The sequence below is a fragment of the Leptodactylus fuscus genome, chromosome 6 (genome assembly GCF_031893055.1).
Source record: "Leptodactylus fuscus isolate aLepFus1 chromosome 6, aLepFus1.hap2, whole genome shotgun sequence".
NCBI lineage: Eukaryota > Metazoa > Chordata > Amphibia > Anura > Leptodactylidae > Leptodactylus > Leptodactylus fuscus.
The window spans coordinates 76,355,451-76,427,539 of NC_134270.1; the positions used below are offsets into that span (position 1 = coordinate 76,355,451).

At 41.5% G+C, this 72,089-nt stretch overlaps 1 protein-coding gene across 2 annotated transcripts; it reads right to left on the reverse strand.

Moving 5' to 3' along the window:
- Nucleotides 1-16,217: 16,217 nt before the first annotated feature.
- RIC8A (RIC8 guanine nucleotide exchange factor A) lies at nt 16,218-55,468 on the reverse strand. 2 transcript variants are annotated; one of them, XM_075280296.1, is made up of 12 exons: nt 55,179-55,468; nt 41,841-41,888; nt 40,427-40,444; nt 32,368-32,460; nt 31,108-31,722; nt 24,891-24,985; nt 24,268-24,418; nt 23,552-23,647; nt 22,896-23,040; nt 22,549-22,693; nt 21,869-21,988; nt 16,218-17,299 (listed from the first exon to the last, which is right to left on the reverse strand). In XM_075280296.1, the coding sequence occupies exons 1-12, from the start codon at nt 55,260-55,262 to the stop codon at nt 17,179-17,181; spliced, it is 1,731 nt and encodes a 576-aa protein (XP_075136397.1). In that variant the 5' UTR covers nt 55,263-55,468; the 3' UTR covers nt 16,218-17,178. The 2 variants fall into 2 exon arrangements, with proteins under 2 accessions (XP_075136397.1, XP_075136398.1); XM_075280297.1 differs by lacking the exons at nt 32,368-32,460; nt 40,427-40,444 and having other exon boundaries at nt 55,179-55,451.
- Nucleotides 55,469-72,089: the final 16,621 nt, after the last annotated feature.

Below are 72,089 nucleotides of genomic sequence, written 5' to 3' on the forward strand. Positions count from 1 at the left end.
AATATACTTTCTGTATCAATTCCTCCCGGTTTTCTAGATCTCTGCTTGCTGTCATTCATTCTTTTATTTCTAGTGGATAAAACTCTGACCATGGTCATGTGATGAGCACACAGGTGAACAGCTGATGAGCAGGCAGCTGTCTGATTACTGTGCTGTGACCAGGGTTGAACCATGGCTTTCTGCCGGCCAGAAGCGGACGTCAGAAAGCCGCCCCTGCCCCAGAGGAGGGGGTGGAGCGGAGGGGGTGGGGCTGAGCAGAGGGGGCGGGGCTGAGCGGAGCAATCGTCTTTAGCAGGCAAAGAGCAGGCAGGGAGAAGACCTTCTCTCTGAATGAGCGTGAGGGGCGGCCGCTGGAGCAGCGGTGCTCCAGCGGCCTCCCCAATCCACCGCTCAGTGACAGTGACCCTAAGCCAGTCCAGGACAGCTTGTCCTGGACTGGCTTAGGTCAGCAAAAATGCCTTCCTCCTTGTGGCCCTGGCATAGCGCCGCCTGAAGCAGTCGCTTCAGGTCGCCTCATGGAAGGTGCGGCACTGGCTGTGACTATAACGAGCTGTGCACCTGTGTGTTCATCACATGACCATGGACCATAAATCACATGACCATGGTCAGACCTTTATCCCCTAGAGGTAAGCAATATGAATGACAACAAGAAGAGATCTAGAAAACTGTGACGAATTGATACAGAAAGTATACTGGAAAATTGTACAACTTTTTATTATACAAACCATAACATTTGTCTCTCAATATTGGTCTGAAAGTGGACAACCCCTTTAAAGTTATTCTGTTTGCATTTTTGTGGGGTTTTATAAATGTAGTTAAAAAATAATCACATGCCTTTTCAAAAACATGAAGAGAGCAGAAGCTGCGCACAATGGGAAACAGGATAATACGTGTCATTGTATGCAGCCGCTGCTTTGATATTTATGTATTTTTAATTAAAAAAAACTGCACATTTTGTCAACTGTGCTTTTAAAACTCTAGATAAAAACCAACCAGCCTAAGTTGTGGAAATTATTTATATATTACTATACTATAACTCTTAGTTAGATCTGCATAGCAGTTCCTTAATATAACTTTTCAAGTGAAGATGACTGATTCAATGTAATAGTTCCATAGATATTAGGAAGCTCCAGGTTGCAATGACGCTTGACTGGATGTGTAGTCTTTCCTGGCCCTCTTGACCTCAGGCATACCTTGTTAATAGTAATTGCAGCAGTTGTAACCTTAGCAGCAGGTGCCCAGTACCTGCACTAGCAGAATAACTTCTAGGAAAAGCAGGTGCTCCAAACTCTGCAAGTGACATATATACGAACCCTGAATGTTTTCAAGTGAACAAAAATGTGCAGGCAATATTCCAGGGAGAATAAGGAAAAACATGTCAGAAGACTACAACTGCAACATAAGTCACTGAAATACAATGCGGGAAACTTATCAACGCATCTATGCACAATTGGCACAAGGCTCTTTCTTGCACCAAATGTGTAACACATTCCCTGCTCATACTATCACCCAAAGTCTGTACTCCCCCAGACACATTATATAGCCAGCTGGTGACTCACTGATTTGTATTTAATTTATATGGGAACTTTAAAGTGGTTATCCCAAGAAAGGAATGTATTCTCTATCCATAGGATAGGATAATATATGTGATAAATATGTGATCGCTGGAGGCCCCAGCACTCAGACCCTCACCAACCAATGGAACATGGTCTGAACCTCCTGTTGTTATTCACTACAAACCAACAATGAGGAGGAGCTTGAGTGTTCATCAATGTGTCCTGCTACTCCATTCAATGTCCATGCAGCTGACAAAAAACAGCTGAGTACAATGATTAGCTGTTTCTGTAGTCAACACTGCACTTTATGGAGTGGCAGGAGACATGTGTGAGCACATCATAAATGTTTTTTGTGAGATAGCCCTTTTAGGCTGAAGCCTCACGTTACGAAAACACAGCTTTTTTTGTTGCAGATTTTGCTGAGCTTTTTACACCAAAGCCAAGAGTGGATTGAGCAGAAGGTAAAAGTAGAAGAACTTCCTATATATTTCCCAATACAATTGTAGCCACTCCTGGCTTTGGCTCAAAAAACTGCAGCAATATCTGCAACAAAAAACACAGCTTTATCGTAACGTGGGGCTTCAGCCTTAAAGGGGTTGTCCCATCACAAGGATCCTAGCTATACTGCTTGTTAATGTGAATGTAAGACTTTTCCTAAATACATTGCTTCAGCAAAACTGCTTTGTTTGTCCACTATCTTACTTTATTCAATTCATTGTTGACGCAGCCCTTGACTTATCTGGTCAAAAGTCAAGTGATGTATCTGCCTGCTCTCAGGAGGGAAGGAGGAGGGGCTAAGTGCACGGGAGTGAGCCTGGAGGGGAGGTAGTTTACACTTTGGGGGGAAGGGGCCGCCAATACAGGCCCGGCATCCGCTGTAATAGAAAGGAGGAGGAGCGGAATAGCAGCATTGCTCCTGCCGCTGCTGGCTTCATGCAGGGCAGGTGCGTAGCAATGTCGCAGACACCTGTGCCGGCGTCTAACCCTCCCCGGCATCCGCCTTTCTGTTACAGTGGATGCCGGGTCTGTATTGGCATTGTGAAGGCTGGAGAACTGACTGGTCTCACCATCTATGAGCACGCACGCAGGGCCAGCAGCATAGAAGCGACGTCATCTCGCTGCTGGCCTTGCATATGTAACCCCACCCACCAATGACGCAACAAAGCAGGAAGAAAGAAGATTTTACAGCAGCGAAGACTGGTGAGTATGCGACGTGGAAATACCCCTTTAAGCACAAATTCATAATAAACTTGCACAATCAGTTATGTCAGGATGGAGATTAGTCAGTACTAATGAGGCGAGGTGAGATGGCAGCCTCAGTGGCACTTTTGAGGGGGTGGCAGGGGCGGCATGAGGACCCCCCCCAAACTGAATACCAAACGCAATTGCAAGCGCTTTGCAGTGAAAGCACACAGACCCCATAGACTATAATGTGGTTCGTGTGCTTGCCGCACGTTGCCTGCATGAATCAGGTGGACAGGAAAGTAGATTGTAAAATACTTTCCTGTCCGCATGATCCCTGCAGAGATCTGTGCTTTCACTGGCACACAGCTTGCAGTTGCGTTCGGTATTCCGTTCAGGGGGGATCCTCATGCAGACTCCCCCAGACGGAATTCCAACGCAGATGTGAATGAGGCATTAGCCTTAGGGTAAGTTCACACTGTTTTTTTTGGTCAGGATTTTGAGGCCTTATCCGCCTCAAAATCCTGACCAAAAAGCTGGCTCCTATTGAAATCAATGGGAGCCGGTCAGTTCTTTTTTCCGGGAGCTGTTTGTTCCGGCTCCCGGAAAAAAGAAGCGACATGCTCATTCTTCAGGCCGATTCGCCTTGCAATTCAGCCTGAAGACACTCCCTCCTCCCGACTATGCCCATTCATTGGTCCTAATCCAGAGCGGAGTGTGCGGCTAGATGCCGATGCAGTGCACCGGCATACAGTCACGGCTACCCAGCTTTTGGTCAGGAACCTGAGGCGGGCTCCGCCTCAGGTTCCGGACCAACAATCGCCGTGTGAACTTAGCCTTAGGGTTGTCCTAGAAATTCCTTACCTGATTACCCTGATTACCTTGTGCTGTCTCCGGAGGGTGGGGGCATGATGATTTTTAGGGTGCATGCAGATGAAGTAACGTGGCACTTATTCTTACACGATAACTCATGTAAGGCTCAGCGCTGCAAAACAGAATCCCATTGACTTCAATGGGTTCTGTTTAACACGTGTAACACATTGAAATCAATGGGAGGCTTTTTAACCCATTAATTTCAATGTGTTACGCACACTAAATGTAACCCATTGAAGTCAATGGGATTCTATTTTGCAGCGCTGATCTTTACACCAGTTATCGTGCAAGAATCAGTGCCACATTGCATTGTGTGCATGCACCCAAAGGGCCCGTGCACACGGAGTAAACACGCGCTCATTTTGGCAAAATACACGTGTAAAGAATACACATGTAAAAATCAGACTCTCGTTGACTTCAATGACATTTTTTACACGTGTAAAAAAATGTCCAAAAAATGTGCATTTTTTGGCATGATTTTTACATGTGTAAAAATGTCATTGAAGTCCATGGGAGTCTGATTTTTACATGTGTATTCTTTACACGTGTATTATGCAAAAATGAGCGTGCGTTTATTCCATGTGCACGGGCCTTTAGACAGCAGGCATGTTCCGTGACCCCCGAGTCTGTGATCATCTGTGGCTGTCAGGAACCATTAGTTAGACTTGCCATCTGTTATGTACTTCAATGCTTCTGTATTGGAGTATATAACAATGAATTTAAAAAAAAAAAAAAGTAAAAAAAAAAAAAAGTAACTGTAAAATTAATAAATAACCCTTAATAAAATGCCCTTTTTTTTCCCATATATGGTATAAAACAATGTAGAAAACCAAAACACAGTGTAAAACAGCACACATATGGTATTGCGTCCATAACAAACTGTGCAATAAAACTAAACGATTAGTCAACCTGCACGATGAACATCGTAAAAAAAAAAACAATGGTAAAAAAAAAAAAGTAACGATTTTTTGCTATCTCTATATGTAAGTCAGCTCCCTTTTAGTGAGGTCAATTGGGGGTTTTGTTATAAAAGATAAACTATGAATACATTTCCTATAATAATTAGCAGAGCCCAAAAATCTATGCAATCGTCCAATAAAATTTGGAAAAATATCATTAACTAAATTTTGAAAAACAGCATGAATATTACTAAAACCAAATGGCATGACCAAATATTGATAGTGAGCCTTTTGGGCGGCGATTCTCAACCAGGATGCCACAACAATCCAGTAGGGAAATAGCTGTATTTCTCCTTTTAACTACATCAGCATTAGCTTTAGCTTCCTGTTCTATTTCTCAGACATCAGCTATTGATGCTTGAAGACCTGCTGTATCAATCTGCAAAGTAGGAGGATCATAGAGTTCTGGGGGACCCAGCATGTGTAAGTGCTGTTTTCTTGTTTTTGTTTTTAAATAGCACAAGTCATTATTTGTTGTCAGGACGACATTAGTTGTCTGGGGGCCACTGGGGGACATTATTACTTTTCTGAGGCCACTGGGGGACATTATCATTTGTCAGGAGGCCACTGGGAGACATTATTACTAGTCTGCCTGGGGGCTACTAGAGAGTATTACTACTTGGCTAGGGCCCACTGGAGAGCATTATTAGGTGTCTGGGGGCCACTGGAGGACATTATTACTAGCTTAGGCTCCACCAAGGACATTATTACTTGCCTGGGGGCTACTGAAGAACATTACTACTTGCCTGGTGGTCCCTGAGGGGCATTTCCCCGAGTAAATTATTTTTCCCAGAGATGCCTCGAGTCTGAAAAGGTTGGGTCTGAAACACTGCTCTGGGATATTAGAAGCTGTCTTCCACTGATCCCTATTGCAAATTTGCACACAATTTGAACCACAGACAACTAAAGCATTGCTAGCTATCACAATATTATGAAAGATAATTTTTACAGGCAAAAGAATTTTCTTTTTAGAAATAATAAGAAATACCTGACTGCCTACTTGGTCTTCCCAACAACCCACTAGACATTTGAGTTTTTCCTAACCAGAAAGTTGGGACACTTTTTAAACATATGACCTGCATCTTTACAGTAGAAATATAGCCTGCTGTCTCTAGAATAATCTCCTGTCATGAACAGACATGGTAGATCCTAACTGCATAGGTTCTGGGTGTGCCTCAGGAGTGGGCTGAAGTGGAAGCAGAGGAGTGGAGACCAAGCTATGTTCTTTCATGCATTCTCGTAAATGCTAGTCGAGACAAATAGCCAGGGTCCTACTTTTGTTCAGAGATGTGAGTTGCAGATGGTTGACCAACAAGTTCTTAATAGCTTCAGACAAGCCTTGATAAAACTGATAACAATGACTTTCACTGTAAAAAAATATTGTTCTACTTGTCTTAAAAGAGCCTGTAGGACACAAGACTCATATAACGCTTGTCTATAGAAGTTTATGAGAGGGGAGGGAGAGGAGTGAGCAGAAGACCCTCAATAGAAGCTTTCTATCACTACTAAAGTATTTTAATTCAGTACAGGTCTAAGCGTCTTAATATATATGTTCTGCCTAATATTTTAGCTATTTCTGAGCAAAAGAGACAGGTAAAGAATAGATTTCTCTCCTTCTAAGATACATGTACACAAACATTTGCATGTAGTGGGTCAGCGGACCTATTGATTTCCTTCATTCAGGGTAGGACCTGTCCTGAGTCTTCTCTTTCCCACCCACACACATACCTGTGATAATACATGGGCTTGTGCATGGGGACATAGAAAATAATGGGTCTAGCACACTGATAAAAGAAATGTTCTTATGCATAAAGCCTTACTGTGAGCAGTATATGGCAGCTAGTTTCAACCTACCATTCAGAGGAATGGAAACAAGAGATACAGCATACAGAGGGGAAAACTACAGACTATAAGTCATATAAAGGCCAGAAATAGTGTTACTCCTCATCATGAACATACATATAACAGCTTATCCGGAAAGGTGAAATGAAATGACAGGTACGGTTTAAGTCATATGACAAGTTTGTGATTCTATGACCCCCTACCATTATAGTGTTATCAAGACTCTGGGTCAAAGGGAACCCATCAGCTCCATTTCAGCAAACATTTATACAATATGCTAATAAGTTACTTTGGAGTCAAGGGATGGAGAGCTAATGTCAGAAGTGAAACGATCAATGCCACTATCAATGCCCGTATTTCAATCCTTCTGCTCTAACAGGCGTCCCCTGTCTGTTTGATGGGCTTGAGGCACTGACAAAAACACAGAGGTGGGCGAATGACAACATGATGGGCCAGGATAAGGGAATGAGGAGCTTGACCCCTAAAGAGATAGATAGTGTACTGAGTAAAAGTTATTTTAATATGGATCATAACAGCATTATAAAGACGGCATTATAAAAAGGATGCCCGCAAATTAAAACTGTAAAGATAGTGATAGGTTGTCTAACGTGCCCTACATATATAATTAGTACCAAGAGTAGGAGAGTGTGCCTACCCAAAAAGGCCGTTTAAAACATAACTTTTATTAATAATGTTAAAAGATTCCCCCAACCAAAGAAACCTTATTCTCCATAAAACAACAACCCTGTGATTGGTCCATCGCCTTTTTATGTCCGGTCTTAGACGCAGTGTACTTCGCGCCATTCTTGAGCCATAGGCTTTTCTCCAGCGCTGTTACACTGCGTGGTTACTTTGCTACAATCTCCTGTATTCACTGCGGGCTCGGTCCGGTCTCCTGGAGGTAAGTTCCCCTACACAACGAGCAGCTTTCATCATTGTCCACAAATACTGTTATACTCATTATGTTCGAAACTTTGTCATTCCTAGACTGGTTTGGAGTGCCTTTCCTCTCTTGGCATTTACCGTATTAACGGAATACAATTACATCTATTTGAACAGGTGAATTTGGCTAATTCTTTTTGTATTGTTATTTTGTTCTGTATTGTAGTTTTGTTCTTTACTGTTCTTCTTGGTATTTTTTCCTCTGAATCATCTCTGTTACTGTGTACTCACAATTATTGCCCTTGACTACTGCACCTATATATTGCTTTTTCCTCCTATTCTTAGAGCAAGCTGCCTTCATTTCATGATTGAAAATACTAGATTTCTGTTATACCCTGCAATGTTCATTAGCATGGTTTTATTTATGTTTATGTATGTTTTGTGTCAATGTTGAAGCCGGATATGGCTATATTATGATTATTTTATGTTTTCCTTTGTTTATTTTCAATGTTGTGTTTTTCTGTTATCCCAAATGTAGAGTCTGATGAAGGTCCATGGGACCGAAAACGTTCACTTGACTTTACTAATAAAACCTTTGACACTGATAAACGTGAAGTTCATCTTTATACTACAAGATGGGTTGGGACCCTTACTTCACTACTTGGAAACTACTGTATCCCTCTTTAAATTGCAGCACCGCTTCTATTACTTCGTGTCAGACCCAACAGATCACATACTAATGAACTATCATGTGGACAGCTCATCAGTATGAAAATTCAATTGGGGCTGAACTACCCTTTTAACAACTTACCTCCCGCCCTGTTCTTATTGAGAGAAACCAATTATTAAAGAGGTCTTAGAATTCATATTGAAACTTCTTCTCTGGGTTAGACATCTCCAAATATTATGGTCCCAAACCTCATGACCATGAAAAATAATTCTAGGGACAGATCCTAAAAAATGTGTGAAAAAAATTATGGATGGAAAAGACTGGTCAGCTTTCATGTGCTTGGGTTAGCCAAGAGGATCCATCAGCTCTGCTGACATGTCTGTTTAGGTAAATACTAAATAAAATCATTTTGAAACATTATTTTTAGCATTCTTTCATTTTTGGAAGTCTTCTTTGTGTGGGAGCCATTTCCATGATTTCCTTACACAGGGGAACTGCTATTTATACCATTACTTACCATATAAGTAAACAGTCACCCCGGTGAACCCTAAATGAGGACATGACAACATAATGTACTAAATAGAGCCAACAGATTTTAAGTAGCAGTGTCTGACAAGCTTAAGCCTCAGAGAGCTTGGGTATTGCTGCGGATAATTATAATACATAAAGGTATAAACCGTCAAGCCTGACATGAGTCGTCTTATTACACTGATCCATGTTTGGGTAATTATCATAAACACAAGACTCACTTTAAGGATTATACAGACTAATAGATGTACTTCTGGGGATGTCCTCATTTTGCCGAATAGTGAAAGATGCATTACCTTAAATGCTCCATTCAGGTCTCTGCTAAACACAGAACTGTATGTAAAAAGTATTTGCCCCCATATCAGTCTAATAATTTCTGATCTGTAAACAAAATATAATATTAAGCAATTGAAACCTTAGTAGCCTTATAACACTGGATTTTACAGCTATACAGCGTTATCCAACACCCATATCCCCATGAAAAACGTAAACACCCCCAATGTTCACCCATTCCGATAAAACTTTCCATTATCTTTGTCTGTTCAGTAATTTAAAATTTCTGCACACATATTTCTTAGTTGTATCTGTTCTTCGGCTACTAGTGTGGCTACTATTACAACTCTTAAAAGGGTTATCATTCTAGATCACTAGAACATTTCTGAAAGCAAATTTGTCTAGTTGAGGAGCCTTACAAAAGAGGGAGATGTATAACTACATTGCTAAGCAGAGGATAGAAATATTGGTGTCAGTACAGAGTCCAATTTTTGGGGGCCATTCACATGGTCGAAATTTGAGACAGACATCCACCTCAAATTCCTCTTGTATTTCCAACCCTTCCAGCCACCTGCAGTGGAAAGATGAAGCAGAGACTCTGATGAATGAACATAAACAGCAGGGTGTCTTGTACGGCAGACTCTGTGGTCAAATCAGCCACAAAATCTGCGCAGGAAGGAGAAGGGCGCTTAGTTTTTGAATATCCAGCTGCCATCTCTACCTGGAATTGAAAAAAATGGGAGGCAGGATCAGAATGGAATCTGCCCCAAATCAGCACCAGATTCTGATGTGTGAAAATAGCTTAAAAACAGAAAAAGGAACAAAATCTATACCATGCTATAACAAATGTATGATATTTATGATAAGCCAAACATCTAACTATACCCAGTGCTGCCAATATCCCCTTTGACTGTACCCATTCCCTCCCAGTCCCTTTGTGCCCCCATACAGTAATAGTCTCCCTCTTTGTGTAACATATGATGAAGTTTCTTAATTAACACATTATAATGCCCTCTTAGTACTTCAACATTATAATATTGCCATTATACTTCCTTATTATCTCCACACCTTGCAATGCCCCCTTATTGTCACCCACACAGTATAATACCCTCTTGTGGCCCTCTAAAGTATTAAGTTCACCAAGTGCTCCCACATAGTATATTGCCTTCCTTTGTACCCCCCACAGTATTTTTTTTCTTTTTAAATGTAGATTGTGAGCCCCATATATGTCTTTGTAGAATGGGAGGAAATCCGCGCAAACACAGGGAGAACATACAAACTCCTTGCAGATTTTATTCCTGGCGGGATTCGGACTCCAGGACTCCAGTGCGGCAAGGCTGCAGTGCTAACCACTAAGCCACCGTGTTGCTCTCTAAGGTAAGTAATTATTTGTGCATATGGGCCTTTGTGAAACCATGTGACATTCAGGGACCCTTGTCCTGTTCCCTCAGACATAAAGATTGAACTTGCACAATTTAGCCAAGGCCATTTCTGTGCACTGATAACCAGCTCTTCAATGTGAGGTAGCAGATTATACAATAACAAGATGACGCCTAGTGGATACTATTAGGAATGCAAGTTTAAAGAGACATGATACCGAAAACTACCTCCTTAACCATAGCAGATTTCCTGTTACAGATTTTCAGTTCCACTATATATTTTGCATACTGGCCTAGTTTTTTCAGAAAATTACTCTCTGTAAAAGACCACTTTCTTGTAATTTTTGGTGGTCATTTCAGAAGTTTCAATGTATGTAGGAAGAATCTGAAAACACTTAATAGAAAGAGCTTGTCAACCTGTCAAAGACACATTAAAACAACTGTGCAAGAATGTAGTTAGGACCATCTGATTGCCAGATTCATGGAACCCTGTACAGAACAAAACAGGCTCCATTCACATGGGCGAGCAGGTTCTTAGCCATGTGTTTAATGGATCACTGTTGCATCTGTTGTTTTCATGTAATTTAACCTTGTGAGTAGGCTCTTAAAGTGGTATTCACATTGTGTCATTTATGGATACATCTATAGTAATGGGATATACAATAAATGCCTGAGAGTTGGGACCCGCATCTATCTCAAGTATAGGGCATCATTCCATAACCCCACACAAATGATAAAGGGCCACACACTCACAAGTCTTTCCATTCACTTGTACAGGAGATCCACAGCTAGCAGGTCAGGGGAATACAGACTCCTTTTCAGAGTATAACAGTGGTGATGGCTGTCCATTCTAAGTCTTAAGGCCCTGCTTGAACCACTTTCATATTTGGCTGTAAAAAAAAAAAAAAGGCTAAGAGCAGCGGCGTAATTAGGATTGGCTGGGACTTCAACATTTGACATGGGCTCCAGCAGGTAACGGCCTATTTAAAAAATAAAGATTAAAAATTCAAAAAAAAAAATCAGGGGCCTGCCGGGCCCTCTAATGTCCCAGGCCCTGTGGCATCGGCTGCCCCAGTATTTACACCACTGGCTAAGAGGAAGGAGTTCTGCTTTTACTCCTGCCATTCCTACGGCAGATGTTGTGGACTTTCTGTAAATAAAGCTTGTTAATAAGGTATCGGGTTAGTGCAGGAGTCTGAAACACGTAGTCACATGGCCCGCAGCCTTTTCTCCAGTTCTGCAGAACTACTTAGATTAACAGTAACATACATAAAATAACCCCGGGCCCACTATTACAATTTCCCAATGTTGCAGGCCACAAAGAGAGCATGTGATTATGGAGCAGCAAGATAGCACTGGGGTCACATTAAACTGTGTGGGGCCATTAAATTGTAAGAGACCACTGCTGGGGGATATTAAATTGTACAGGACCACTTCTGGGGACATTAAATTATACAGGACCACTGCTGGCCTGGGAGATATTAAATTGTAAGAGCCACTGCTGGGGACATTAATTTGAACAAGGCCACTGCTTGGGTTAGTTTAACAATAAAGTTGTATTGTATTGAATTTTGAAAAGAATGCAGCCGCTCGGTTAGGGCCTTGTTGTTTTCTTTTCTATATGGCTATCTATTTCTGACTATGCCGGACCTTTATAGTCTCTGAGCACTACCTGCTCTTTTGCCTCATATAACAGATAGGTGTATATAGTGTGGAGCATTGACTCTTTCCTTGGGGAATAACATTATTAGTTTTAGCTGTGTCCAATGTGAGTCATTATTACACAGCTGAGACTACCCAATCTGAATGTGTATTGCTTGATATATTTGTTATGCCATTAGTATGTAGGCATGCTGTTCTAACATTATTATTAGGTGTGGCGCGTTCATTTAGTCATGGAGTCACCCAGCCTTCATGTTCGGTCCAGGCTGCTCTTTTCCCCCTTTCTACTCTGTGGCTCGTTCTTCTACTGGGATTCAGTTCTGTTTTATGCAATTATGAATATATAGACCCATGCAAATATAAAACTAAACTAAAGGCATTATCCTTCTATTATCACAGCGTTTTTATGTTGGCCATTTTGTATGTTTTTTACTGTTGTCTTGTGATCTATGCGGAGGCCTGGTGCATTCCACAGCACAGCTTGTACAGACCTGCTCACTACTATCAACTATGCAGTGCTCGCAACAAATAATACTGACCTCGGTCACAGGATCCCCCAACGTCGTCAACAGGCACTTGTTGAGTATCCTTTATGGATGAAGTACATATAAACTAAGGGGCATTAGATTGATCTTATTTGGATTACACTGTGTGTATATAGCAGTCTTGAAGTATGGTAATACTGGTTCACTCACAGCCTGGACCAACTTCCACTCTTGTCCACAGGCAATGTCAGGTAGCAAAGTTTCATTTGCGAAGCTAAAGAGTGTTGGTGCACACTCCTTGTACTAAGAAAACCCCTAGGATGTCGACACTCAGAATGTATCATAGTAAAATGTATCCCAGTGGCAGAATAATTGTCAGGGCTGATAGGCACTTGCAACACATATCTGCAACATAATGTGTAACTTAAAGAGGACCTTTCACCACCTGGGGCACATGCGGTTTAATACACCGCTAGAAATCAGCGCACTATCAGCTATCCCATTCTTTGCTCCTGGTGAAGAGCTATCAGTGCCATACCGTAGCTCTGCACTGTCAGAAGGGCGTTTCTGTCAGTTAGGAACGCCCTTCCTCACAGTCGCGTCTATTGTGCTGTACTGTGAGAGGGGACGTTCCTTACTCTTATTCTTGGGAATATCAGTGTGACGTGTTGTGCTTATGGTCAGGCTCATTAGCTAGCAATACATTTAGGGCCGTTCTTTTTATCCATGGTGTCTTAAAGAGGCCCTTTCACGTCCTCGGGCACATGCGGTGTAATATACTACTAGAAAGCTGCTGAATTCAGCGTATTTCCCATTCTGTGTCCCTGCTGAAGAGCTACAACTAAGCAACATAGCTTCTGAAACATGTCAGCCAGGACGCCATTTCTATTTTTATGGAAATTACTTTTTGCCATCTGAACATGTTTTTGTAAAATTTTATATGAATTGAATAAAGATTTTTGGATTTTGATACACATGGTTGCTCGACTACACTTCGTTTTCTCCATTCTGTAAATCACTACTGTCCTACAGAAGTGCCCCGCTACCTCCCACCATGGAGGGGCAAAATCCGCTCACCCACTCCAGAGTCCTGCTTCCCGACTATATATAAGACCCTGTCATATTTTCAGAGAAACTGAAAAAGTGTGATGCCTCTTAAAAGACCGAGAGAAAAAAAAAAAAAAGTCACTTCCAAACCTAGGTGCGACAGGGAGGGGTTAAACTGTCTCTGTATCAGGTCTGTGTAATTAATCCATTAATATATATGATGTAGGTGGTTGGGTTTAAGAAACGTCCTTGACTTGAGAGACGCGTTTTGGTGACGCTGCAGGTTGCGCTGACAGGTCTGGACAGTGGTAGGCTCAACCTTTATACAGAGTTCACCAACACCTTCAGATTATCACACATCTTACGAGCTCTGGGATTACACGCAATGGATATTCACAAATCAATCTTTCCTCGCACTTGAAGTCACATGCAGTGTTGTTGAACAAGTCATCTCCCAAGCCTGAGGGAACATAATTACTGAATAGCTCACAGAGCTGACGCCGCAAAACTTCCTTCTAACGGAAAGCTAGAATCAAGAAATTCGAGTTATTTAACAGTATGTAATGCCATTAACCCTTAATAGAAGTTCTTTCTAAGAAACATTTGTCTTTTTTAAGGGCTCTCATCTTATATCAAGTAAATAATTGTTAAAGGGGTTGTCCCAAAACTGACATTTTGAATGGTGAATGCTCAACCACCCCTCCCATTCAACCAGGGGATAAGACCCTTTCTTCTCATGATATGTGGTGGTCCCAGTAGTAGAAGTGTAGTTTTCTGTCTGGTGAAGCGCAGATCCCTGCCAATGTCTGCTTTGGCACAAACAGGGACTCTAAATTAGAAACTCCACCAATAATGGCAGTCTTGGATAGAAGGGCTAAAGGACCAGGTTGATTAAATCATTACCAGGAATCCATAAGTCCCTCACCTGGCAGCAGTTCAGTAGGATGCTGCATTGAGACGCATCATGCACCGCTACTGTAGGGAAGGGGGCTCTCATCTTCTGTCTGTTGGATAGCTGTGGAATTGATGATATGTTTGCTGAAAGTTTGGAATGTTTATTTGGTCAGAATGCTGCTGCCAATAGCCTAGAGGTAAATAGGGGGTAGACTGTACCTGTGACCAGAAGAGGGGAAGGTTGAGGACAATATTTTTTTCTGTACGATGAATTCGAACCACCATTTTTTTTTTTTTTGCTGTTTTGCCTCTGATAAGAATTAGAATAAAAAGTGATCAAAGCAATAGACATTACCCAAAATGGTATAACTAAAAAGTACACCTTGCTCTACAAAAAAGACACCTATGCATGCCGTACACTAAAAATGTTACAGGTGACATAATATGGTGACTTTCAGGGAAAAAAAAAATTGCAAAGTTTTGGATTTTTGTTAATGGGTTAAAATATAAATAAAACAATCTAAAATTGGTATCCCCAGAATCGTCCCGAAACACAGAATACAGTAGACATGTTATTTTGGCTGTACAATGACTGCTACAAAAACCAAGCCCGTAACAAAGTCACACAAATGCAGTTTTCTCCAATTCTGATTTTTTTCCCCCAACTTCCCAGCACATTGTACTGAACAATAAATGGTACAATTATGCAGAACAATTTGTCCCGCGAACATTAAGCCCTCATATAGCTCTGTGAATGGAAAATTAAAAAAAGTTATAGGTTTGGAAGGCGAAAAGTCACTAGACTTCTTGTATTCTGTCTTGATCCAGTTGGTTTCTAAAGACAAATCTTTCCTTATAAGGGCCCCTTCACACGGCGTAAGCGCTCGGCTCATTCCGAGCTGTACACGCGAGCGCTTCTAAACACTTCCCATTCACTTCGACTTTACGAGCGCTCCCTTGAAGTGAATGGGAAGTTTTTAGAAGCGCTTGCGTGTACGTCTCGGAATAAGCCGAGCGCTTACGCCGTGTGAACGCGCCGCTCATTCTGACACGTAAACACGTGTCAGAGTGCGCGCAGTAAAACAGAATCCCATTGACTTCAATGGGTTCGTTCTTACGCACGCTACACATTGAACTCTATGGGAGGCTTTTTTTACCTATTGCTTTCAATGTGATCTATCCTTAGGATAGAAGATGAATATGAGATCAGTGGAGTCCCACACCCGGTTCTAACCAACTCCATGCAGTTATAACTTCATCCAGGTACATAGTGTGTATCACCCCATTAACCATTAAAAGAACAGGTTTGGTGGCCTCCAGTGTTGAAAATAGTATTGCATTTTTAGGCCTCAAACAGTAAAATTTACTGAACTAATCAAACATGAATGGGTGAGAGCCGGCGGCTCCTTGTAGTGCTCTTCCTTCCCTGTCCTCATTTATTACTTCATCATGGGTAAGCCCTACTTTGTGCTATGAATGCTGCTTGATTAACATTTTCGCGGCCTCATATGGTTCTATAAAAATCTTTTTTGAGCCAGTTTTTCAATAGTATGTGTACACACTTTATGTGATAAATTTTCTTGCTTCCTGCTCAATAATACTGTACGTATGTAGGATCGGCCACAACATGTTGCAATTTACATGAGGACTAGTGCACCATTTGGTAACTATTTCATACATGTTTGTAATAATGAATGACATTTGTGGCACTACTTGGTTCTTTGCCGTACTCTTCTTTGTATCATTACTGTGCCATTTGCATCTTATTTTTGTATAATTTTTAAATGCATTATTAATAAAATGTATACGTTTTATTTAATATTAGTCTTGGTTTCCTTGACTATAATACTTTGAGTGTTACTATACCTATTTTTGGCTATCTTATAATCTAACATGAAGCAGAATGTAGTAGTCACATCATTTGCCCAGTATTCATACTCAGTCACTCAAAATTAAAAATAAAAGAAATAAATCAAACATCACAATGAAATATTTGGCTATTTTATAAAATAGATAAATGATAAATTGATAATTCACTACAGGTTTGAACCTGTGTTTACAATCTGCTCACTCTTGTTGGGTTTTCTCTTTGTACGTGGCCTAAATTTGCCATTTTGCACTATATCTAGAGAGAACATCTCAGTGTAATATACCAGGTAACAAGGCTAACCTGTCACACACATTAAATATTGAAATTCCTAAATGTACATCCATCACGATAAGGAAAATCTTCACAATCTATCTATAGCAGCTTTGTCAGGTTAACTTGAAATATACATGGCTACTCAGTTTTCTGGTTCATATACATAAACCTTCACATTTGCTCTTCACCATTATAATAGAACCAAATCTCAACTGTAAATTTATATCTAATGTGCACCGTTATGTGGACTAATAGCTCTGAATAGATTTTTTACACTGTCATTTCAGCATACCTGGAACCACTGCACCTAGGCATTGTGCGCACTTGGAAAATCACATCAACTACAGTATTCTTGGGGCATTTTAGGTGCATTAAGACTGCTGTGGCTACTAAATTCATTGTTTGGACCTACTGAAATTGAATATTAAAAAACAGTCGCCCCCTGTTGGAAAAAGAGTGGAAAAAAAGCATTGCACTCAAGTGGTAAAACTTTCTAAGACAGTAGGCAAGCGTTACAGGATATCTACCCAAACACAGCAGCTAGCATTCTGTGCCAAGGCTTGGGGACAACTGTTGGAATTGAACTCTCTAGGTCTTCCACAGATGAAGGTGCTCATCAGAAGTGCCATATTACACTATACAACACCCCAGTGTCTGGTCTACTGCCGTGGTAGATACATCTACAATAATCTACATTTAGTTCCCCTTGTGGTGCCTATAAAGCTGTTCGTAGTCTCCCTTTTCCTTGCTCGACTTCTGCGTGGCTCGGACTTTTAATATGTGCTTTCATATTGTGAAAAGGTTTAGTCTGAATCCGTCTCCAGATCAGAAGACTCCTGTTGTTGTAGCATCCTCTGTGCAGCCTCATCTAAAGGTTCCAACCGGCCATCAGATGTTACTCCCATGGGCTGGATGATTTGTTCTCTGTATAAAAGTGAAAAAAATAATCTTATTAGAAACAGATAAGATAAGACATATTAATAGGGTCTTCCCATCATCTCTGGAACACTAACCCATTAGAAGAGCTAGGGTTCAGGCAACTGATACACCAAGTGACACAATTATATGCTCCACTATCCAGATGAAGATTAAATGAAAACGTGAGATTGTACTCCTTCTTTTATTCAAGTCCATGGGAGTTGGGCCAATTGCAGTCATCGTATAACACTTACTTACCTCCATAGAGTTGTATGGACTGCCTGTACTCAACTCCACAGGCTATAACTTAATCAGATGCTCCCAGAAGAGAGAATTTCCCCAAAAAATTGTTTCTAGAATTGTCCAATTCTTTACACTTTCTTTAAAAGGAAGGCTGTCAGAGCTGCTAGAATTGTTTTACAGCGTGTTTAAGAATAGTGGGAATCAAGGATGCAGACACATCAACCATTAAGGAGAAATAATAATCTGATATTATACATGTATAATATCAGAAGAGAGAGAACGACGTGCACAAGTGAATGAAGATTATATAAGTAGTTACTCAACTCTGTCTTGGGAGACCTCATTTCATTGTGCTCACATCTAAGTTCAGATGAGATACTGTACCTATTATGATGCACACAAAGCATTAATACTCCCCCCAGGTCCCATGAGGTCGGTGGGCATATGCTTTTCACCTTGCACTTAAAAGATTTGTGCAGGCAAAAATGGACAACCCATTTAATGTTTAAATCAGCCAGGGGCAGTGAAAAACAAAAAAAGAATTCATTCCTCACCTTTCCAGAGTGCTCTGATACCTCGTAGCGAGGTCCAGTGATAGCGTGTAGCGGAAGTCCCAGCCACACGTGACGCTGAGGCCAATTAGCGGCTTCAGCGAAGGACATGCGATGTCACTCCCTGTGACATCATGGGTCTCTTCCTGAGGCCTGCTGAGGCCGCTGATTGAATAGAAGTACCAGACCACGCTGGGAGGACACAGGAGCAGAGGACAGGCAAGTAGGATTTTAATCTTTTTTTTCCACCTACACCGGCAATTTTTTTTTTTTTTTTAATAAGCCTGGACAACCTCTTTAACTGTTATGCCGGGTTCATACGGGAGTTTTTTGGACTGCATTTTGAGGTGGAGACAGCCTCAGAAACCAGTACAAAAAACGGCTAGCTGCGACTCAATGCCGGTGCAGTGCATATAAAACACAGGCATACAGTTGCAGCATTCCACTCCGGATGGGCCCAAATGAATAGGCCTAGTCGGGAGGGAGTGTCGCGAGGTGGATGTCCACGGTTGAATCAGCGCAAAAACCGCCTTAACAAGGGGCATGATGCTTCTTTTTTCCGCGAGCAGGAAAAAAAAAAAAAAAAACGCTCACGGAAAAAAGAAAATGACCGGCTCCCATTGAAGTGAATGGATTCTGGATTCCGCATCAAAATCCGGTCCAGAAAAAAAAAAAAAACCTGTGTGAATCCAGCCTAAAAGAGATTATCTGTATAATAATTTTGATGGCCTATCCTTAGGACAGACCATCAATATTAGATCTACGGGGGTCTAACACCCGGGACCCCTGCAGACCACTGATACTAAGAAAGCGCGGATAGCAGTATTGTTTAAATACTGCAAGTTGTGCTTCCTACTTGCCGTACAAACTGTGTGTGTGGAGTGTGTGGGTACTGCAGTGCTGTCCAATTAAAAAGTATCTAAATGATACCACAATGATACCTGATCAATGTTGGAAACTGGATAACCCAATTAATACCCCAGACTAATAATTCCAATGCTGCAATTGATCCCCTGGTTCCTAATGATTGTTTTACAATAGGTGCACATGTAGTGCGCATGTCTCATGATCATTTGCTAAGATTGTTGCCTCATGCCGAGCAGTGTCAGGATACCTCCCTTCAAAAATCTAAAGCAAGGCTCAGAATTTACTAATCATGTTGAAAGTTGTAACTCTGAATTAAAAGAACTAAAATGAATCATTAGAATAACTCTTTACAATACCATAACTACAAAACCAGGTTGAAGTGTGAGACACATAAGCAACCTTATCATTACTGATGCAAAATGTGATGTAAGCAGAGAATAAACAAACTTGTATCCAAAATCCAAATACGTGCCTATTAGGCGGTCCTCATCATGACAAGGGCCCTCGCTCTACTCCACAATTTCTGCCCAAACTGATAAAATGTCAAGAACATACGACCCATTTCACCACAAGGTCATGTAACAGCAATATAATTTATGGTATCAACATCACTAATGACTAACATAAATTATGCTGTATGTGTTCATTACGGAGAGGGATAAGTAATGTATGAAATGCTTCATTTATGCAACTTTCCAACCACAACCTTCTTTCCTTTACTATCAAAGATTATTGTTCTTTAAATAACATTCACTTGCACTCAGACACCCTACAGTCATCACTGTCTCCTCTCTTCTCTCTCCTGCCCTGGCCTCTACAACCAGATTCTCAAAACCACCCTGGATAAAGTAGTACCCTTGACTGTCCAAAACTCTCAACACATTCACCAGCAACCTTGGCAAACTCCTCAACTCCTTTAGCGATGCTCAAGATGTGCTGAACGACTGTGGAGAAAATAAAACACATCAGATTTCCTTCACTGTAAGTTTATTCTCAAAGCCTATAACTCTTCCCTTCACCTTGCCAAACAAACCTAATTCACCACTGTCATCACTTCCTTCTCCTATAACCCTAAACAACACAACGGTACTGCCTTCGGTACATGGCCATGTACTTTAAGACAAAATGGACTACCTCCGTCAAGAGATATCCCAATCTCTGAGCAGTATCTGTTCCCTTCCCTCCCTTAGGCCGGGTTCACACGGAGTATTCTGGCTCGTCATTTGGTACATAGACGCCGCGGGAGGATTTGCGGGCCGTATACGCTCCCATTGTTTTCAATGGGAGCCGGTACCGTACACGCGGCGCTATTTTGCAGCCGTGACTTTACGGCGGCCGCAAAATAGCGCCACGTGTACAGTACCGGCTCCCATTGAAAACAATGGGAGCATATACAGCCCACAAATCCTCCTGCGGCGTCTACGTACCAAATGACGAGCCAGAATACTCCGTGTGAACCCGGCCTTACCCTTCACGATAACAGAGGAAGCAGTCCCCTAGCACTTTCTTCTTCTTGCCCTAATACTTGCACAAGTCATCCTATCCCATTACATCTCCTCTGGTCCCCTGCTGTTACAATTCACCTTAAGGCGCGTTCACACCTGCGCCCAATCTCCGTTTTCAGGTTTCTGCCTTCTGCAGACAGACGACGGAAACCTGGCAGACAGTGTCCGGCCGTGATCGCCTGTGAGCGTTTTGTGCTCCCCGCAGCTAAACAGTTTTTTGTTGTTTTTTTTTTGTTTTTTTTAAACAAACACAAAGTCCTGCATGTCCGACTCTGTGTCCGATTAAAAAAAAAACATTTCGCTGCGGAGAGCACAAAACGCTCATGGGCGCTCACTTTCCAAACCCATTCAAATGAATGGGTTTGAAAAATGAGTGCAGGTTTCCGTCTACTCTCCGGTTTCGGGCAGGAAACGGAAACCTGCAAAACAGAGACCGGGCGCAGATGTTAACCAGCCCTTACTAAAATTTTTAAACTTCTCTCTCTCTGTTCTGGAATCTTTTCTTCCTCCTTCAAACATGATGTCGTAACTCCACTACTGAACAATCTGTCCCTTATCCTAACTATATACATCATCCCGTAACACTGGTTTCCATTCCATCACAAAATACAATATGAAATTATCACACCCACAAATCCATCCATAGCGCTGCCCCTCCTTACATCTCATCCCTCGTCACTGTCTAGTGACCTAACCACCTTCACATTTTGCCAATGACCTTAGACTCGTCTGTTATCTGAACATCTGACTACCATCTCAAAGGCTTTCCTCGAGCTGCACCAGTATTCAGGAATGCTCCTTCTAACCTCTTGTGTTCTCCTATTTCCTCATAGATTGTAGGCTATCAGTAGCAGGGTCTTCACTCCTATTGTTTGATATGTTCATTTTTTTCACGTTGTCAAATACTGTCTGTTTATTTACCGCCAGCACTTAATAAATTAGTGGGTACATTAAGTCCAAAGCTATTCTACATGAAATGATCTGCTCACTGTCGGCAGCTGCTCTAAAATTTGGTTACTGGATGGCACTGTTGCATGTAAGCCCTTATGTTTACATGGGTCACCCAAGTCCACAATTTGGGCAAAGTCAAGGAAGACGCCTTTAGACAACATGTAGGTGAATAAACTATTTGTATTAAGCCCTTCATTTTACTTTCTCAATGTAAACAGAATATGATTTTTGACCATCTTGCACTTGGCCCTGTTACTTATTTTAAACTGCAGAAATTATAGCCACTGAACACCAACTTGCAACCATGGAATAGATATTGTAAATCTTACCGAATCTCACAATACAAAAACAGTGACTATTGTAAAGGCATCTGATATTTGCAGTTGTCGGCCACTTGCTAGCTGTAAGCATCAGTCAAAAGGAAAAAAAAATAGCAACCTGAGTAGTGGAATCCTTACCGAGATAACTTGTCAAACATGCTGACCAGCTTCATAGCCTCATACTCTTTTTGCTCCTCTGTCATCCCATCCATAGGATTGGGCTGCTTTTCTTCTACACGTCCGGTTACAGGGTTAATACTGCACAGAGGAATAAAGTCTTTGAAAACATGTATATATTATAATTCTTAAAAATAATCTTTATATGCTGAAACTGTAAAACCATCACTATATCACATGAGACTAGACCAACGTTTCACTAAGTGTGAAATCAGTCTTTAGGCCGTGTTCACACAAGGGTAATACAGGCCTCAAATAAACTGAACTGACAGCATGATAGATCCTAAGTATGTTGACAGTTGTAGTCATCAGATCCATGGCTGAGCCAGAAACTGAAGCCACAATGTGGGTGCACATGTGCACTTGTGAGAAACTGGATTTCTCAGTTCTGCTTCAGAAAACTATTACAATAGCAAATATCAAAGTTATAACTTGACAACATGACCCTTTGAGTAAGGACAGTCTCAGTTATATCTCTGAGAACTGCAGCTATTCCCTAGGAAATATCATGTTAAATTACTGAAGCCTCCATTTATTCTTCTGTGGTAGCCAACATCTTACCACTAATCCATTCTAATGATTTATGCTGTAAATACAGAGCAGTTCTATTGAAAACAATGATATATGAGCAGGGCACTCACTTAGGTTTGGCTTCCCTGTATTCTTCTGTATCAGTGTCTTCATCCTCAGAATATCGTCCTTCTCCTCGTCCGCCTGCCAGCAATCCCCGCGCAGCAAGTAAGCCTGCAGCATTACCATATCCAGTGTATTTCACAAAACGCGATACTGTATTCCAAAAGGGACAAATGACCATGTTAACAACAATCACAGGTAATATGTTATAATAGCCTCCTAAATGTCAAACACAAGTAAAAAGCTTATAAAAGGTTACCCCGTTTGTGGTTAGAGTGCCCTTTTAACACCACCCCATGACTAGAACAAACCACTTTGCTATACAGTCCCAGTTATATGGTCCTCCACAACTCACCATTTTCTTTACAAAGGACAAATAGGAATTCTGCCGCGCAATGTTTTACATCTGTGTCTACATGAGTCATCAGACGGACCAGCTTATTGCGCAGGGTATTTCCAACCTCTGGGCGGTTCTTCACATCTCGTAGAGGTGGTAACACCTGAAGGTCAGACATAGGTGGTAAAAAAAAAGTACAGTTCAAAGAGCTGCACCTTGGCAAAAGATACAGATTTACTTAAAGGGGTCGTTACTTTTGTGGAATCCCGTTTGGTTAGAAGGATTCTCTAAAAATGAGCTAAATCACATAATATCTGCTGTAATTTGTGATGAGGGGGGATAAACCAGTAAGTGTTTAACTCCCCTTCAGCACCACCTCTGAGCAAATAAAATATTGTACAATTCTGAATTACTGAAATTGATGGGAGGTATTTTTGTTTGTATTAACACTGGAAATTCATTTTAAAAAGTCAAAATTTGTGGCTCATGGTCAATTCTACACCACAAATTGTGACTTAAATTTTTACCCCTGCATGCAACCTTACTGAAAAGTAGCTGCGCCATTATTATTGAAACCCCTCCTTTCAACTGCAATCTCTCTCTGATGATGACCTGGTGACCTGTGAGGACTTACTAGTTGAATAAGGGTGGCACGTGGTTGGCTACTCTCTCACCTTAGCCCGAAGGAACTTTCTAGTCTCTCGATGGACACGTGAACTTTCAGTAAGGAGGTTCAAAACAGGAGTCAGAGTCTCTCGTAACTTGTGGCCCTACAGCAGAGACATGGAAAACAACCATTATTTTAAGAGTGTAAAACATGAAACAGGCGAACCTACTACACATATCCTATAGAAGAGAGAGCAATAGGAACAAAGAACAGACGGACAGAAGTGAAAGGTGGTGAAAAGGAGAACAGAAAAAAGGAAGAACCAGCAAACTAAACAGGGCCAGGCAATTTTGCCTAAGAATAAAAGTTTCATTTTTTTTCAAGCTTATGGGAGATTCTTAATTTTAATCATGATTTTCTTTTTTCTGCTTAAAGAGGACCTTTCACCACTTGGGGCACATGCAGTTTTATAAACTGCTAGAAAGCCGAAGAGCTATCACTGCCGGTACCGTAGCTCTTCAGTGTAACAGGCGCTGCTGTGAGGAAGGGCGTTCATGACTGACTGTCAGAAACACCCTTCTGAGGGTACCGGTACGGTACCGGCACCGATAGCTCTTCACCTGGGGCACAGATCGTGAAAGCCAACAGTGCATTGAATTCAGTGGTATATAAAACTGCATGTGCCCCAAGGGGTGAAAGGTCCTCTTTAACTAAAATAAAGTTGAGCTGGCACAAAGAGAAGGAGACACAAAAAAACCTAAAATATTAGCATTGCCCACCAACCCTGTCCAACCTCCTGTCCAGGAACTGAAGCAGAACCTCTACCGTGTCCATATTCATTCCCATATACTCCACAGAACCAAGCTCCACCTTAGGGGTCAGCAGAACATCAAGACACATCAAGGGAAGGTTCACCAGAAGATTCACGGTATGTCTGCACAAGAAGCCAGAGGACATTGAATACTGTTTATCACGTGAAAATCACAACTCTAAATTACACTATAGTGAAAAATGCTGCCAAGACTTTAACAGTCAATGACTGTATGTGAGCATATAAAGCAGAACTCACAAGAGTTATTTGAGGGGGGTCCAGTAGCTAAAACCAGTCCAAATGTTAAACTATTAGTGTAGATGTGCACCAGCAACTACGTGGTATAAGGAAATGTGTGAGTTTAGCTAGGTTATGCCACTGTTACATTTGTCAATATCTGTGTAATTTTTACGCATCTTATTATAGTGCTAACAAATCTTCCTCTGTAGGTTTTTATTATTTCATCCAGCCAGTTGAATACATTAATTCTGTATACTTTATATTCTACACACGTCAGGTGAAATCATATGTTTGAAATGGTAATAAAACAATGAATCACTTGTAACAACCCTGCATCACTAGTCAGCAGTCTCACCCATGGAATTCCTCAGTCCGGTCTTCTCCGTCACTCTGTCTAAGTAAGCAGTGCCTAAGAATGGCTGCCAGATGGCGATAGAGAGCTGCGTCTTCCTATAATCATTGGGGGGGGGGGGGGAAAAACATGATAAAACAAATTGATCATAGAGAAAGTAAATAGATAACTAGATAGTAATACCAGCTTACAAACAGGGCTTTATCTGGTTTAATTGTCCTCTATATCATTAAAAAAAAAAAAAAAAAAAAAAAAACCATGACGTTAATGGCATGGTCTCTTTACAGACCATCCCATCCTCTGCTTATCAGGCATGTTCTCACTCTGACAAACAGTCGATTGTACCAAGGCGATCTGTGCCAGCCTGGCATTTCCCCTTTAATGGTCACAGCAGTGAGACTGTAGGACTTGGGACCTGACTTGGAACCTCTCTCTAGCCAGACAGTCTTTTAAACAGAAGTGGCTCAGACTAGATGGGCCTCTCCTTTTTTTTTTTTTTAGTAAGTTTTGTGTATCATTTAGTTTTTGCCAGCTTAAGGACGCATTACCCAGCATGACCAGCTCAGATCTTTTATTAGGGAACAGGTAGCTTAGTAAAGTAATCATGTGACTGAAATTCTCAATAGCTATGGTGCAGCTTATGTGAAGTGAGCGGCCAAAGTACACGATCTGGGAGAAGAATTCCTATTTCACATGACTGCAAACAGGGAAACAAAACAGAAACCTTGAATGCAAATAGGAACTCCGAAATACTGGGGCACATTTAATAAATGAGACTAATTTATGGCTTCTCATTTCTTATTTACTTGTCTATATTTTAGACACATTTATTATCAAACTGCATTATGTACACCTTGTAAATCTAAAAATCTGCCTATAATGTACTTTATATCATAAAGACACTGTCATTTCGACACTTCTGATTTTTAGTGCATTTCTTGCTCACTGTTGCACATTCTTATATCCAAGCAGCAGTTTTTCGTTGATACAATTAAATATTAATACATGTACATTTTTAACTAACTTACCAGCATTATCAAATCTGCATTAAAAGGAAACCTTTCCATAAAACTTAACATTTCTCATTTTGGCACAATTTTTTGCGGCATCTTTTTGGCGCTGCAATCACACTGCAGCTGCAAATACATTGAATGTGGGCCTGGTTTTCTAAAGATATATTTGTTTCTATTCATCTCCAAAAGAACAGGAAGGGGTTAAAAATTGCACTAAATAATCACATACACTATTCTGAATTAAAGGGAGTTTACCACCACCAAAACCAGCGTTAAACCAGGTAGTGCAGTAGCGAACATATCTTACTTGTCAATGTACAATTTCACTGCTAAGAAATTAAACTTTTATTCCATATGCAAATGAGCCGCTTGGTGCACCAGGGAAAGGGCCAATCCTGCCAGAGCACCCATTTTCACCATTGTGGTCACTAATCACTGCTCATGGGACATGTCAGTCTGTGTTTGGGTGCAGCACTGTATGGCGACTATATAAGAGAATAGGTGCTCCTGCAGTTCTGGCAACACCCTGAGTGCACCAAACAGCTCCTATTAATGCAGATTTTGCAGTTGCCGATAGCAGAAAAAAGAACGCTAGTGGTCTCCATAGAGCACCATTGTAAAGGGGCGGATTATGACGTGGATTTCACTGTCAAAATCCACCCCTTTAGCCACGTGTGAACTAGCCCTAAGAATTTTTTGTATGTGCAGTTTTGAGCGCTGTAACATTTTTCTCATATGTCTCATTCAACTAATTTTTCATTTTCTTTTCGGGGATAGATATGGTTTTAATTTTATATTGTTTTTATTTTTGTATGTATTTAATTTTTTTTTATATTCAGGAAAATAAAGACAAAATAGAAGGGAAATTGTATCTGGTTTTCACTTTTCTTTTTTTTATTTAATAGCACAAAGTTTTTCCTCTCCGTTACAGTAATTTTTATTTTGTATGGTGTCGTCAGGGGTGGGGCTATAACCTTTAATAACGGCGTTTTATTGGCGTATTATTATTTTATTTACTTTAAAAAAAAAAATATATATATATATATATATATATATATATATATATTTATTTATTTATTTATTTATTTTTCAGACTGTTTCCCCATAAAGAAACCTTTGGGAACATCTGATCACTTTTTTTTTGTATTAGTGACTGATTTCCTTGCAACTGGGGCTGGTACATTTAGCCTCAGTTGCAGGAGGAACACAGCCTCCTGCACACTACTGTACAGTTTATAGAGCTGATCTGGGTCCTGTAGTCCAGCAGTTCTTGTAACTCGCTGAGCCCGCTGGATCACGGTACCACCGGGTCAGAGGGTGGCCTCATCATGGCGGCTCCCAATAGCTGTGTATACAGCGCTCATTGAACGCTGTATACACAGCGATCAAGTAGGCAGGGAAGGTAATAAACCTTCCCTGCCTTCTCTCTGGGAGCTCCGGCTGAAGTTACAGCCGACTCCGTTTCAGAAGCTGCACGATCTCCGTGCAGCTGCTGTGTTCTGATTGGACGTACTGGTCCGTCCTGTCAGAACAAGGCAACCACCTTCCGTACGTATATAACCTATGGGCTGTCTGGAAGTGATTAAACATTTATTTCAATAAAATACTCATATTCTTCATTAACCCCTTATTGCATGGAAAGCCTTAACATTAAGCATTACGCTTTAAACATACATCACTGCACAAGCTCCAAAGCTGTGCACAAGTGATCACTACCGAAAGTCAGTGGTGACCGATAAATGGAAAACCACTGATCACAGCCATTTACCAGTGTAATTGCAACAGCAGTATCCAACGGCAGACAGGGATCTAATAAGAGCCCCCAGACCAGAGTTATGGTCTAGAAGTGTCTGTCAGTATAACACTTTATTTAAAAAAAAAAAAAAAAAGGGAAAACAACTCTCCCAATGAACCTTTATAAATCAGAAGAAAAAACTTAAGTCATGGATCTCTGAATAAGATTTGATTTGCACCTGTTATGAGCTTTCAATCTTCTCCTGGTTTTGGTTCAAACACTGAAGGAAGTCACTGAACAATACAATCTGAATGAGATCTAACTCTGTCAGCACTGCCTGGACAACGTCATGCTTGTAGGGACACTCTATAGTGCTGTAATGCCCAGTTGTCAACCTATTCCTAGACTTCCAGGAGGAATAACAGAGGGACAATGTTGAGTTCCAACAAAAGATATATAGTATATCTTCCGGATCACATATATTTTTTAACTACATTCACACTCCACCGGGAAACCCATTACTTCAGAGGAACAGGAAAAAAGTGAACGATAATGGAACATGGAAAATAGCAGACATGAACAGAGCCCAAGGAACTATCATGAGGTCCACTGGGTGTCCATTTTTTTTGACTGGGAAAAAAAATGTGAGGGAAGCCTTTCACTGTGACTACCAGCTGGCAATCCTTATAATTTAGACTATTAGATGGCCGTACCTTAATGGATAATCTCATAATATCTACACTTAGAAAGTTTCCCCAGTCTTGCTAGAATGGAGCTCTGCTGACCTCTTATAAGAGCTTTTAATATATTTCATTCAGCCTGCAAGGCTCTCATTAATAGGAGAGATTATGACAGTAATTACTGTGAATTGCTCTGGGTAATTTCCAGATAATTAAGTCTGAGAAGTGAAAGAAAACAGAGCTATCATAGCGGTGGTATAGCAGGCCATCTACTATATCATCCGTCATGGAGGTATAACATTATCTACTAATGGCCCCTGACCAACTTGCTGTCCGTGACTGGGAACGCTCTAGTTTAGGACCAGAGCCTGGGCGCCTGAACAGATGTAATACTTTCACAGCTGGGGGTATGATACAATGGTAGGCCATCTGCTGTAAGCTAAATACATCCGCAACACAAGTTTTCTATGTATCATTACAGGAAAAATTAAGCTTCAGGCTGCTTGGGTCACAGATGATTGTCTAAATCAGGGGTAGGGAACCTTTGGCTCTCCAGCTGCTGTGAAACTACAACTCCCAGCATGCTCCATTCACTTCCATGGGAGTTCCCAGAACAGCAGAGCCAGTATGCCTGCTGGGAGTTGTAGTTTTGCAACAGCTGGAGAGCCATACGTTCCCTACCCCTGGTCTAGATGGATACAAATGTTACAAACCCTCAACTGTGGCACTTGGTACACACTAGTGCTACCTCAATGTGGTTCTTATCCAATGGAGGATCAGAACAACGGGGAGGCAGACCACTAAAATAGCGGTTACACACATTGTATATACATCTATAATGGGGTCTGTAAGGTGTTTGTCGTTTTAAAACAAAAATCAGTAGAGGAAAAAGTCCTCAGTGTGGGATTTTTTACTCTGCAATCTTCAAGCAGACACTGCAATCGAGTCTCCAATGAAGATTTTTTTTGGCGAATTACAGGAGCTTTGCAGCTTCTGTCTAACCACGGCTGTCAGCAGAAAGAGTCGTAGTCAGAGCTGAAGTCAGAGATGGGCTGTGGAAAAATAGAGAAGCAAGAGTAGACACTTCTGCCAATGAGAATTGAAACATTATTTATTTTCTTTGCACAACTCAGATTTTAAATATTGTAAGAGAGTGAAGGGTATGGTCTGGTAAGACAAGTTTATTCCAGCCAGGCACCTAAAGGGTGTGTGGTAAAGATTCACACCAGGGAGGTCAGCTGACTAATCAGGCCCTAATAACAGTCTGTGTGTGAAGACTAGCAGTGTGACACCACAATGACAGAGTTGAACTGTCCAGACCGGACCTCCAAAGCAGGTACTGTACCACCCGTTGTTGTAGCCAAAGTGGGAGACTGGTAGCCAGTCTTCTGTATAGTCAGGGAAAAGTTTCCTTACGTATAAGTTAGTTTCTCAGCCAAGAAGGGTTTTGTTTTGCTTATCCTGTGGCTTTGCAAAAGCAGTGTATGTGAATAAAGCCTGAACTTGTGTGCAATCCAGTGTCTGTGTCCCTGTTTCCTGCACTACTACAGGCATCTACCTGAGCGATTCCCCACAATATGCACTTAAATCCATAAAAAAGAGAGAAAAAAAAAAATCTTAAAAATATTGAATATGAAGTGACACATAATAAAATTGCTGTTGTCCAACCATTTGTGGTTGTCAGAATCTGCTTTATCTGTCACAATGCTGGGGGTTCAGAAAGACGCACCTTGTTGAATACTATATTATGTGGGGGGGGACTGCAAACTACAATGGGGTTTACAGGGGAATTCCACTGCAATTCTGAATGGCAGGTTTCTTAAAAGAGGTTTCCCATCATATGCCTCTATGGCATAAATCTCTTATTTTATGTTTTTTTTTTAATAATGGAGTTTTTCAGGAATGGAATAGATGTCCCATTATCAGGTTGGTCAGAGTCTGACTCTCATAGTTTACGTCCAAATGTCTACTTGCCTTCTACTTGGTAGTGCCGCGCAGGGTATTGTAGCACTGTCCCATTTTATTTAAAGAGATCACTTTTGGAATTATATTATATAGCTGTATGTGTTATTACTCAACCTGTTTTTCTATCTAATGTACACCTAAAAGGGGTTTCCCACTATATACATTTCTCTCCTATGGCTCTGCATCATAAGAATTGGGGTCTACAAGTGTGCCTGAGTGACCCATGCGAATGCAGGGGGTGATGCTAATCTGCCTCAAGAGTTGTGTGAACTTAGCCTAACAGTCTATAAATGTTAGGAGTTAGAAAGCATTCTAATAGCTCATATTCATAAGGGGTTCCATGCAGTTAATGTAAAGTGCTGCCCAACAGTCTTAAAGGAAACTATCCTTATTACATGGCCCCATGTTTAGTATGAAACCCTAGGTAGATGGGAAACAAGGCATGGCCGTGTTCAGAGGAAAACAATGGGGCAAAAGAAAGGCAAGAGAATAGAGAGATACCGAGCACACTTATAGTGTAGATGGTCTATTATAAATATATAGATGAATTATCTGGTGTTTATGAAAAGAACTCAGGACCTGGTGGCCTCTCACCTGATCGGGTTGTGACTCCGTTCAAAAAGAAAGGCAAGGGATGACATTATTTACAGTATAGAATTAACACAAGCCATAAACAAGCAAACACAATGGTCAATAGCAGCGGTGATCACCATTCAACAACATTCCTTTTACCATGCTGGAAAGTTCAGAAGGCACCTTCCATGTATGACCAGTATTACAGTTACAAAAGAGAAGGAACCGCATTTCGAACATGCAGGTCTACAAACCTCATCAACTTCTCTGCGGCTGATATCAAAGGTGATGTTGAAGAGAGTCTTTAGGATTTCCATCACTCTTTCAGTTTCCTCTTTGCCCAAAGGTGATGCTAGACGATCCGTTACCACCTCATAGATGTCAGACCATTTCAAAGCCAGAGTGCTTTCCAGGGCATCGGTTAGAAGACTAACACCTCTCAACTCACGAGCAAGCTGTCTCCGTACATCGACTCTGAGAGCTGTGAGAAGGAAGAGCAGGCGTAGGTCGAAGAATTTGCTCTCATGAGATGACCTGGTCTCGTTGTAAAGCTTGAGACGGCGAGCTAAGCCGCACACCAGACGTAACTCTGTGGCCATTTCTTGGGCCTCAACACTGTTGTATACAATATTACAAAGACCTTTCAGAGCTTCCACTGCACTCTCGCTGTCTGGGATACGAGGCACCTCCACCTCATCAGAGTAGTCCAAACCCGCATATCTGGCCAAGATCTGCATTGCGGAGTGGCTTGTGAAAGGGGCTAATCCATATTTGTCTCGGGAAAGAATGCGAATGGTTTCTAGACAGACTAGCTGGCAGGAAGGCTGCAGATCTCGCTCCAGGAACTTGATCACCACTTCTCCAAGTTTCTAGATGCACAAAAAAAGAAAAAAAAAAAAAAGCAGAGTGAGGTGAGCAAGAGAGAGAGATAAAAAAAAAACATCTTAAAAGGTTACTATAGAATTGTATGTCATGGATCATAATTTATGAAAGGATAAAAGACACAAATCTATAGGTACCAATTCAAAATACAAACGTAAAGAATCTTCTAAGGTTGGAGTCAGTTGCACTAAGGGGGCATTAAAACCACACCACTACGTCATACAAGACTTCTAAGGCTACGGACACACTGCTGGTTTGGGCGTCACAAACTTTATTAAACAATTGGAACGTATTTTATATAAATAAAAACAGAGGGACTGTCAATAGTTAAACCCATTACAAGGCCTTAGATACACAACCGTGTGCATTGTCATTGTGTTAGTCATGTTTTTCACAGCCAGCACACTGACCCATAATATTATATTGCTCCATATACACGCAGGTTATCACAGGCTCATCTGTGGAGCCATGAGCCTGGGCTCACTGAATTAAATTAATTATTCTGGGTGCCAGCCAGACCCGGCTCATGCACACAATAATGTAATACCTTGTCTATGGTATCCATTCTTTATCCAAAACTTTTTAAATGGAATCTTTAAACAATCAATAGTTTTCCATTTTCCGAATCTCACCTGTCGCAGTTTGACATCCTGATCTTCTGAATAATCCGAGTCATAGTCAGAGTCTGACTTAGGGACCCAGTCCCGGAATTTCTTTTTCCTGAACTATAGGTATGAATGAGGGTGAAAATGTAGATGAACAAAGTGGATTCAGGCAAGGGAGCAGCAACAATAGGCATCAGGTAATGCGTCTATAATGGAGGAGAGCATCCATAGATCTACTACAACCCCCATAGCTTTGCAGGGGCCTGGGAAATGAAGGGACAAGCATAGTGGACGTTACCTACGGCAATGCTGGCTTTGACATCCACAGAACCAGTCACAAGTAATTCTACCATGCATTAAAGAAGCACTTCAGCATTTCCTATATAGTGCCACAAAGGCTAATATTAAAAGGGGCTTTTCAGCCCCAAAAAGATTTTTCCTACTGATGACCTATCCACAGCATAGGCCATTCATATGTGATCTGTGGACATAGATCAGCTGTTGCAAAACACTCTGCATGGCGGAGATTGCCAGTGGATGGGCAGCGCGTCTTCTATTCAAGTATCAGAAGTGGCACAGCCCCATCCCACTGCATAGTGGTGCTCCTATTAGATGAATAAGAGTGGTGCTGCATGTTCACTAGTAGCTTTCGGCTCCCAGAGGCTGCTGCAACTGCTGATCTGTACAGAGATGAACCCTCTGTGGATAGGCCATCAGTATGAAAACTCAATATGGTTCTGGAAATCCCCCTTCAAGGAGTAATGAATAATATAGAAGCTCCTGTGTATGCCTTCTATCCCCTAATTCACACATAAGAGTCTCTGTGTTTCTTATATGATGAGATTTTAGCTGGTCTTCCCTGCCTAATGCTGTTTATAGGTGTCATCCCTGTCACCTCTGACAAGCACAAGGCAGGAGAAAGAAGTGTGGAGTTGCACCTCATAGAGATACATAGGAGATTCTGCACACAGCACACACAAACAGTAGTGAAAGATGGTGTTAAGGCAGCTTTAGAGCTCTGCAGCTAATCATTTTAACAACTCACTATATCACTACACTGCTTCCATAAATAAGGCAGAAATTACATGTTTACATGTGGGTAAAAAATATGCAAATCTATTCTCCTGGATGGAATTAGGAGAACAGAGTGCACTCTGTACACCACCCTATAGAGGGCAGCATCCTTAACATCATGAACGACTCGGTTATAAAGTCTTTTAATCATGATGTGGATTTAATTGCCAAATCAGTATTTCTGTCCCAAAAGGAACAGATTCCCAGCTATGGACAGCGCTCTTTCGGCCTATTGGGCCATCCTCAGCATAGCGTATGGATACTGATTTCGCAGAGTGAGAGACTATAGACCAGGGTCAGGGGACACTCGTCCACATTAGGGAGAGTGTGTGTTCCATAGCTGGGAATCTGTTTCTTTTGGGACAGAAATACTGATTTGGCAATTAAATCCACATCATGATTAAAAGACTTTATAACTGAGTCGTTCATGATGTTAAGGATGCCGCCCTCTATAGGGTGGTGTACAGAGTGCACTCTGTTCTCCTAATTCCATCCAGGAGAATAGATTTGCATATTTTTTACCCATAATCCCTAGCGGAGCAAGAATGACTTGTAAGTCTCCGTACTGCCTATGTAGGCACACGCTCTCCCTAATGTGGACAAGTGTCCCCTGACCCATGTTTACATGTGTAATAACACTCTAAAGAATATATTTGGGGAAACATGGGAAAGAGAAAGGCAAGTATCTGTGAGCTGATAGAAAGGATTTAATAGGTAAAGAATGCTGTAGTTAATAGGAAGTACACAACTGCCCATAATGAAATGAATCAGAATGTATAGACGCAACTGGTCCAGGTTGAAACAAATTTCACTATTACTGGTTAGTTACCATTATGTACAAAAACATTTACTGTTTACTAAGTGCTACTTTACTACATCGGTGTTACGCTAGGTTCACACCTGCATTCAGGTTTCCATTTGGAGGGGGGGGGGGGTTGCCCAAACGAAAACCTAATTCACTTAAAAAAGCGGTTACCTGTGGACCCTATAGACTTTAATAGGGTCACCAGATTTCCACTTGAAAAGGGAAAAAACTGCGGAGAGAAAAGCGCTCCTTGCAGCCTTTTTGTCTCCGTATTTTTCAAGCAGAGAGGGTGTGAACCCAGCCTTATATGAAGGTGGTATTCCCACCTGGGACAGTCATAGCATATCAATGGTATATGCTACCCATTTCCAATAAATGCTGGTCCCTTCTGTGGGTCTACTGGCCGCAGTAACTTCAGTTTGCAAGCACGGCTGCCTCTTTTTTCCATTAATTGCTATGGGACTTTTGGAAATAGCCAAGTAAGTAGATCTGCCATAAACATCCCAAGTTAGGAATATCCCTTTAATAGTCCTCACCAGCTTCTTTGTATCATTCTGTTTTACCTTGAGATATTACCATACATTAGATTTTTATCCACTGCTCAACTGATTCTTAAATTCTATGACTTAACCTTTTACTTTTATGCAAAGCTCAGAGTTTTTCTGCAGGTGAATTTCTGCAGAAATTCACCAAAAAAAAAATAAATAATAAAAAAAAACAAAAAAACACCTGCCAACTATCCTAGTCATTTCTATTGCAGAAAGTAGATATTTTTTTCAGCTAGTGAAAAAACAAGCACCGTGACCTATCAGACCGATTCCGCCTTATAAAGTCCTTTGAAATGAATGAAAAGAAACTTTTTTTTTGCAGAGGTCTTTGTAAAAACTGCTCCAAAAAGTGTCAGCATTTTTTTTCTGCCTTCCATTCATTTCAAAGGGGTTTGCAAGGCAGAATCAGCCTGAAGACAGGTCATGACACTTCTTTTTACTTTAACTGAAAAAAATCCTGACCCCCTGAGATGGATTTTGTAAAATCTCTGAGTGAATGTACCAGTAGTTAAAAGAATTAAATAATGTCAGTCTTTTAACCTAAGTAGGCTCAGAAGATCCTCTACCACTGCTTCATCTGAAGATGGAGAACAATGAAGCTAGATGGAGGGGGGATCCTCATATATAATACCACAAATCCAAATATAAATACAACATACAGACATCAATAAAAAAAATTTCATCATTTGAAACGTCAGCCTGACTCCTGGCATCCCTATCAATTGGTAGATTGAACAAGCCTTTTCAGCTGAAACCCATTCCAACGAATAAGATTGGCCTGGAATACCAGAAATTGCTACTACCAAAACATATAGCTACCACCAAATGTGGACGGGGTGCCCTTCGGAGTGCTCCAGCCCCTTTAGTCAGCTGATCATTGAGGGGTGGCATCAATAACAGAAAGTAACTTTAAGCAACTAATTTTAATAGGTACCCTCCAGACACACCAGGTGCAATAACTAAAAATATAAAAGAAAATGCTGCCCCTGGGAATAAGCTGATGATTGACAGAAATAAAGAACTAGTCCATTCACATTTCAATTGGCAGTATATTCTAGAGCAACAGGGTATCTCTACTACTTCATAACATTGCCACTGTATGAAAGCTGGAATCTAGTCTATGCACGGTCACAAGCTGTAAATCTGAGATATACATGATCCCAGCTGGAACCTAGTGTATGCACGATCACAAACTGTAAGTCTGAGATATACATAATCCCACCTGGAACCAAGTGTATGCATGAGTGTGACCATACTAGTCACCTCATATGGATATCCCATTCCAATTCACAAACCTTTGTGTCCAGCACAAAATAAACCCTTTCTGGGTGGTTATGATACAAATCAAAATTATGATTGAATGTTTTACCTCGATTACAATTAATAAGATAAGATAATAGTCCCACCATGGGGAAGTTCAGGGTGTTACAGCAGCATGGATAATACAGTAATATATTACATAAAAGAACACATACAAGCTCAGAATAGCAGATAAGAAAAGATACTAGGAGTCATAGCAACTAAGAAGAAAAGAATGACTTCAGGATCATTTAGTTCTCTGTGTGAAGTGATCTCCGCTTAGCCTGATGTAGATTATATAGCCTGACTGCGGTTGGGAGTAAGGACCTCCGATAGCTCCTTCTCACGCTTGGGGTGAAGCAGTTGGTCACTGACAGTACTGCCCGGTGCTATCATGTTCTCATACATGAGGTGGGATTTGTTCTCCAGCATGGAGCTGACCATGGACAGAATCCTTCTGTCACCCACCACCTGTACTGGGTCCAGGGGGCTCCCCAGGACAGAGCTGACCCTTCTAATCAGTCTGTCAAGCCTATTTCTGTCCCTGGTTGACATGCTAATCCCCCAGCAGGCCACTCCGAAGAAGATGTCTGATGCTACCACAAAAAGGCCCTAAGAAGTGGTCTCTGGATTCCAAAGGCCCTCAGCCTCCTGAGCAGGTAGAGTCTGCTGTGACCCTTTCTGTGCAGCACATCCAGGTGATCAGCCCAGTCCAGATTATTATTGAGAAGCACGCCCAGGTACTTATAGCTCTTGACTACCTCAATTATTTTAGGACACGTAATGCAAAGTCACTGAATTTAGGTTTTGGTTATTCACATATCTGCAATCCTGACTGGATAGTGAACAGTTAGCAAGATATCCAATGGCAGTGTAAGACAGGATGGTATGGATGCAAAATAAATGAAATAATTGAGGTCAGCAAGTTCACAACAATTAACTGAGCTTTTGATTTATTTATTTTTCAATTAATTTCACAGCCCTAAAAAAAAAAAAATTATTAAATTCTACACATAAGGTAAAGGACGGTTCTAATTTTAAGTTCGTAGACCTACAATGCAGTGCGCAGTGCGTACTAAAGGCCATGTGGTAACAAATGCATATAGTGAAATGTTAATCATAGTTGAAGGCTGAGTTTTTGCTGCTTCTTTGACCTCCATCTATATTTGACCAGTGAATGAATGTTCCTTGTACATAACAACGAATTTGACTTGAGCCAATTCTTCAGCTGACGCACATTTTGCATTGCCAAGGGATACATAACTCCACCTTTCCAACCCCAGGGATAACCACGATGACGCTACTTTGTGATCACGGAGGAGTCTTCACAGGCAGAATCAGCCAGAATAAAACAAAGAGCGTCTATTCCATTCTATTTCATCAGCAGCAGTCCATTGCCATGTGATACAATGGCGTGATATCCAAACATATTTTTATGAAATTACTTAAGGCTAAGGCCCCATGTGGCATCCAGCAGAAACACATCACAGTTCCTCCCGCAGCGCAAAATTTTCCACAGCGTGTATTTTAATGCAAAGTGGGGATGAGATTTGCTGTGATTGTAAAATGCAGTGAGTAAACCACCGCGGTTACGCCACGTGGGGCCCTGGCTTAAAGGTGTTCCCTAGAATGCAAAATCCGCATTTGTGCCTAAAGTATACTGCATCAAAGTAACCCATAAGCAAGTCAAATATACTGTAGAAACCCATGCTGAGAGAAAGCACTAAAAAACATCACCACACCGCATTACGATCACCTGTTTTCAGAAGGCTGTTTACATAGAGTCAAAGTAGCAAGGGGAAAAAAAAGACTGATCTGTATCTCTGTCCATGGGGCATACCACAATTTTATGTTCCAAACCTGGATGTGAATGCCAGCTTTTTGTATTTGCTAGACCTGCAGATTTCGACCTGTTGACCCCTAATGAGTATGGGAATCTCCCGATTCTCCACCAAGTTGGGGGAAATAAGAATCAGGCAATTTAATTTTCTGAGGTCATTCCTTTAGCTTTTGGGGAGATATGTTGCGAGAAGGGTAGACACAGGCCGAACAGTGAGGGGAAAAGCCATTAGATAAGAAGCTCACCACTTCCCGCTGCTCTTTCTAATCATTCTCATCTCTGTTCCTGATAAGGAGGAAAGCGTCACAGAGAGGTAAGGTGCTGATGGCATAATGGCTTCTGACCTCACCGCTTCTCTATAAGATGTCTACCTTTCACGGTTATAAATGCTGTTGCCCATGCTGGCCTTTCTCTTTAAAGTGAACCTGTCATAACGCAGCATATTCTGCAAGCAGCCGTATAAGAGCAGAAGACGCTTAGTGGAAAAAGATTCAGTATAATCTGTCAGTAATCCATTGAAATCTCTGCTTTTTGTATGTTGAGAAGTCAAGGAGGCAGTCCTATCAGTGACTGACAGACTTCCCTATATGACTGTGCAGAGAAGTCTGTCAGTCACTTATAGGACCGCATCCTTGATGTCTCAGTATAGAATTAGCAGAAGTAAAAGCATCTTGACCTTCTAGGTCACTTACAGTCAGGGAAACTTACTTATGGAAGATGTCTCTTCTGTGTCTAGAAATGCAAGGCAAATATCTCTTCTCCATTACTCATTTTGGGGTGTTTTTATATGCTGTATGACATGCATGTATATAGTTTTGCAAAGTGTATATATCAGCATCTTCTGTGTATCTGGACTATTCCTTACAATACGCCCTTTTGTTTTTTCATGAACGGGTTCAGCCTGATGAATAGATTGGTCACCCAAAACACTATAGCACTATAACATAAGCAGTGATTGATGCAATTGGTAATCGAATAGAGAACATCCCATCGAAGCAAATTATGTGTTGTTACTCTATGATCTATTGATCCTGTGGGAGGGTGGCGGTCCCCAAATAAATGTGTACCCTTGCTAAAGAAACAGTGTGCTGCCTGCTGTATAAATAAATGAACAACACGACAAGTCATACTGAATCTTTTTCCGCAAAACCATATATCCAACTGTCCAGTATACTAAACCACCCGCAGATTACACTGCATTGTTCAATGTGACAGGTTCCCTTACTAAAGCATCTGACAAGGCACCCTCCATACCTGTGCTGTTAGGTTAGGTACTGCAGCTAACCAGCATTCTTCCAGATAGACAAGCATAGTTATATCCTGGAAAACCCCGTTAAAGCAACCCTCCAGCACATCATGAAAATTTCCCAATAAATTCATATTACATTGTTAAATTACATGGGGACCTCTTTTATTCTTTCTCATACAGTTCCTTCGTTCCCCAGTCTCCACGTTATTTCTGTAAAATTACACTTCCCCCCGCTAAAGGATGAACTAGCTGAAAGGAGGAGAGGTGTCTTAAACTACTAAGCTGGTGGCCATTTTACAGAAATGGAGAGGGGACTGGCAATTCATAGGAACTGTGCCAGGATGATTTAACGCGGACCTCCAATTATAAAACCACTTTCCTTAAATTAATGGAATTCATTCAAATTCGTAAAATATCGTACTATAGAAATCCAATTCATTCTCCACTTATTAAGCTGCTCTCCCCTTCCTTATCTTCAGTCTGTATGCTTATAAAGCGTTTCTCTCTATATCCAGCCCAAAAACAGAACTCTACGGAGATGGGAGGGGAAGGAGAAGGCTGGTAATTGATTTATTTCTTCATTCTGTGTAATTGTAGAGTCTTATCGTAAAACAGTGTTAGAAGAGCTTCCACACTGGTAGTATGGCAGTCCATAAGTATTTTCCTCTTTCCATTGAAATCTATGTAAAAAGTAATTCAGTTTATAAATGGAGAAGGAGACATTGACTAAAGTCTATGTACACCTTTGTGGTTTTCAAAAATGACCGCTTTATATTTATAAGTGGCTGAAAACATTGTAAAATAGGATTTTATTAGAAATGGTGTTTGCTTTTCCTTTGCAGTCTTCACTTGCTCTCATACAGTGCAAGCTGCTCTTTACCCTTTTCAGACAGATCTCTGATCTCTAACCTTCTGTTAGTGTTATCTCTGTTGTCCTAAGTGCTCATTAACACTACTAAATAAGTGGAAATCTTACCTAATAGATTGATTCTTAACTCTTAGCTATTTTAATATAAAGAAGCTATTAACCATACACATGATTGCCGAAGGATTATTGGCCCCAAATAACACAAACAGAAATGTCTACAGATGCCAAGATTGAATCCTGCATCATTTTTTAAAAGTTCTTCATTTCATTCACATATATCTCTGTATGACATGCAATTCAGCCAAACATACCGCTTCACATACATATCTTATGCCTCCACGTAGAGGCTTGCATAGCTCTAAGAGTAAGTGCAGTCTACTCCTAGACTATTGCATTATGTTACCTCCTCCAGCTCCTGGCGCTGCAATTCAATGATTAGACATAGAAAAGTAAATCCAATAAGTAAAGGAAAAAAGTTAGGGGGGGGGGGGGGTTGAGTAATATAAAAATATGACAAGAGTACAACAATGCCACACAAGATACTGTGAACTTTGACCACTAGTAGAAAGGCAGACAATACAACAGGGAAGTCAAGTGATAAATATCTTATTAGAGGTACAGTATGACCACATAGCATAGCAGCCTATAGGTTTAAGATCTATACAATGATCTGTAATATGACCATGTTCATGGGCCCTAATAGGGGTTTTAACCAAATTGAAATTTAACTCTTATAGGAGATAAGTGTCTTACCCTGGGGTCTGATTGTTGGGACCCCAGTGACTATGACGACAAGGATCACCACCATCTAAACAGTCTCTACCCTCACCTTCTGTCTCTATCCCTCTTCCCTCATAGATTGTAAGTAGAGATGAGCGAGTAGTGAAATATTCGAATATTCGAAATTCGATTCTAGTAGACCTCAATATTCGAGTATTCGTTCAAATATCGAATCCCATTATAGTCTACGGGAAAAACATGGCCAATTCAGGGAAACCAAATTCAACCAATTGGAGTCACGAAGTCCACGATGACACCTCCGGAAATGATGCCAACACCTCTGGAATGCAACTGGGACAGCAGGGGAAGCATGCCTGGGGGCATCTAACACACCCAAGTCCCAGTATTATTATTATTATTATTATTATTATTATTGCTGCTGATTTAGCTAGCCAATGACTGTATACGTTTTTTTCCCAATGCCTATGTTTTCCTACTTCCTTTCCCACCTCTCTTGCATAGTTATTGGTGTAAAAAAGCGCCAGTGAAGATGAGAGGGAAATAGAATTTTTACTGCGTTTACCGCGTAGTATTCGACCGAGTACGGGCATTTCGAATACCGTAGTATTCGATCAAATACCTACTCGATCGAATACTACTCACTCATCTCTAATTGTAAGCCCCTGCAGGCAGGGCCCCCTATCCCACTGTGCCAGTCGGTCATTGTTAGTATTATAACTGTTTTGCGTACTGTATGTAAACCTTCAAATGTAAAGCACCATGGAATTAATGGTTCTATATAAATAAACAATAATAATAATAATAGCATATCACTAGAATATGACATTACTTTGTGATCGTGGGGGTTTAACCTCTGGAATTCCCACGAACCTTAAAGTTGCAGGAACTGCAGCTGATCTGTAGTAACCTGGTATGGCCAGATGTCAGGCCCACATTGTTATCATGTTGATCACCCATCCTTGGGATAGGTCATGAATATGTTTAGCCAGAAAACCCCTTTAATGCAAAAGGTATGTGTAAGTAGTTACAGAAAACACCCTACAGTGGAGGGGAAATGTCCCGTAAACACTTCTCACCTTTCTCTGCTCTCTCTGCTCCGCATTGAAGAAGAAACACTGGGAATTCTGTAAGAGAATAAAGAAAACATTAAAAAGAACTTTAAAAAAAAGTAGATCATTGACATTTCATATTAACCTTTAATAGATTTTTCCCACTAAGATAAAAATAGCTTGAGAAGATGGCCAAAAAATGTTGCCGTCTGTCAAAGTCATTTTTGAAAAAAAGCCCCGTTCTAAAATGATGGTATTACTTGTGTTCCATACCCATTTTGTTTAAAAGACACAAATTAGTGCTTGCTTTAATGGGGTCAGGCTGAAACTAACTAACAGAATATACTTCCTTGTCTATTCGGCTGAGGATCCAGCAGGTAGTCTCCTTTCGGGTCCCTGGTGTTCCTGTCTCTTGGTGCACACAGCAGTGTGTCAGCCAGTCAGCACACCAACGCTCAGCCACTGAATGGAAAGTCTATGTGGGAACCCCAGCCAAATAAACAGGCAAGTATATACCATTCGGTATTTTAAGCTTCCCTGTTTAATAAATAAAAAGATAGACTTGGAACACTCATTCAAGTGGTCATACATGCACAGTTCTTTGCATTGCCTGCACTGCTCTGTGCCACCATCTTCCAGGCCTTCTAGGTTTCATCTTTATTCTAGCATTGCTTTGAAAGCCAGCATGTTAAGAGTGGCTAGCTCTGCAAAGTGGCTTGCAACGGATATATAGAGTGTATGACACACAGTACATAGCTCAGGGCTGACCCAGCATATTTACTGTGTAGAGGTTATTTTATATAAGTCAAAGGTGCTTTGTGACATTTGTCTGATGGATGTCTACTTATAACATATTACTGGCGAAATGGATCACAGCAAGTAATGGCGGTTATATGTGGGGCAAGACCGGAACAAAAAGAAGTTGGATCCAGATACAGTTAGGCATCTTCTTGTTCTGGAATGTAGAATACCACATTGCTGCTTCCAGAGCTGTGAACTGTGGTAGTGTACCAAATGCCCAGGATATGCAACCCTAACAGCAGCAAAGCAGATCTCAATGGGGAAAAAATAGAATAGGCAAAAAGATAAAAATCTTTACTAAAATTTAAATGAAAAAATAAAAAATAAAAATACAGTTTCCCTTTGGAAGGGGTTTTCTGGTAAAATCTTGTTTTCAGAAAAAGGACAGAATGAGTTAAAAGATGAAAAAACACAGGATCCCACTCATTGCTTATTCGGTGCTGCTGGCAGAACAGGTTAAACATCACTCCTCTCATACCTCTCTGGGTGCTGGGGTAGGGCCTCAAAACAAAACAGCTAGTAAAAAAGAACACCGCACTTCAGATCTTCAATGTCCTTAGATTACTTTATTTATGTAAGACAATCCAGTGGTTCTTGAAGTGGTGACTAAATCCAAATATGGATAGATATGCCATTTCAGTACTGCCAAGTATCACCTTTTACTGTTCAGCAATTGTATTTGTTGAAGGTGTTGATAAGACTAATATATCAAAATCCACTGGTCTGCCGACTACAAAGAAACGGAAGAGCATACAAAAACTGGTGTGCAGAGTCCTATGCACTAACTACATTTACCGGCTGGACTGGGATGCCTAGAGCCCACCAATTACATTTACACCACCCTACAGCTACAATCGTATGTTACCGGATATCCATTTGCAAGTTTATAAAACTGCGCCAACACACAGTGACGTCGGTCTTAAGAAATGTCAACCCTAACAAAAGTTGCAAGTGTGGTGCACACAGAGGAAAAAGTCAATTCTATGCGTTAAAAATTGCAACTTTTGACATGTCTTGCCTTCTGTATATACAACCCTTAATAAATCAGCCTGTATTTCAGTAGTAGCTTGCTACTAGTCCTGTGTTCTTGGATCTAGAGGTCACTCTACATTATATATGACATTATATCGCTTGTCCCAAAGACTGCAATACAAGTGTATTGAAATTTATGGAAGAATTACCATATAACTATTGTTATCTTCCTAAGAGAGGCCTAGGAGCCTTCACGAGTCTCCCAGCTACCATAGAGAAGACTCTGATTAAAGGAATCAATACCTGTCTCCACTGTGTAATACAGCAGAGGCCAGGGGTTATGGTGCTTGCCCTGCTTTACACAGCAGCGACCTGGGTTGTGCCAGGAGGAGAGGGGTTCGGAGCTTAGGTGCTGTAATATCGGAAAAGTGCCATGTATATTCATATTAATATGCATGAGACTTTCTTCAATATAAAATTTTACACGCATTATTGCATCTTTTTACCCTTGATGTTCTGAGAGTCCTTTCTCTAATAAAATTAAATCAACAAACATAAATGAATTATGCATCACCTTGTCTGAAAATGCCAGCGCTAGAAACATACAAAAATTATTTTTCACATACAGTGAATGCCATAGAGGGAATAAAAGATCAAAAGAGCTAGATTGACTTTTTTTTTTTTTTAAATAAAATGCAATTAAAACATTGGACATTCCCCAAAATGGTATAAATAAATACTGTACATATATACCCACAAAAAGACACCTTAAAGGGGCTCTATCAGCAAAATCATGCTGATAGAGCCCCACATACTTACGCATCGTGCACGCTGGGCGGGCATTCAGGGTGTGTCTTCATCTTCAACCACGCCTCTTCTTCCTCCGATGTCCTCAGTAGCCGTAGTAGAAGCCGCATGCTACTGCGCATGCGCCCAGGCCATTTTTTTTTTATCAATGTCCGTTCACGAGCGCCGGAGGAAGACAGGACCCGAGGATATCGGAGGAAGAAGAGGCGTGGATGAAGATGAAGACACACCCTGAATGCCCGCCCAGCGTGCACGATGCGTGAGTAGAGCACATTCTTTTTTAGGTTATTATTTTAAAACGGTGCCTGAATAGCCTTTTTAAAGGCTATGCACGCATATGTGGGGCTCTATCAGCATGATTTTGCTGATAGAGCCCCTTTCAAGTATGTCAGTTATATCTATAGGTGAATATTTATTCTGCCAGCAAAATGGCTGTCAGAATGACATGAGGATACCGAATAGAGATGAGCGAGTATATTCGATCGAATACCTCCGCCGCATAGTTCTTGGTGTAAAAAAGCGCCAGGGAAGGTGTGTGTGTGTGGGGGGACAGTAAAAATTGGATGTCCCTCCCACCTTCCCCAGCGCTTTTTTACACCAAGAACTATGCAGCGGAGGTATTCGATCGAATATACTCACTTATCTCTAATATCGAAGTATAATGTCAATGGCAAGTTTCCAGCAATTTCACCATTCATATAGCAAGCATTCAGGTATAAGCTGTCAAAAAAAACAATTTTTACTAATAAAATATATAATACATATATGCACATAAATAAGAAAACTGCAAAACTCTTGGGAGATATAGAAGGTAAATAAACATAATGACATGGTAGCTCTATCCAGAGCGCTCTACCGGGAACAATTAAACCTTGTTTATGAGGACCAGATTTATCGCTTCTCAGATAACATAACATGAAAGAAACTCCCATTTACCGTATCTGGACAATCAGAGACAAAATAAATAAAAGGGAGTCTACTACCTACCTTCCCCAAAACATATTGAACTGCCCGCACCACATCACAGATCACATTACATTAAAGGGACTGTCCGTGTTAAAAAAAAACAAAAAACATTTTAGCATTAAACTAACCCCCCCCCCCCCCCCAATCTAACTTTACAAATTACTTTTATTAGCAAAAGTTGATCTTTACCATTATCGCTGGGTCAATCACGTGACCGCCCCAGGCACATTTCATAGTCTCCTGTGACTCTAAGTCTCGCCGTTTCCGGAGACGGGGGTCGCATACTATATCCCCCCTCTCTCTTCTCCCCTCACGCCCCCAGCCCTCCTCGTCCCCTCCCTACACCCCTCCAAGGGGCACAACGCTAATGAGGTGGTACTTTCAGAGGGGCAGCAATTTTACTTTTTTTTTTTCATAACTAGCCCATGACAGCCGCTCTGAAAACTAAACTAAGAGGACCTGTCCTGGGCTGGCTTAGACCTCTGCGTCTCAGCACAGGCAGCGATGATAATACATCATCACGTCTCCTGCACTGAGATGCAGGAGTCTTATGTGCGGCCGGGTGAAGAAGAGGAGGCGGCAGTGGCAGCTCGGGATGACAGGCTGCGATCCCACTGCCGCTATTAATATACTCAGGGGTCTTTTCAGACACCCGTGTATAATAATTGGAGCCCCAGGGGATGTGAGGTAATATAATAAACAGTGTTACTCACCTCTTCGGGATCCGATGTTAATCCTAGGAGGCTTCGGGCCTATATGGTAATGTCCCAAACGTCACATGATCTGGGGTATTACCATATAGGCCCAAAGCCTGTGCTGGGAGTACCATATAGTCCCAAAGCCTGTGCTAGTTGTAATAGCCTGTTACTGCTAGCACAGGCTTTGGCCCTGTATGGCAACAGGCTTACTGCTACCACAGGCTTTGGGCCTGTATGGTACTGCTAGCACAGGCTTTGGGCCCAATATCCCTTTTAGAATTAACATCGGATCCTAGAGAGGCGAGTAACAGTGTTTATTATGTTCCTTCATCTCCACTGGGGCTTTGATTATTATACTCGGGGGTCTGAAAAGACCCCCCTGACTGCAATAGTAGTTCATGAGTGTACAACTGTGGTGCAGAATAGAGCTTGAAGGGTCTGCTGTGGCCCCTGTAACCTCTATTATGCCCCACAGTCTATTGTGCCATTGTGGGGCATAATATAGGCTGCAGGGGCCGCTGTGGGATATATATATATATATATATATATATATATATATATATATATATATATATATATATATATATATGGGTTGAGTGTATGGAGAAATGAGGAGTCAAAGAGGACTTTGTTGCAAACTTTACAGAGACAAGTCACAGCTGGAAAAAGTGGTCATAGCGGTCCAAAGAGAAAAGACGGGAAATGTGAGCAATTAGTCGATTAGTCAGAGACATCTACTGCAAGTCATAAAATGTTACTGCAATGTATTCACTGTAATCTTACCACTAGCACCCTGAGATCCCCCATCACCCCCCCTCCTGGTATTCAGTCCAGGGGGCATCTTTCAATTGTCTTACTCAGGCAGCACAGAGGCTAGGTTCACCACTCCCTGTCATACTTACCTTTCTTCCTGCCGTCTCCTGTCAGGGTGCGTCATCAGCGACACGCGTGCAGTAATTCTACAATTCGGGCATGTGCAATAGATTTCCCAAATGATTGTGGGCTTCCCAGTGGTCAATTTTAAAACCCATTCATTTGAATGGGTTTTTAAAGGTGACCACCGGTGTCCGCCTGCGGCCTCTACGCAGAGAAATGGTTTCTTTTCAATTGGACACAAAGTCGGACATGCAGGACTTTATGTCCTGCCGAAAAAAAAACTGTTTCCCCACGTAAAAGGCCACAGGTGGACACCGGCGGTCACCTTTAAAAACCCATTCAAATGAATAGATTTTAAAATTGACCGTCAGGAAGTCATCCCCTGTCCAGTTTCTCGGGGCTGAGGACGGAAACCCAGCGGAATGGCACAGGGTGGACACCGGGTGCAAGTGTGAACACCCCCTGAAAGAAGTAAAAACATCAAGGAAACATGACCTCTGTCACTGATACACTAGATAAAGGAGTGTCCTATACTCGGAAACACGTGTTTATGGAAACCAATAAAGAGCATCTGATCAAGAACATCCTAGGTAAGTGCAGATTTATTTCTTCATCTCTGAAGTCGTGTTCCTCATTATAGGTAAAGAAGTGACAAACTTATCAACATTGTAAATCTAAGTGAAAAAATACTGCCCTTTATAAATGTTATTTCTCCATAACTTAGAATCTACCGTAAGTAACAAAACAGGGAAACCTAAATGAAATTTACAGCTCAGGGGGGACAAGTTACTTCCATTATTATAGGAAAACCAGTATCAGACTTCAGAGACAGCACCACATAAAATGTCACAAAAGACAATGTTTCCTCCTAACAGCGGTTCTAAATATTTCATGATTTCAAAGTTGTTACACAGACCTATTTTTGGCATCACCGTATAATGTCGCCTTTACCCAGTAATAGTTATGCACACAAGAACTCAAGAGAATCTTTTGTTAGGAGCAATACATGGCTTCCAAGCATTATATTTAGGGGCATAACATAAAGCTCATGGGTCCCAATGCAAAATCTGTACCAGGTTCACCAAACTATAATGCATCATTTCTAGAATTGCTCTCCTCTTACCCTGAGGTCCCTTACGGACGACCGTGGCCGTGTTTAGTGTGCTATCCATGCATTTCAGATAGCACACTGACCTATTCATTTTGTATGGTTCCGTACTAGACTGTGAATTCCACGGTCACGTGTGTGGGCTGACAGTCTGAGCCACTAAATATAGAGCAGGTCCTATTCCTGTCCTATTTTGTGGCCCTTGCTTCCCTGGCTCGTATTCATTTAATGAAAGGGACCACGGAAGTATGGCCAGTGCACCGGCGACACAAGGGAATAGTGGGATTAAAAAGTCCCCAGTTAAAGCCCCTCTTAGATAGGCTTTTATGATCATTATTATTGGTGCAATATAAGGGGATGGCGCACTGGCACTGCTATAAGGCTATGTTCATACTGAAGAATTTGGAGCAGATTTTGAGGTGGATTCCACCCAGACTGCCTCCAAATGTTTTCAGCGACAGTCAGTGGTGGACACTTTTTTTTTCAGGACAGTTCTGATCTCTTGCTACAAATCTGAGGCCAATGCAGCTGAGCCCCATTAGTTCCTGAGGCAAGTAACCCCAGGCGAAAAGCCAAAATTGTGTTTCAGCTTTCTGCTGTGGTGCGTATAGGCCCATAATCTGGAGAGGAATCTATGGTGGATGACTGCCTCTTTACTTTTCGTGATATGAAGGCTATATAAAGCCTTTCAGAAATTAACTCCACGAGGACTTGTCATCTCTACTGCTATATCTGTTAGAGTAAATTGCCCATGAAATAACAAAACTGCACTGTGACGTTCCTCTTGTTATTCCTCCTGGACATTCACAAATAAATTGACATTGTTGTATTACCGTTCCTCTAGTCAACAATGTGGACCCTGACAGTGTGATACTTCCAGCACTGACTCAATAATATCAGACTGTGTAGGGAAATACCCTATATATTAGGAAAGGGGAATGGTAAAGCTTTCCATGTATTCATACATTTCCTGGAAGAATGACAGAAAACTGGCAAAAAAAGAGTTCTAATAGAAGATACTACAGCATTGTTCTAATAAAAGATACTCAAGCATTGTTCTAATAGAAGATACTCCAGCATTGTTCTAATAGAAGATACCCCAGCATTGTTCTAATAGAAGATACTCCAGCATTGTTATTTAAAGGAGAATACCAGTATTTATTAAAAGGACATGTACGGAGATAGGTTTTTCAAGAAAAAAAAAAATCCTTAGGATAGGTCATCATTATATCAGTGTTGGGGTTCAACATTCTGCACCCCCTCCAATCAGCTGTCTGAACAAACAGCAACATTTGAACAAGTGTGGCCTCACACATTGTCATACACACAGTATAGCAGCTGCATGGTTTTGCATCTCAGCCTAATTTACTCGAATGGGGATGAACTGCAAACAGGCCATGTGACTAATGAATGTGCCATCATATGACCTGCGAGTTGGAGGCAGTGCTCACTGGAGTGCAATTGCCCATATGCATTTCAGGCTAAGACTACACTGTGATTTTGGTTATGACTCCCGTCGTGCATCCAAGATTGACAGGTCACTCTGGTTGACTTTTTTTGCGACTTAATGGGGTTTTCTGGGCAAAAAATAATTTTTTAAAAAAATGTCTATTAGTGCTATTAATGAGGGTTCGGGGGATATTGTCACTCCTTAGGGAGAGACCACCATATAGGTGTGTGGAGACTTGTTAAGCCTTTAGCACTCCACTTTGCAAGGAACTATGGGAAGAATATGCAAATCTGCCTTCCATGATGTAATTAGGAAGACAGTTGCTGCCTCATTGTTGCAAACCAATAGAGGGCGCTCACTGGAATGTGCAAGCCTGTCTTAAGACAGGATTCCAGTGAAATAACCCAATAATGGCTGCTCCCTTTAGCCTCATGCCCGACCTTCCAAGAGGAGAGACTATACCTGGTATTAATCCCAGCGTCATTGCTAAACAATGGCCTCTTGGAAGGTCGGGCATGAGGCTAAAGGGAGCAGCCATTATTGGGTTATTTCACTGGAATCCTGTCTTAAGACAGGCTTGCACATTCCAGTGAGCGCCCTCTATTGGTTTGCAACAATGAGGCAGCAACTGTCTTCCTAATTACATCATGGAAGGCAGATTTGCATATTCTTCCCATAGTTCCATGCTATTAATGAGTTAATAATTGCACCTATATACCTTTGGCAGTGTTTTGAGTGATTTCTGGGTATCTCTGAGAGCTCCTGGTATCTCTTGCATTTGGTTCAGTATCCTGCTATGTAAGTCCCACACTAACCCCTCTCACCTTACCCCCCCTTCCTACACCCCCTCCCTGTCTCTCTAGCTAGCCCTCCCTTTCCTACCTACTCAGCCCAACCCCGGACCCATATTATATGCTTGCCCTCCACGCTTCTTCCTCTGAGATGGCCACTACTTCTTTAAGGATTCTGTCTGTGTGTGCTGTTCTCCAGCAATGTTCCACCACTACTGCGCATACATGGATGCGCAGTAGGGGTGGATTATCGGCAGCAGTGTGCTCAGAGAAGAGTGCACACATACAGAATCAGTAAAGAAGGAGGAGGCATCTCACAGGAAGAAGCATAAAGGGCAAGTATAATGGAGTGGATGGGGAGGGAGAAGTAGTATTGACGATCCATTTCCAGAAATGGATCGTCACCCGATAATCAGAAAATGTCCCTGGGGTGGTCACCGCCCCATGGATATGGGTAAAAATACATTTATTTTTTTTATTAATCATGTTATTTAGAAAGCAGGGGCGGAGGATGTATAGATTAGTGTAGGGATTTCCAGTTATCCCGGACAAACCCTTTAAAGTCTTGTTCACAGTATACTAGGGATCACAATGAGACTCCATTCACTAACATTAGTGAAGAAAGCGCAGGGCAACACGGAGATTTCTGTTTGCATAAGGGGAGTCACAGCCAAGTCAACATGTTGCCCTAGCTTAGTAAAGAGGAGCCCCCATGTCCCATCTCCATCTGATAGCCAAAATAGACATCCTCTACAAATAACCTTCTCTCTGGAGGACATGGCTCATCCATTCATTACCTGGATAGCCCAATGCGAGAGGTTTCACATTTTATACCTATGGAACCAATTATGTGTTAAGGGGTTTTGTAAACTAGAGGCAAATATTTCTGTAAGCATTTATATTTATCAGGGAATGGATATCTTCCCTATAATATAGCTGACCTCCTTAACTGCATGAAAATCCCATGTGGGCTTGCAGGGAAGTAGAAGACTGTCTGCACCTGAATCACACTGACCTGTCAGAATAACAAACGGTGAGAATGTCTTACCCATCTTTATAGTCAAACTGACCCAGAAATGTCTCATGTGATGGGCTACAAAAACCCAAGTGGGAATTCTCAGATAAGACCACACCATCACCTCGGAGAATCATCCAATCACAGTCTCTGCACCCACACAGTTTCCCTCTACACCTAATTCACACAGCGCACCTTTCATACACCAGTAAGAGTACCAGTTCTCATACCGGGCACATTAATCATACCACAGGAAACCCATTAAAATAGTTTTGTGCCTATGAATGATAAATTGCTGGACTCCAGTGCTCGGAGTGGAAGAAAGTCTGAGATATCACTGCTAATCCTGCCATTATTATTTTACAGTAAGAAAAGCAAATAGAGATCCTGAGACTTGTAATTCTGCAACAGCTGGACGAACAGAATCTTCAATTCTGATCCAGGCTAGTACACAGGGCGGTCTTACAGCTCAGGAACCGTACATTAAGTGCCAAGGAAGGGATCAGATCATGTCCTATGTGTTCAAGTAAGCAGAAATATGGACGTACACTGCCAACATTTACTTTAGCCAGCAATAATGAGCTCTCATTTACAACTAGCCCAAGAACAAGCCAACTGTGTATTCCATTCTCCAATAATAGCAAGATAGCTGGGGGCCAGCTGCGGGGACACACTGAGGATTCACTTACATGACTTCATATGCCCTAACAACCCCTATAATAAGAGGATAAGGAGTAGCCATTTCTAGACATCTAATGAGATTGACTTGCAGTAAAACCATAAGGTTTGGATCACACAAAACTTTACTGCTATTTCCTGACTGTTTCCCCAAATGTTGCTATTGAAATGCAATGACTTATTGCAGCTGGAATCCTTTGCATTATTAAGGCAGAAAGATACAGTGAAAATTTGCAATATAAACTGACAAGCTGCAGACTGGGAGTTCATTTGCACTGAAATTTTTTTTAGTGCAACACATAGATACACATACTTTGCTGTTATTGTATATTGCATTGGATTAGCAGCCAGTGAGTCCACAGAAACTGAAATTGTACCCCAAGTGACCCCAGCATCCAGGTAGGCAATGGTATTAACACCAATTCCTTTATTAGATGGGGGACACATATCAAGGGTGTAACTAGTAACCAATAGCAAAACTCTACCATGACCACTTTAGGCTGGGACCCCACGTGGTGGAAACACCACAGGAAAAATCAAGGAGTTTTACAGTCAGGGCAAAGTGGATGGGATTTTAGCAAATCCCATGTCCACTTTGTGGTAAAAATTGTGGTGCTGGGGCAGTTTTGGAAATCGCAACATGTCAATTATACCTATGGAAACACCAGAAGGTTTCCCCATAGGTATAACTGAAACAAAAAGGTCTCAGAGGAAACCTCTGTGAACTTTCTGTCTAGAGCGCTGTGGGAAAAAGCATGATGCGTTGCCGCCACAGTTTTTCCCGCAATACTTTTTTGCTGCGGACCGCTGCGTGGGACCTTAGCCTTAAGCAGAACTTAAAATGTGTGCATTTATTTTGGTCTCCAACATACACAAGGATAATACATAGTGATTTTACAGTACATATAACGGACAAGATGATGTCACAGTACCAGGATATTGTACGGTGTGATGTCACAGTAGGGCTGGGCAATGAATTGAAAACATAACCGAAATTGAAAGTCAACTCAATAAAATGTGACCTTACTGTACATTGATTATTTAAATTACTTTGAATCCATACCATTCTGTCTCACATTGCCACTGGCTAAAAGATAAGTCACACACTGTATGCTATCCAGTCAGGATTGCTAAAAAATGTGTAGCATATAAACAAGGGACGCGATATGTAAAACGAGAGTGCCCTAAAATAATCATTCATCTCAAAGTAAAATGATCAATTAATCATTATTTTGATCTGGGTCATAATCGCCCAGCTCTGTGTTACAGTACAGGAATAATGTACAGTGATATCACAGCACAGAAATAATAAATACAGTGATGTCACAGTGACATCATAGTACAGGGATAATGCACATACAAAAAGTAATGATGTCATATGCAAACATTATGATGTTTTGGTAAAGTAATGAAGTCCCATATAGGTTTCACATCCCCCTCCATCATCCATAGGTTATCACTAGTCCTATATAGTGCTAGGAATCTCTCACACAGAATGACGTTCAGATCGGTAAATATGGCCAACACTTGGACAGAGTTTCATGGGTAAAACTCGGTTGTGTAAATCTAGGGCAATTGCACCCTAGGCCTCAGTGAAATTGGGCTCCCTTAGCTGATGGGCCCCATTGGCTTCCTTGGTGGTTACATCCACAGCCCTCATATATCAGACAAAGGCCCTATACATACAAGAACATTCAAAGCAGATGATGCAAATAGTAAAGCCGCGGGCAGGCAGGGACTCTCTCATCATAGATCACTATAATGAAAGGAGTCCCAGTCTTCTGACTGGATTCAGGCCAGGAAATCTGGCTGATGTGCGGACCGGATTGCCCTGTGTGGATGGTAACAGGTACAGTGTAGGGTAATGTTCGGTAGAGACCTCATATAGCTGATACAGTTGTCCAAATACACTCCTAGGACATGGAGGACACTGGTCACCATGACTTTTTTTTTCTTTATCAATAGCAAATTGGCAAAATATCCTATTAATACATCTCAAGTGGGATGAAAACAAAAGGTGACATCTGCCCAAGTTGAAAAGTAGCAGAAAATCTTCACAAATTACTCAAACTCATCGCCATCATGAAGTCACATCTGTATTTTTCAACACATTCATGCGACTTTTTTATGGCTGAAAACTGGCGTAGAAACAGTAAAAAAATCTATGTAGTATCGAAAAGGAAATACATATTTTTCATCATATTATCTATGAAAATTACATACAGATAATGGCGCATATAATCCACTATCACTAAGAGGTCAAGCTACTATTTTATTGATGAGGACCAGTGAACACATTGTTGCCAAATTTCAGATGCCTAGACCCCTGTGAACGAGTCATAGGGGATAGAATATAGAGACTGACTGTAGTGAACAGAATTACAAAGTTCAGTTATAAAGAACTGGTTATGTATGATCAATAACAAAAAATAATAACATTAACCTTTAGTTATTATATCGCCAACATATTCTGCAGCACTTTACAAATTGTAGGATTCAAGTACAGACAAAAATGAGACATTACAGAGTAATAATCAATTCACACAGTGGGATTGGGGGGCTCTGCGTGCAAGAGCTTACAATCTAATCCCATAAATTGTATATACCTTTTGACCGCTGTTGCTGCATTGAATACGACTGTGATGTTATTTTTTGCTAGCACCCAACCTAGGGATATGAGCGCCATTACTGACATTGACTAAAGGTATGATGGCACTCTGCATAATGTCCCCTATAAGGCACTGAGGCTAAAACTCTTCTATAAAGCGGGTCCCTGGCCAGGACCATCACATTTCCAATTTAGCAATGACTGCCACTATCGCGTTTCTATTTCTACATAAAGCATTGGAATAACTTGAGCAATTATATGAAAGTTGTCTTTATCACTAGGGCTCCTCCAGCAAAATATTCCCTCAGCAGATGACTACAAAGCTTTGTCTGCCACATAACACACGACTCCTAGTAACACTATAAAGAGTGCATGAGCAGATCACAGCCATAAAGCACATCTCTATGACTTATCCCATCATCTGCTCACAACTGGTCAGAATGCAGAAAAAAAAGAGCTTAATGTAAATGGGATTTGCATGCAATCCCCCACCCCCAGTTGTAGGGTTAGAAGCAAACAATCCTCTTGTGAATGCTTCCCATCTCCTCCCTGCATCCAGGCATCATCCTCATGCCTGCTCTAGTGCATCCCTTACCTCCTTATTATACTCCATCAGTGCTTTCTGCACCAGCTCCTGCTCTCCAGTCTCCAGCTTGTCTAGGATGGCATCCAGATCCATGGCTGAGAGGGCAGAGAGTGTGTGCCTGCTGCTTGCCCTGTGTGCAGGAAGTGGCCCTGGCTCTACTTCTCTTCCTTCTGCTCAGCACTGACACAGTGACGTCACGAGGGCGGGGCTGAGCTGTCAATCTTGCCTGCAGCTCACATCTCAGGGAACGTGTGTGGATCAGGGGCACAGGGCGATCAATGTGCTGCCTCCTGTCCAGGACGCTGGTTATTAGGAGCAAATCCAAGGCTGTCATAATCACATTCACTAGTCGCTGTCATTCACTCTTGGCAAAATTGGCAATTCTGCTGACACTCTGCCTACACAAGGGTTAGAAGGATAGCTTGGCCTCCAGCCTCTGAGAACTACAGAAAAGTGGAGGCACTCATTGCAAAAAATAACACAACTTTACATGCTGTTATGTGGTATGTCTCAGGTATACATTTAAATGATTCCACATATAGTCTGAATAGACACTGGGTGCCCTATAAAAAAGCTCACAGACAGCTTCTTTTGGGTAGTGTAGCACGTAGGCCACTTTGAGTGTTTGGATCAGTAGACAAATGAGAGCACACATGGCCAACAGGCTCTGGACAGCCTAAATAGACCACCAGTAAAGAGGATCATTTAATCCAATACCAAACACAAGCAGCTCTCATGCTTTCCTTGTCCACCATCTCATAGATTGTAAGTCCTCGCAGACAGGGCTCTCTACCCCACTGTGCCAGTCGGTTATTGTTAGTATTATATCTACCTGTATATTTTGTGGATTGTATGTAAACCCCCAAATGTAAAGCACCATGGAATTAATGGTGCTATATAAATAAAACAATAATAATAGATGCAGGTAGCACATTACACCCCCTCGTCTCTGCCCAAAACATGTCTAGGCGCATAGCAGAAGGTTATTTGGTGTCACGGCACCCATTACCAGTACTGCCATTGACAGCCAGTCACCATCATCTTCATTTGAAGTGGTGACATAAATGAGAAACTAACAATATTGGGGGTGGACTTTCTCACTTGAGGGGAGAACAGAAGAACCGTGCTCGCCTGGGTAAATCAACAAACTTTATTTGCACAACGCGTTTTGAGCCTATCTTGCTCTTTCTCAAGTGCATACAGATAACCTTCCCACATCTACATACATCAGTACGTCTTTGGAATATGGGATGGAAATCCATGCAAACACAGGGAGAACATACAAACTCCTGTCAGATGTTTTTTTTTTTTTTTTTTTGCCCTTGGCAGGATTTGAACACCAGGGCTTCAGCACTGCAAGGCTGCAGTGCTATCCACTGAGCCACTGTGTGGCCCCTTTTTGTTGCGTTTTTTTGAGCCAACGTCAGGAGTAGATTGAGTAGAAGAGAGACGTATAAGAACTTTTGATAGAGTTCCCATTCCTTTTGTAGCCATTCTTGGCTTTGGCTCAAAAATCTGCAACATATAAAGCTACGTTTCCGGAACGTGGGGCCTTAGCCTTAGGCCAGGGCCCTACGGACCGGAAACGCCACAATTTGGCCGTGGCGGAAACGCTGCGGGAAAAATCGTGGCGTTTTACAGTACTTGCAAAGTGGATAGGATTCATGCGAATCCAATGCCCACTTTGCGGAAAAAATCGCAGCGCGGACACGCTACCATATCCAAAACCGTTGCAATTTTGAAAATCGCAGCATGTCAATTGTATCTATGGAAACGCCAGCGGCTTTCCCATAGATATAATTGTAACAGAAAGTCAGCGGAGGAAAACTCAGTGAACTTTCTGTTCAAAGTACAATGCGTTCACACATTCACGCTTTAGCGCGGCAGTTCCGGCTCGTGGGGCCTTAGCCTTAATCTGATTTTCTCTGTAATCTGATGCACCACAATTATTAAGAGACTCAATTGTTGGTATAATTGTGGCACATTTTGGGATCATTAGTGCCCCAGAGCTGGAGTCTTCGCCACCTATAGCTGATTTAGATTTCAGGTAAAAACATATTCTATGGATAAGTCACTAAGGTCTATAATGGAAAAACTGAACACCAAAAAAATTGGCTGCAACTACAGTTCACCCCAACTCCTTCTTTCCTGATATGACACAAATCAGAAAACTGAGATATAGGCAGCTGTTTGATGGAGACATAAATAGATGTTCTAACTACTCAAATGTTTGCCTAGGATATGGAGGAAGTACACTGGTCACCATGATTTTCTTGTATTAATCAAAGTAAATAGAACACCCCTTTAACCTACTTGTCGCTGGAGTCGGATGCACCACCGTTATTAAGAGACAAGCCTTCTGTTCATTGTGGCAATTTCTGAGCTTGTTAGTGTGCCAGGGCTGTAATCTTTGTCACCTAACAGCTGGTGTAGATTTCAGGAAAAATGTAATAAATTTGTTGAGCCACCCCCTCCCATCCACAACCCACTTTTTATAAATGAAGATTGAGCAGTGTAAAAAGGAAACAGTTGTCCTACTTTAGCAGAAAATGGCATGCAACAAATATTTCCAGAGAATGGCATAAAAATGCATTCACTTCTTAATGCTGCACTGTCTATATTAGTGTCTGTGTTCTTTTGTGTGCCCCCACACATCTGTCCTTTGTTGGCACCTCCAGTGTCTACCCTATATGCTACCCACTGACAAAACTGTAGCCATAGAGGGTACCCTCAAGTGCAAAAACATCGTAGTATTTGAACAGAATAACAAATTGGTGGGTTTCCGCCATCTAGAACAACTTTATGGGTTCTCTGATAAATGGTGTTATTATCCATACCTTTACCTGAGTCTAACAGCAGTTCAGTCATTATCAAACAAATGAAGTGTACAATTTCCATAACCATCTTTCTTATCCTGCATTGCAGCTCCATTTTTATGAAAATCTGAATTTTGTTCTTATGCAAATTAGATGGAAAGGACTTTAGGGGCATTTCTTCGCTCTCTGCTCTAGATAACTGCCCCTAACTCCAGACAAAGTGTGAGAAAGTCTCAGATGTCACTGAATCACTGGAAGGGAAGGAGGAAGGGGCTGGGTGGCAGTTAGGGGAAGGAACTAACAATACCTAGAAGGAAGAAAAATGGGAAGCACCTAAAAATATCAGGATGGATGACCAAAAAATTACATAACCTGCTAAAAAGGAAAAAGGAAACATACAAAAAGTGGAAGATGGGAACTATACCTAAGGAAGAGTACACAGCAGTCTGCAGACTCTGCAAGACAAGCATCAAAGGAGCTAAGGCTGAACACGAATTGAAGCTTGCAAAAGAGGCAAAGAGTAAGGTAAAAGGATTTTGGGGATATGTTAAAAGCAAAAGAAAAGTGAAGGAGACCATTGGAGTCCTGAAGAATGACAAAGGAGAAACAGTTAACATGGTGGAACAGCAGGTGGAGCTACTAAATTCATATTTTGTACCCGTCTTCTCCCAGGAAACTAATGGAAATATCGACATTAATGGTGATGGAGATGAGGGGAAGGAGGACTCCAAGCTGACTATAAGCAAAGGTCTGGTAAGAGAGCACTTAGCCAAGTTACAGGAAACCAAGTCCCCAGGACCAGATGATTTACACCCTAGAGTCCTGAAAGAGATAGCAGAGGAAATAACAGAACCCCTTGCTATAATCTTCGGTAAGTCATGGGAAACAGGGGTGGTCCCTTTAGATTGGAAAAGGGCAAATGTTGTCCCCATCTACAAAAAGGGGAAAAGGGACGATCCAGGAAATTACAGGCCGGTAAGTCTGACCTCGATAGCAGGAAAAATCTTTGAGCAAATTGTCAAGGAACATTTACTTCGGTACCTGGATGGGAAGGCATTAATTAACCAGAGCCAGCACGGCTTTATGACCAATAAATCTTGTCAGACTAACCTGATTTCCTTCTACAACAAAATCACTGAATGGTTGGACCAAGGGAATGCCATGGACATAGTATATCTTGACTTCAGTAAGGCATTTGATAAAGTATCACATAACCTTCTTATTGAAAAAATGATTAAGTATGGCTTTGACAAAAAATCAGTTAGGTGGATTCACAACTGGCTTAATGATCGGGCACAACGAGTAATACTAAATGGCTACACATCGAACTGGAAGAAAGTCAAAAGCGGGGTGCCGCAGGGCTCTGTTCTGGGCCCAGTACTTTTTAATATCTTTATAGATGATCTGGACGATGGAATTATTGGGGAACTCATAAAATTTGCAGATGATACGAAGATAGGAGGAATAGCCAACACTAGAGAGGAGAGAGAGTGTATTCAAAAGGACTTAGACACATTGGAACAATGGGCTGAGGCGAACAAAATGGTATTTAACAGGGACAAATGCAAAGTTCTACATCTGGGTAACAGAAATGTAAAAAACATATATAGTATGCGAGGAATAGAACTAAGTGATAGCATAGGGGAAAAGGACTTGGGCATAATAGTAGATCACAAATTCAACATGAGCCAACAGTGCGGTGCTGCTGCAAAAAAGGCTAATAAAATTCTGGGATGTATTAAGACAAGCATTGAATCTAGATCAAGAGAGGTCATTATTTCGCTGTACTCTTCCCTGGTCAGACCACACCTGGAATACTGTGTACAGTTCTGGGCGCCTCAATTCAAGAAAGACATCGATATATTGGAGCAAGTCCAGAGAAGAGCAACCAAAATGGTGGAAGGTCTGCAAACCATGTCCTATGAGGAGCGGCTAAAAGAACTGGGATTGTTTAGTTTGCAGAAGAGAAGGCTGAGGGGAGATTTAATAGCAGTCTACAAATATCTGAAAGGTAGTCACAGTGCAGAGGGATCTACCCTATTCTCATTAGCACAAGGAAGTACAAGAAGCAATGGGATGAAACTAAAGGGAAAGAGATACAGATTAGACATTAGGAAAAACTTTCTGACAGTGAGGGTAGTGAGAGAGTGGAATAGGCTGCCACGGGAGGTGGTGGGCGCTCCATCAATGGAAATCTTCAAGCGGAATCTGGATAAACATATGCTGGGATGATTTAGGAAAACCTGCACTCACAGGGGGTTGGACCCGATAGCCTTTGAGGTCCCTTCCAACTCTACCAAAAAGTAAGTAAAGTAAGTAATCTAGAACGGAAAGTGTAGAACCAGCAAGAAAAGAAAGACATCTTTGGAAAGTGTAGACGCTGCCCTACAAAGTACTGTCATTAGCTTGATAACGATTTTCCTGCTGAAAGACTCCCTTTATTTAATGATACTTTTGCTATTGTTTTAATATCCTATTGTTAAATGGTGGTGATATGTCATATTTTGCTTTGGGACCCTATGAATTCTAGTCATGCCTATGATGTTCCTTGTTTGGAGGGTCAGTGTTAAAGGAGGCAAACTGGGCAAGTCCAGGGGCCCCATCCTCCAAGGGGACCCCCAGCTGACCCAAAACAATTGAATTGGTGTCACCAGTGGTGTAACTAGGAATGGCGGGGCCCCGTGGCGAACTTTTGACATGGGGCCCCCTCTAAGAGCAGTACATGGATGTGCAGGCTGATTGTGAATAAGAGGGTAACGTGGGGTGCAGGGTGTGTATAAGCAAGAGGGGAAATGGGGGTGCAAGCTGTGTGCGAGCAAGACAGTGATCTGGAGGGGGGAACCCCCCATTCCACCACACTCTTGCTCACCCACAGCCTGCACCCCCATTCCCCCTTCTTTCTCACACACATCCTGCGCCCCCAGGTCACCCTCTTTGCTCACACACAGCCTGCATGCCCATGTACCCCTCTTCCTCACAGCCTATAACCCATTCCCCCATTGTACACTGACCTGTACAATCTAGGTAGCTCCACCCACAAAAGACACTGAGTCTATGTTAGTAGATTAAAGGACCTTTGATGATGTCATGTCTCAGGTCCTTCAATCTACTAGTATAGATGTTGGCACAGGGCCTGGGGACTGCGGGCAGGAGATAGAAGTTTCTCCTGCCCGCTCTCACTATGCAAGTGCCGGGAGGTGGCAGGGGCCCGGACAGCAGGTGGCCCCTGCTTGGGTGCAGTAGTAAAGGCAGCAATTGCTAGCTTTACTACTGTTAAAAGATGGACTGTGGAAGAGGCAGCTCCTCTCCATCTTCAGGCAGCCCCTGGCACTGCAGTAAATGGGGCCCGTTACGTGCTGGAGTTACTCCAGCAGGTAACAGCCTATTAAAAAAATAAATAAATCTGCAGCGGTAGCAGCCCTGTGGCAGCTGCCTCCACTGCTACCACGGTAGTTACGCCCCTGGGTGTCACCTGAAGTTTATGAAGAGCCTGCAAAGCATTGCTGACTCCATAAGAGCAGGGAACTCCAAAGTATATTGAACCTTCCTGAATTTGGCAGGCTCTACTTAGCAGTTTCTCTTAAACTGAAGGTGATAAAGCAGCAGGAGGCTCTCCCCACATTCTCTGTAGGATTCCTGCCAGCCAGTATGTACATACATGTGCTTGCATGTGTACAATTGTATATCCCAGAATATTGGTGCATGCATGTATCTTTGTGTATGTAGATGTCTGTGTCTGATGGGCGTGACTGTATATATGTGACTGCAAGTGCCTGTTATGTGTGTACATGCATGTGTCGAATGTGCGTGCCGGTATATGCATGTGTGTGTGTATGTATGAAAAATTGGACAGGAATAAGACTTAGGGGGCATTCACATGGAGTAACATCGGGCGTGTATCACAGCCGTACACGCCGGCGTTACGGCAGACTGCCGAACACTTCCCATTCACTTCAATGGGAGTGCTCGTAAACGCCGCTGTTACGAGCGTTCCCATTGAAGTGAATGGGAAGTGTTTGGCAGTCTGCCGTAACGCCGGCGTATACGGCTGTGATACACGCCCGGTGTTACTCCGTGTGAATGCCCCCTTATCGTGAGTTTTGCAGCCTGGACAGTCGGCCCACACATGGCATCATGTAATTCACATCTCAGTGTGCTATCCAGGAAAAACCCGGATAGCACTCTCAACTATTCCACGGTCGTCTGCAAGGAGCCTTAAGTGGGGTTTTCTGGCCCAAAATTGATTTTTCATACTGATGACCAGATACCGAAGGCCACTAGAGGATGACCTATCCTGTGGACAGGTAATCAGAATAAAAACTTGATTTGGGTCCATAAAAGACCTTTAACCCTTTGTCAGGGTCTGGGGTTGCTAGGAGGGGTGGCATAGACACACAAGTCCAGTTTCTTTAGTCCAAAACAAAGGTAGAATTTATTTTCACTCAAAAAGGCAGTGCAGCAACAAAAGGAAACAACACAAAAATAAATACCTGCCCGGCTAGACTCTAAGGGCTAGTTCACACGTGAGTATAAGGGGAGGTTTTTGACAGTGGATTTCGCGTCCAAAACCTCCCCTTATAATGGTGGTCTATGGAGACCGCCGGGCTTCTGTTCTCCGCTAGCGGCGAGCTGCTGCTAGCGGAGAAAAGAAAGGACATGTCCTTTCTTCAGGCGGAAGCCGCGCAGGCTCAGCCGCGCGGCTTCCGCCCCCGGCAGCTCCCTCCTATGTCGGCTCATTCATTTGAGCCGACAGCAGAGGTTTAATCCGCGACAGCGATGGTCGCGGCGGGCGGGTTTTGACAAGAGAGAGACGCGGCTCGCCGCGGCTCTCTCTGTGTCAAAACCCGCGCGGGCAGTTCACGTGTGAACTAGCCCTAACTAAACATAGAATAAGTTACCTCACCTAGAATACCAGAAATCCAAAAGCCAGTAGAATCATTCAGGTCACAGCTCCAAAAATATGACCTCTCTGTTTGCTCTCCAGCCAAGCTCTACTAAAGTGTCGCTGCCGGAGCAACTTCTTAAGCCTCCTTGACGAGGAGACTCTCAAAAGCTGAGTCGCTGCCGGACATCCCCAAAGTGTGGACTGGAGGGGGGGGTGGAATGACAGGTCCCACTACCAACATACCTGTCATTCCTAAAAATCCAGCCCTGTAACCGGAACTTTGAAATAGCACTCAGCAGACAAAATTATCTGCTGAGAAACATTCTTTCTGGAGTTTTCTCATCTCACCTTCCTTAGTAGTCTGGGTGAGATGTACACCCCCTCCATTACCTGCCCTAACCAGCCATTGGCTTACACCTTTCTGACACATACCATACTGATTGAGCAGCATTATGCCTGTAACTTTGGGGGCAAATATATGTCAATTAATATCTAGACTATATATTAGCTGCATTACCAAGACTGAATCTGATCTAGAGACCAGGATTTCTTATATTTGCGATTGTTCGATTTTAGGGGCCCATAGTATCACTGTACACCTTGCAAGCAGCACAAGGACATATTGGTACGTCCTTGCAGAACAAGAAAGGAACCACCCGGATGTACATAGTCTATGGGTGGTCCGGATGAAGTTAATAGCCTTAGGTGTTTGCCTACAATCAAACTTTTGCTTTTGCCCAAGTGAAATCTTTTTACTTACTTTAAAATTTAAAAATGTCACAATTTTATGTTTCCAACTCTGAGATCAAATGCATGCATTGTCTCTCATAGTTGAGGTCTACCTATGATGTCAATTACAGGCCGCTCTCATCTTATTAAGTGGGAGAACTTGCACAATTGGTGACTGACTAAATACTTTTTTCCCCACTGTAGTCACAGCACAGTATTCAGACATCTGCCTGGTAATGAGCTGTGCACCTGTGTCCCCATCACATGATCAATGACTGTATATCACATGACCATGGTCAGAATTTTATCCACTACAAGTAACAGAATGAATGACAGCAAGCAGAAATCTAGAAAACTGTGAGTAATTGATACAGAAAGTATATTGGAAAATTGTACTTTTTCTTATACAAACAATAACATTTGCCTTTCAATATTGTTCTGAAAGTGGACAATCCCTTTAAGGGGAAGATCATTACCTGAGTGTGACATTGAAGAACCCATCAGCAGCAGCAGCAGGGCAGGCACACATAACACAAGCTGGTCTTGACAGCAATGCTGCTGTACTATAAATAATAATGCTGCCATGAGTGCAGAGGTTTTATTTAGAACCGGCGGGAGATAACATGTAGGTTGGAGAAAACTTCACTGTTTTGTTTTTAGAAAAAATATGCAAAGTGTTTTGGAGCATGATCACGGTATATTATATAGAGACTTATACTGTATGCTATGCAATCAGAGTGTCAGACTGTGGTTATTTGTTTTCCCTGTGCAGCCAAAATGACGTTACCTGTATTCTATGGGTCAGTATTACCCCTTTAAAAAATCCATTTCTTGGAGTCAGCATATTCTGCCACCCATATTTTTTTTTATTTTCCATGTATGGGGATGTATAAGGCGTCTTTTTATATGAGGTAGGGGGGAAGGTAACTCGGTAGAAGCAGTGGTGTGGACTCAAACAGTCAAGACAGGGAAACAAAATATGCAGCAAACTGGTTTATTTAAAAAACAGGAAAATAAATAAACCTTCACTTCAGGCACAAAATAAACAACAAATTCCTGCTCATCCGACTAACTAAACAGAAGTAATAACCTAACTATACGTGTGGCTTACTACCATCCAAACGAATAAAAAAAACAAAAAAAAAAAAACACTGTACCATATAACAAGACTTTCAGTGTCAGTACAGATCCAGGAACTTCCTCTCCTCCAAGTATCTGCCCTGAAGTTCAGACTCTGCAACCTTTTATGGCCCAGTAATGAGCCCAGGACACACACCTGGGGCTGAAACCTATTCCAGACCCGCACTGGACCACACATAAGTCAGGAATCTGGAGTTAATATAGCAGGACTCCAACACTTTACCTTTAACCTTCTCACAGGGGCTAGATGTACTTTTTATTTATTTGCAGAAATGTTTATTGCTTTATCTGCTTTTTATACAAATTTTGTAGGAGGTAAAACGTGTTCACCATATTGGAAAAATGTTTTTAGAAGTTTGTAGACCTGGCCCTTTCCTGGATCTCCTGCTTAGATTATTGTAACACCCTTCTCCGTGGCCTCCCAGAGAATACTCTCACATCCTTCCAGTCCACCTTAAATTGTGTGGCTCAATTAATCACCTCTCCCCCCATTCTTCATCGGCTGCTCACCTCTGCCAATACTTTCACTGGCTATCCGTTGCCCAGCGAATAGAGTTCAAGTTACTAATGCTGACATACAAACCCATCCACAACCTGTCTCCTCTATAAATCTCTGACCTAATCTCCCGCTACCTGACCACATGTAACCTCAGATCCTCCAAAGACCTCCTACTCCGCTATGCTCTTATCCACTTTTCACATAACCATCTCCAAAATTTCTCCTGTGCATCCCCCGTACTGTGGAGCTCCTTACCAAGACACATAAGACTGACCCCCACAATCACAGGCTTCAAGAAGGCCCTGAAGACTCACCTATTCAGGAAGGCCTACAACCTCCAATAACTCTACTGTCACCACACCACCATCTGAACAGTCTCTCCTCTCACCCTCTGTCTCTATCCCTCTTCTCTCATAGACAGTAAGCCCATGTAGGCAGGGCCCTCTATCCCACTGTGCCAGTCGGTCACTCTTAGTATTACATTTGTTTGTATATTTTGTGTACCGTATGTAAACCCTCAAATGTAAAGTACCATGGAATTAATGATGGTATATAAATAAACTACAAAATTAATATTAATAATAATAACTGGTCTTGAATCTCGTTCTGGAGGCCAGCAATCCACGGTAAAATGGCAGCACTCTTGCACCACCACAAAAATGGCATCTCAGTCAGGTTTCACTGAGCTTCGGCATTTTGCCCATGATCAGTGCGATCACTGATTACAGGAATTAGTGCCAGGTCTTTGCTGTACTACACAGGACATATTTTAATACCCTACATCCACCATATTTTTACCCATGACAACATAGTTTTAAAATTGATCATGTATTACAAAATATAGAAAAGAATTCTGCTTCATTGTTTTCATGGAGTATTTTATAAGTGATCATTTTAGATCATGGTGGGGCTTGGACTCATTTGGCACTACTAGATAATCATCAGTGTAGTTTATATTTAAATGATGCCAAGGGAAATATCGTCATATAATGAGCTGGTACACGGAACGTTCATATACCACCCTATGCTGACCGCACTTGGCTGGGTTCCTAGGGAAACACTCTGTTGCCAAGGAAACAGAACAGCTGGAAATTTTCCTGAGAAGATGTGGTATACAGTGAGTGCCTGTCTGGAACACATGTTCCAAATGTACACATTATACCGAGCAGTAAACACAGTCGTACTCCATGTTCCAAGGAAGATGGAATAACACATTTTGTGCTGCTTATGTTCTCGCATTAACCCCTTAGAGACACAGCCCAAAAGTGACTTAAGGACCAGGCCTCTTTTTTCAAAACTGACATGTGTCACTTTAAATGGCAATAACTTTGAGACGCTTTAACTTACACAAGTGATTCTGAGATTGTTTTTTCGTAACACATTGTACTTCATGTCAGTAGTAAATTTTCGTTGATATGTTTTGTCTTTAATTATAAAAAAATAGGAAATTTGGCAAAAATTTGGAAAAAAATGCAGTTTTCAAACTTTGAAATTGCAAGCCTGTCAAATGGAAATCCATACTGCCCAAATTTTTTCGTAACTATAATTAACCATGTCTCTGATTTATGTAGCAATCACATTTTAATCATCCTTTTATTTTTTTCAGATATTATAAGGCTTACAAGTCAAGCAGTAATTTTCCACATTTTCAAGAAAATTTCCATAACACATTTTTCAAGGGACCAGTTCAGTTCTGAAGGGAACTTGAAAGGCCTCTTTAATAACCCCCCCCCCCCATAAGTCACCCCATTCTAAAAACTGCACTCCTGAAATCCAAAACAGCAGTTAGAACGTTTCTTAACCCTTTCAGCATTTCACAGCAATTAAAACAAAATGGAGGTCAAATTTACATTTTTCAGTTTCTGTCACTAATATATTCATTTAGCCCTAGAATTTACACATTTACTAAGGGTTAAAGGAGAAACTGCACCCCACATTTTGTTACGCAATTTCTCCCGAACACGACAATACCCCATATGTGCTGGTACCCTAATGTACGGGCACACGGTCGCTCTCAGAACGGATGGAGCGCTAATTGGATTTTGTAGGCCAGATTTTGCAAAAATGGTTTGCAGGTACCATGTCCCATTTGCAGAGTCCCCAAGGTGCCAAAACAGTGGAAACCCCAAAAATGTGACCCCCGTTTTGGAAACTAGACCCCTCATGGAATTTACCATTGAGTATAGTGAGCCCTTTGATCCTACAGGGGTGTAACAGCAAACAAAGGGTTAAAACCTCCGGGGAGCACAGCTACCGGAGGTAAGTGGAACCGGGTGTTAGCTGACTGTAAGAGCTAACAGTACAAATAAACCACCTTATTATTGTCATTTTTACTTTTTTTTTTTACATGACATCAATTGATTAACCGTCAATTAACTTGTCTAGTGCCAACATAATCCATGGTCCGGTATATTAAATATATTCTGAATGTGTATGATCATTTCTGTCTCCATACATTCATTTGTAAAGTAAGTATGCAAAATACACAATACAGTAATGGTTTTGCTTAGTACATACCTATGGCAGTTAAATGATAAATTAACTTTCTTGAACTGCGATTCAGGCAGCTGAAATTATTGATGTGAATTCTAGATCCAGTTTGATGCTTACTTATATACCATAATAAAAAAGCTTTTAATAGGTCATGATAATATCAGAACATTCTCAAAGCTACAGGGGGAGGGTATATGATGGATAGTATAATTACACAGCTGGCCATGGAGGGGGATCCTTTCATATGGTCAACTAGGACAAAGACCGTATTATTACATCAACTCTAATGGGGCTGGTTTATATTATGATTGCAATATTTGCAAATATTAGTAGTGGTAAGGTGAGAAGTAACACTGTTCAGACTTAGAGAAGGTTTCAGATCTAGTCTTAGACATAATGTTCTTTTGGGCAAACATAGGGCTCTATAAACTGTGAATGACTAACTGAAATGATCTTTCAGTCTTTTTTTCCTAAGTGATCAGTCATACATGGTCATTGGTGATTTAGTGATGGCCAGATAACATGGTCCTTGGTGGTTCATTGGGCCCATTAATCTATAAGTGGGTTGCAGCCAGTTCTCTCCAGTTCTGCCAATCCGATTGATTCACCGCCATGGAGGAGCCTGTGTCCTTCTTACATGGAACTCCAACCCCCAATGAACAAGAAAAGAGCCTGCTCCAACCAGTAAGCCTGCCAGAAATATATCTAGTCTAATTCTCCATCATATAATGATTCTGAAATACCTTATCTTATAATTCTGCATTGTGCCATTCCTTTGTTATAGCAACTGGTTAGTGGTGTAACTAGGAATGGCGGGGCCCTGTGGCAAACATTTGACATGGCCCCACCCTTCCCCACCAACGCCGGAGACCCCGACCAACCAATCCTCCTCCCCACATTCCTGCTCGCACTATTATGCCCTATAGTGGCCCCTGTACATAGTAATATGCCCCACAGTGGCCCCTGCACACAGTATTATGCCCCATAGTCCACCCTGCACACACTATTATGCCCAGTAGTAGCCCCTGCACACCTGTATTATGCCCCATAGTGGCCCCTACACACAGTATTATACCCCATAGTGGCCCCTGTACACAGTATTATCCCCCATAGTGGCCCCTGTACACAGTATTATGCCCCAGAGTGGCTCTTCACACAGTATTATGCCCCATAGTGGCCCCTGCACACAGTATTAAGCCCCATAGTCCACCCTGCACACACTATTATGCCCAGTAGTAGCCCCTGCATACCTGTATTATACCCCATAGTGGCCCCTGTACACAGTATTATCCCCCATAGTGGCCCCTGTACACAGTATTATGCCCCAGAGTGGACCCATAACACAGTATTATGCCCCATTTTGGACACCTATGAACAATTATTTTACTTTTCAGACACCCAAGTATAATAATCGGAGACCCAGGAGAGGGTATAAACATAAAAAACACTGTTACATACCTATCCCTGGCTTCAGTGCAGTAAAGGTGACAAAAAAAAGTCCACACAAAACATTTACATAGTCCAATAATGAAACATAATCTCAGTCACAAGTTTAAGGATTTAATAATCTTAGCTTTTATTTAAATAGACCAAGCATTGAAGCGTATGATATTGATTTTCAGAGAAAATTCTTCTATTTCGTTTCTGACCCTTCCTTATAAGTCCTTACAAATAAAACTGCTGGTGGTAGCCATTTTTATTTTAAAGGGCTTCTATCATTTTAATTGTCACTTGAAGATTTATGCTTATTCATACAAATTTTATGTGCTGAAAAATATTCAAAATTGTCTGCTGTATTTAAAATCAAGCTGACAAGTTAATTGTGATCATGGTAATGTGGCAGGTGCTTCTTATATGGCGGAGGTTGAAATGCTCTCACAATGCTTTGCAATGATTGTTAGAAGAACTTTCTTTAATTATTCTATAGCTCCTTCTATTCCTTTAATCCATCCTTGACTATCCATCCACCCATGAAGACGTGTTGCTGCATGGACAATATAGTGCACATTTCCTCAGCAGAGCGTTGCCGGTGTCCATTGTTGTGATATAATGTTGCTGGGGTAGAAACATCTAAACTTTTCAATCCTTAATTTGTTGCAGGGAATGTAGATGAACATGGAGTATGATTCTTGTGTTTTGCCTCTATGTAATTTTCCATGCATTATATTAGCCATGTTAAATAGGTTTAGTAATACTGTAAAGAGGAAATATAACAATTAATACATCTAAATGAAAATCATGAAAGTTATTAACGCATTATATGAAAGCTTATTTGTAAATATTAGTACAAAACTTCTTGAAGAGTTATGCCTCAGGTGCACTATATTTTACAGGGTGCGATCTCAAATAATGCAAGGCAAACCCACAAAATGGAGTACTTACTTCTTGTGTCAGGACATGTATGTAGGCTGTCATGTAGGTGTTCCTACCTCAGTGTCACAGTGTCTTCCACTTCTGTATTTTTACAGTTAGATACAATGATATATCTTTAGAGTAACTGGCCATAGACACTACAATAAAGAACATTTTGACCCACCAAAATATCAAGATGTTTATGGGACTAGTATTTAAATTTGTTATTTTTTTTGGTAACTGGATTACAACTTATTTAAGATTTTTTTTTCTATTGTAAGACTGCGGACCCACTTTGCGGAAAGGCAGTTTTTTTTTGTTGCAGATTTTGCTGCAGTTTGTTGAGCCAAAGCCCAGAATGGCTACAAAAGGAATGGGAAATTTATAGGAACTTCTTTTACTTCTCTCTTCTGCTAAATCCACTTCTGGTTTACGCACAAAAATCTCCAACAGAAAAAGCAGCGTTGGGCTTTAGCCTAAGGGTAAGTTCACACGGGGTTTTTTGTCCGGAACCTGAGGCAGACCAAAAACCGGGTAGCCATTGCACTGCACTGGCATCCAGTCGCGCACTCCACTCCGGATTAGGCCCAATGAATGGGCCTAGTTAGGAGTGTCTTCAGGCCGAATCGCAAGGCGAAACGGCCTGAAGAATGAGCATTTTGCTTCTTTTTCTGGGAGCCGGAACAAACCAAAAAAAAAGTAAAAAAAAAAGTTGTCTTTTTGGTCAGGATTTTGGTCTTTTTGGTCAGGATTTTGAGGTGGAAAACTCTGTGTGAACTTACCCTAACCGAGTGAACTCTAAGATCATGGCATTCACATTGGATAAAAAATGACACAAGACTTTTTTTTATCCTGCTTATGCTAGGTTCACAATAACATTGCATCTCCGTCGACCTGGAACATTTATCTGTTCAGGAATGAATTGATACATGTGTGTCATGAAAGGGTAACACGGTGAGTATTACAAACACTAATATGCAGGCTGGGTGATCGAGGACAGTCCTCCACAGCCTCTATAATGACTGACTGCTCTCAGGTTCCAAGATCTATCTGTTTTCAAGTGCAAATCTGTTCTGACTAAAGCTATACTGACACGACACTGAATAACAGTCAGAAAAAAAAAACGGACGACACATGGCATTGAATTCAATGTCTGAATGGGGAATATTCACATGACCATTATTTTGATGGTCCTTTGTAATGGACTGTAAAAATGTAAGGGGTTCCATGGACCCCTCTATACACTCAAATGTATGGGGGATCTGTGAAATCGGGTTCCTGGTGGGTGCAAGACGGCCATGAAAAACTGACGTTTTTCAAGGCTGTTTTGCAACTTGGTTGTGTGAATGTAGTCTTAGAGTGCACTCATGAAAGCATTTTATTATTCAGTTATCATATGCCTAAACATGCTGCATTTCATGGTACTTAGTCGCAACAATAAATTCTAAATTTTTCCTTTGATATCAAATTTAAAGAAAATATAGGACAAATATACTATATAGAAAAGAATAGAGTGTAGAAAGTAGTCAGGAAGGAGAATTTCTATATCTGCTCATTTGCTCCAACAGCATCTTGTATAGACTTTTTTTCACATGTACTGTTCATTATTGAGATATTCACCAGTAGACGAAAGCTATCCCTGCATCCTGCCCTCCCCTTGGCTTCTCTTAGTCATTAATCCTAGTAGCTTATGGTACAGGCTGCAGAAGGCACGTGTCCAGTCTACAAGAGTTGGGGGGGGGGGGCATTGCTGCCTACCAGATTATCGTCTTATATCATTATCTGCTTCCTTGACATACTCGTTACAAAATAATCTCATTATTTACTGTGTAAAGGGGTATTTTTTCATGGCAAGAGAAATCACATAGAAACGTATGTACAAATATTTATTCATGTTGGTTCTATATTTTTATATCACAGGAAAATGTAGAATTTATTTTTGCTACTCAGTTCCATGGTATTTAGTATGTTAATGCATATGTTAACCAAAAAAATAATCTCCATGA

Bases quoted from the DNA above. Each gene is read 5' to 3' on its own strand.
- RIC8A (XM_075280296.1), bottom strand. From the start codon at position 55,262: ATGGATCTGGATGCCATCCTAGACAAGCTGGAGACTGGAGAGCAGGAG. The intron at 23,041-23,551 runs GTGAGAGAGTAG...TCTGACCTTCAG, and splicing joins GAAAGTTCCTTCGGGCTAAG to GTGTTACCACCTCTACGAGA. The intron at 17,300-21,868 runs GTAAGGATTCCA...ACTTTTATACAG, and splicing joins ATGTTTGACAAGTTATCTCG to AGAACAAATCATCCAGCCCA.